At 41.9% G+C, this 72089-nt stretch overlaps 2 protein-coding genes and 1 long non-coding RNA gene across 3 annotated transcripts; all 3 read left to right on the top strand.

The window, feature by feature from the left end:
• Window positions 1–33754: 33754 nt before the first annotated feature.
• On the top strand, window positions 33755–36748 carry LOC139537697 (uncharacterized). The gene is made up of 3 exons (XM_071339307.1): window positions 33755–33855; window positions 34476–34638; window positions 34848–36748. The coding sequence occupies exons 2-3, from the start codon at window positions 34484–34486 to the stop codon at window positions 36556–36558; spliced, it is 1866 nt and encodes a 621-aa protein (XP_071195408.1). The 5' UTR covers window positions 33755–33855; window positions 34476–34483; the 3' UTR covers window positions 36559–36748.
• Window positions 36749–37396: 648 nt separating this feature from the next.
• Window positions 37397–38657, top strand: LOC139537702 (uncharacterized). The gene is made up of 3 exons (XR_011667587.1): window positions 37397–37574; window positions 37683–37809; window positions 38328–38657. It is a non-coding gene; the product is annotated as an uncharacterized lncRNA (long non-coding RNA).
• Window positions 38658–40300: 1643 nt separating this feature from the next.
• On the top strand, window positions 40301–45091 carry LOC139537690 (uncharacterized). The gene is made up of 3 exons (XM_071339294.1): window positions 40301–40452; window positions 40866–41010; window positions 41698–45091. The coding sequence occupies exons 2-3, from the start codon at window positions 40874–40876 to the stop codon at window positions 44945–44947; spliced, it is 3387 nt and encodes a 1128-aa protein (XP_071195395.1). The 5' UTR covers window positions 40301–40452; window positions 40866–40873; the 3' UTR covers window positions 44948–45091.
• Window positions 45092–72089: the final 26998 nt, after the last annotated feature.

Raw genomic sequence — 72089 nt, 5'->3', positions numbered from 1 at the left:
TAATTAATTTGCCAGAATTTTACATAATTATGACATAACATTGAAGGTTGTGCAATGTAACAGCAATATTTAGACTTAGGGATGCCACCCGTTCGATAAAATACGTAACGGTTCCGTATTTCACTGAGAGAATAAACGTTTTGTTTTTTAAATTATAGTTTCTGGATTTGACCATATTAATGACCTAAGGCTCGTATTTCTGTGTGTTTGTAATATTATAATTAAGTCTATGATTTAATATTTGATAGCAGTCTGACAGTGGTGGTAGGCAGCAGCAGGCTCATAAGCATTCATTCAAACAGCACTTTCCTGCGTTTGCCAGCAGCTCTTCGCAATGCTTGAAGCACAGCGCTGTTTATGACTTCAAGCCTATCAACTCCCTTTTATTGATGTATTATATTAAGTTACAATAAGTGTTCATTTAGTATTGTTGTAATTGTCATTATTACAAATATATATATTTTTTTAAATCGCCCGATTAATCGGTATCGGCTTTTTTCGGCCCTCCAATAATCGGTATCGGCGTTGAAAAATCAGAATCGGTCGACCTCTACTCTCTCTCTGTCTCTCAATTCAAGGGGCTTTATTGACAAGGGAAACATATGTTTACATTGCCAAAGCAAGTGAAATGGATCAACAAAATGGAAATAAACAATACAAAATTAACAGTAAATATTACACTCAAACAAGTTCCAAAATAATAAAGACATCTCAAATGTCATAATGTCTATATACAGTGTTGTAGCAATGTGCAAATAGTTAAAGTACAAAAGGGAAAATAAATAAATATGGGTTGTATTTACAATGGTATTTGATCTTCGCTGGTTGCCCCTTTCTTGTGGCAACAGGTCACAAATCTTGCTGCTGTGATTGCACATCTATTTCACCCAATAGATATGGTTGTTTATCAAAATTTGGATTTGTTTTCAAATTCTTTGTGTGTCTGTGTATTCTGAGGGAAATATGTGTCTCTAATATAGTCATACATTTGGCAGGAGGTTAGGAAGTGCAGCTCAGTTTCCACCTCATTTTGTGGTCTCTCTCTCTCTCTGTAAGCAAATGAACAAAAGGAAAATACTACAGCTTTATGTGTCTGAAATGGCACCCTTTTCCCTAGGGCCCATAAGGCTCTGGTCAAGTGCACTATATAGGGAATAGGGTGCCATTTTGGATGCAAAATATGATTACAAAAAAGGTAATAAGAAATGTTCTGTTCATGAAATGAAGGCTATATTATACTTTTTAAATTGGCACACTAAAGACAGCCACACAGCACCCTTACCATGGATATGTGAAGTGGAGGAGAAGCAGGGAAGAGCCTATGGTAGAGCTGTAGAGGGTCCCACAGTGGAGCTGAGATGAAGGGCCTATGACGGAGCTGTAGAGTGTCCCACAGTGGAGCTGCGAGGAAAGGCTTATAAGTGGAGCTGTAGAGGGTCCCACAGTGGAGCTGTAGAGGGTGCCACATTGGAGCTGTGAGGAAAGGCTTATGGCGGAGCTGTAGTGTCCCACAGTGGAGTTGCGAGGGAGGGCATAGTGGAGCTGCGAGGAAGGGCCTATGGTGGAGCTGCAGGGAAAGGGCCTATGAAGGAACAGAACTGTCACACCCTGATCTGTTTCACCTGTCTTTGTGCTTGTCTCCACCCCCTCCAGGTGTCGCCCACCTTCCCCATTATCCCCCGTGTATTTTTACCTGTGTTCTCTGTTTGTCTGTTGCCAGTTCGTCTTGTCAAGCTTACCAGCGTGTTTTCTGTGTTCCTGTTTTTTCTAGTCCTCCCGGTTTAGACCTCTTGCCTGCCTTGACATTAAGCCCACCTGCCTGAACCTTCAGCCATATTTAGAAACTTGCACAATCTGTTTTTCAGTGCTCATTGAAGACATACTCACTATTTTAATGAATCACAAAGAAACAAGTAATGAATGTTATTATAGTGTGATTGCCATTCACTAACTGTCAAATAATGCCATAACACAAATTAGCCACCAAAGGTCACACCGTTGTGACTGAAATAGGCATAGCAGAGCAGATCTGTGATCAATTACTATTTTACACCATTTTAAATAAGGTATCTGAGCTTGCCTGTTACTATGGGACCATTCGAAAGTCCCAAAACCCCATCCACCTGGCACTGCAGGCAGGCTGAAGCAAACGGTATACCACGGCTGTCATCCAATCAGCATTCACAGCTCGTGCCACCCAATTTGTAATATTTTTTTTGCCCTAGCACTACACATCTGATTTAAATAATAAACTAATCATCAAGCTTTGATCATTTGAATCAGCTGTGCAGTGTTAGGGCAAAAAACAAAATGTGCAGCCCTTGGGGTCCCAAGGGCCGAGTTTGGGAAATGCTGGCCAACGAGGCCCGGAGCCTGCTGGTTTTCTGTCCTACCTGATAATTAATTGCACACACACCTGGTGTCCCAGGTCTAAATCAGTCCCTGATTGGGGGGGGAACAATGAAAAAAAAAAAGCAGTGGAACTGGCTTTGAGGTCCAGAGTTCCAACGAGGATTACTAGGACCCCTGGGGGTACTTGGCCTATCCACAGGGGGTACTTGAGAAGACTCATGAGACCATAGGCCTACTGATAAAATGCACATGAGGGGGTACTTCAGGGGTACTCCGGGCAGAGCAAAATTCAGTTGGTGGTACAGTAACCCAAAAAGGCTGGAAACCACTGCTGCATGGTACACAGATCAGTCAGACCACAGTATAATACTGTAGTAAGCTGTATACATACACCTGCATACGCTACATTAGTGTACGACATAGTTTAAAGGTTAACGTTAATTAAAGAGTGTCATTGTACCAGACTCCCCACGAGACAATTAAACAATCTTTTACTTAACCAGTTATAATTTATACTTAATTATTTATCATCTCATACAAACTATTCCTAGGAGTGGGGGGGTGCAGAGTGTTGGAATTCACTTCACATGATAAAATAGAATAACGTCCGCATTGTACATGAAGGAACTCTAGCTCCTATTCATTACATAACAATAACTCATATTCAAGACCAGGCGCAGAGCTAATTCTGTTTCTATATGTGTCATCATGCACTTCCGACAAAGATGTTGTGGTTTCAAGGTGTACCTCCTAACCGCTGTCTGTCCCAGGTGATCAACATGACTGAAGACTGGGAGCCTGGAGGCCTGGGAGACTTGGAGCTTGTGAGACTTGGAGCCTGTGAGACTGGGAGCCTAGGAAACTGGCAGCCGTTACCCCGGCAACATATAATTAAAATAGAGTGACACTGTATTTAGGGGCTCCCGAGTGGCGCAGCGGTCTAAGGCACTGCATCTCAATGCTAGAGGTTCTATCCTGGGCTGTATCACAACCGGCCGTGATCAGGACTCCAGTAGGGCGGCGCACAATTGGCCCAGCGTCGTCTGGGTCAGGGGAGGGTTTGGCCGGCGCAGGCCGTCATTGTAAAATAAGAATTTGTTCTTAACCGACTTGCCTAGTTAAATAAAGGTTACATTAAAATGTAAGCTGTATTTCCTATTGAGAATCTATGCCCTGGGCACATGTTACAGACATCCTAGATCACAACCCCTTATTATGTTGATAAGCTGCCAACTGTCAAGGAGCAGCGGCCAACAACACTACACCTCCCATATGACCTGTGTGACTCACATGGAATGCAATTAATTTAAATAATGGTTTCAGATTAGTCAGTAGCTGGCAGACCCACTGAGATAATATGGATAATACTGCAATGTACAAATAGATTATAGCCCAGGGAGATGGCCTTGCACCTGTTGACAAACAAATACCATACTTTATACATTCACACGGACACACACACACAAACAAACATACGCAAACACACACACACGCACAGGTACATGAGCATATTTCTGTACACACATGTAGTTGCCACATGGGACCACAAAGAACATGTACCCTATATCTTATCCATCAAGTGGATTCTCACACACTCCTGTTTCTCCCATCTGGGATGTTTAAAAAAAGCAGTGCTGTCTGTGGGGTCAAACCAATTTTCAGATCATTCACACAGCTCTCATGACTATATCTTTAAACTCTGATCCCATCAGGCCAATTCAATTGCTTGGCATAGTCATTTTTATGGAATGTGTATTGACCAGGTGGTTTGGCTGGAGTTTCAAGTCTCTCTCTCTCTGTGTGTCTGTATGTCTGTTTCTGTGTGTGTTTGTCAGTGTGTGTTGAAAGTACAATAAAGTACAATATCATGTGTTGACACATTGTAAGTCTATAACATAACATATTGAAAACATTTAAATAGTTTTACTGTTGTGGTTGATTTGTTGATAGTGTAGACCATCTGAAAGGCCCTGTTTTTCCTGATTACTGTGTGAGCAAAACGTTGAAACAGGTTAACAATCACAAGGCCGCCGGACCAGATGGAATACCAGGGTGCGCATACCAGCTGGCAAGTGTCTTCACAGACATTTTCAATCTATCCTTATCCTTGTCATGAAGCTGGTTGAAAGAATGCCAAGAGTGTGCAAAGCTGTCAAGGCAAAGGGTGGCTAAGTGAAGAATCTCAAATTTAAAATATATTTGATTTGTTTAAAACTTTTTTGGTTACTACATGATTCCATGTGTTATTTCATAGTTTTGATGTCTTCACTATTATTCTACAATGTAGAAAATAGTAAAAATAAAGAAAAACCCTTGAATGAGTAGGTGTGTACAAACTTTTGAAGGGTACTGTATATATATTCTTAAAGTGGTACTGTACATGCACATACATTACACACACACACACACGTTTACACTCTTCATTTGCTGCTGCTGCTGCTCTGTTCGTTATTTTACTCTTATTATTATCTATCTGGATGCCTAGTCACTTTAACCTGCCTTTATGTACACAGTGCCTTCAGAAAGTATTCATACCCCTTCACTTATTCCACATTTTGTTGTGTTACAGCCTGAATTTAAAATGGATTCAATAAAAAAAAAATATCATCCATCTACACACAATACCCCACAATGACAAAGTGAAAACTATTTTTTTTGCAAATGTATTGAAAAGGAAATCTCATTTCCATAAGTATTCACACCCCTGAGTCAATACTCTGTAGAAGCACCTTTAGCAGCGATTACAACTGTGAGTCGTTCTGGGTAAGTCTCTAAGAGCTTTCCACACCTCAAGCTCTGTCAAATTGATTGTTGATCATTACTATACAACCATTTTCAGGTCTTGACATAGATTTTCAAGTATATTTAAGTAAAAACTGTAACTCGGCCACTCAGGAACATTCACTGTCTTCTTGGTAAGCAACTCCAGTGTATATTTGGCCTTGTGTTTTAGGTTATTGTCCTGTTGAAAGGTTAATTCATATCCTAGTGTCTGGTGGAAAGCAGACCGAACCAGCTTTTCCTCTAGGAATTTGCCTGTGCTTAGCTCCAATCAGTTTATTTTTTATACGGAAAAACTTCCCAGTCCTTAACGATTGCAATTATACCCATAACATGATGCAGACACCACTATGCTTGAACATATGGAGAGTGATACTCAGTAATATGTTGTAATGGATTTGCCCCAAACATAATACTTTGTATTCAGGACAAAAAGTGAATTGCTTTGCCACATTTTTGCAGTATTTCTTTAGTGCCTTGTTGTAAAAATAATGCATGTTTTGAAATATTTGTATTCTGTACAGGCTTCCTTCTTTTCACTCTGTCAATTAGGTTAGTTATGTGGAGTAGCTACAATGTTGATCCATCCTCAGTTTTCTCCTATCACAGCCATTAAACTCTGTAACTGTTTTAAAGTCACCATTGGCCTCATAGTGAAATCCCTGAGCGGTTTTCTTCCTCTCCGGTAACTGAGTTAGGAAGGACGCCTGTATCTTTGTAGTGACTGGCAGTAATGATACACCCTCCAAAGTGTAATTAATAACTTCACCATGCTCAAAGGGATATTCAATGTCTGTTTTTTTTTTTATCTCTACCAATCTACCCATTGGTGTTCTTCTTTGCGAGGCATTGGAAAATCTCATTGGTATTTTAGGTTGAATCTGTGTTTGAAATTCACTGCTTGACTGAGGGACCTTACAGATAATTGTATCTGTAAGGTCCCTCATGCAAATTATGTGACTTGTTAACTTCTTATGGCTGCAATCCCGTTAACGGGATGATATGACAACAGCCAGTGAAAGTGCAGGGCGCCAAATTCAAACAACATTAATCTCAATTAAAATTCCTCAAACATACATGTATCTTATACCATTTTAAAGGTAATCTTGTTGTTAATCCCACCAAAGTGTCCGATTTCAAATAGGCTTTTCAGCGAAAGCACCACAAACGATTATGTTAGGTCACCACCAACTCACAGAAAAATTCTGCCATTTTTCCAGCCAAAGAGAGGAGTCACAAAAAGCACAAATAGAGATAAAATGAATCACTAACCTTTGATGATCTTCATCAGATGACACTCATAGGACTTCATGTTACACAATACATATATGTCTTGTTCGATTAAGTTAATATTTATATCCAAAAACCTCAGTTTACATTGGCGCCATGTTCAGAAATGCCTCCAAAAATATCCGGAGAAATTGCAGAGAGCCACGTCAAATAACAGAAATACTCATCATAAACTTTGATGAAAGATACATGTTTTACATAGAATTAAAGATACACTTGTTCTTAATGCAACCGCTGTGTCAGATTTCAAAAAGCTTTTACGGCAAAACACAATATTCAATAATCTGAAAACAGCGTTCAGCCACAAAAGCAAGCCATACAGTTACCCGCCAAATTGTGCAGTCAACAAAACTCATAAAAAGCATTATAAATCTTCATTTACCTTTGCTGATCTTCGTCGGAATGCACTCCCAGGACTCCCACAAGAAATGTTAGTTTGGTTTGGTAATGTCCATCATTTATGTCCAAATAGCTATTTTCGTTAGCGTGTTTGGTAAACAAATCCAACGTCAGGAAGCGCGTTCACTAAAAGCTGACGAAATGTCCAAAAGTTCCGTAGAAACATGTCAAACGATGTATTGAATCAATCTTTAGAATGTTTTTAACATAAATCTTGAATAACGTTCCAACCGGAGAATTACATTGACTTCAGATGAGCGATGGAACAGAGTATCCCTTGGAACTCTCATTTCAAGACTAGTCATTCAACTGAGACTGCTCTTCTCTGTGTCACGGAGGCGCTCCGCACTGCTAAAGCTAACTCTCTCTCCTCTGCTCTCATCCTTCTAGACCTATCGGCTGCCTTTGATACTGTGAACCATCAGATCCTCCTCTCCACCCTCTCCGAGCTGGGCATCTCCGGCGCGGCCCACGCTTGGATTGCGTCCTACCTGACAGGTCGCTCCTACCAGGTGGCGTGGCGAGAATCTGTCTCCGCACCACGTGCTCTCACCACTGGTGTCCCCCAGGGCTCTGTTCTAGGCCCTCTCCTATTCTCGCTATACACCAAGTCACTTGGCTCTGTCATATCCTCACATGGTCTCTCCTATCATTGCTATGCAGACGACACACAATTAATCTTCTCCTTTCCCCCCTCTGATAACCAGGTGGTGAATCGCATCTCTGCATGTCTGGCAGACATATCAGTGTGGATGACGGATCACCACCTCAAGCTGAACCTCGGCAAGACGGAGCTGCTCTTCCTCCCGGGGAAGGACTGTCCGTTCCATGATCTCGCCATCACGGTTGACAACTCCATTGTGTCCTCCTCCCAGAGTGCTAAGAACCTTGGCGTGATCCTGGACAACACCCTGTCGTTCTCAACTAACATCAAGGCGGTGACCCGTTCCTGTAGGTTCATGCTCTACAACATTCGCAGAGTACGACCCTGCCTCACGCAGGAAGCGGCGCAGGTCCTAATCCAGGCACTTGTCATCTCCCGTCTGGATTACTGCAACTCGCTGTTGGCTGGGCTCCCTGCCTGTGCCATTAAACCCCTACAACTCATCCAGAACGCCGCAGCCCGTCTGGTGTTCAACTTTCCCAAGTTCTCTCACGTCACCCCGCTCCTCCGCTCTCTCCACTGGCTTCCAGTTGAAGCTCGCATCCGCTACAAGACCATGGTGCTTGCCTACGGAGCTGTGAGGGGAACGGCACCTCCGTACCTTCAGGCTCTGATCAGGCCCTACACCCAAACAAGGGCACTGCGTTCATCCACCTCTGGCCTGCTCGCCTCCCTACCTCTGAGGAAGTACAGTTCCCGCTCAGCCCAGTCAAAACTGTTCGCTGCTCTGGCACCCCAATGGTGGAACAAACTCCCTCACGACGCCAGGTCAGCGGAGTCAATCACCACCTTCCGGAGACACCTGAAACCCCACCTCTTTAAGGAATACCTAGGATAGGATAAAGTAATCCTTCTAACCCCCCCCCCCCTTAAAAGAGTTAGATGCACTATTGTAAAGTGGTTGTTCCACTGGATATCATAAGGTGAATGCACCAATTTGTAAGTCGCTCTGGATAAGAGCGTCTGCTAAATGACTTAAATGTAAAATGTAAATGTAATGTGAACGCGCATGGTGAAAGCATGGTCAGGTCATGGCAGACCTGACTAATTCCCCTCTCATTCGGCCCCCCTTCACAGTAGAGGCATCAGACAAGGTTCTACAGACTGTTGACATCTAGTGGAAGCCGTAGGAAGTGCAAACTCATCCATATCTCGCTGTGATTTCAATAGGATCTTGGTTGAAAATCGACCAGCCTTAGAATTTCCACTTTCTGTTTGGATGTTTTCTCAGGTTTTTGCCTGCCATATGAGTTCTGTTAGACTCACAGACATAATTCAAACAGTTTTAGAAACTTCAGAGTGTTTTCTATCCAATACTAATAATACTATGCATATATTAGCAACTATGACTGAGGAGCAGGCTGTTTACTCTGGGCACCTCTGTGCACCTTTCATCCAAGCTACTCAATACTGCCCCTGCAGCCATAAATTAAGCAATTTTTTCCTCCTGAACTTATTTAGGCTTGCCATAACAAAGGGGTTGAATACTCATAGATTCAAGACATTTCAGCTTTTAATTTTTTATTAATTTGTAAACATTTAGAAAAACATAATTCCACTTTGACATTATGAGATATTGTGTGTAGGCAAGTGACAAAAAAAATCTAGATTTCATCCATTTTAAATTCAGGCTGTAACACAACAAAATGTGGAAAAAGTCAAGGGGTGTGAATACTTTCTGAAGGCATTGTATCTACCTCAAATATCTCATACCTCTGCACATTGATCTGGTACTGGCATTCCCTGTATATAGCTCCATTATTGTGTATTTTATTTTATTCCTGGTGTTACTATTTTTTGTATTTTTTAACTCTGCATTGTTGGGAAGGGCTCGTAAGCAAGCATTTCACAGTAAAGTCTATACCAGCTGTATTCGGGGCATGTGACAAATACAATTTGATTTGATTTAATCTTTATGAATCTGTCTACATCAGGGTTTCCCAAACCCCCTCCCAAAGCTTGATGAAACTCGGCCCCAGGACCGAGTTTGGGAAACCCTGGCCTACATCATGGATACTTGATATATTACCTTTTCACATACAACCAATACTTATATGTATATCATTATATAGTGGCCACTTGCTGATGTGTTTGATAGTGTCAATCACTTGAGTCTGCCACTTTTTGGGGCAAAATTTGAATTGAGACGATCAGAGCGCACTTGTATCCCAAGTGCAACTTGGCAATATTCCAAATCAAATTTTATTTGTCACATACACATGGTTAGCAGATGTTAATGCGAGTGTAGTGAAATGCTTGTGCTTCTAGTTCCGACAATGCAGTAATAACCAACGAGTAATCTAACCTAACAATTTCACAACAGCTACCTTATACACACAAGTGTAAAGGGATGAAGAATATGTACATAAAGATATATGAATGAGTGATGGTACAGAACGGCATAGGCAAGATGCAGTAGGTGGTATAGAGTACAGTATATACATGAGATGATTAATGTAGGGTATGTAAACATTATATTAAGTGGCATTGTTTAAAGTGGCTAGTGATATTATTTTTTTACATGTATGGCAGCAGCCACTCAATGTTAGTGGTGGCTGTTTAACAGTCTGGTGGCCTTGAGATAGACGCTGTTTTTCAGTCTCTCGGTCCCAGCTTTGATGCACCTGTACTGACCTCGCCTTCTGGATGATAGCGGGGTGAACAGGCAGTGGCTCGGGTGGTTGTTGTCCTTGATGATCTTTATGGCCTTCCTGTGACATCGGGTGGTGTAGGTGTCCTGGAGGGCAGGTAGTTTGCCCCCGGTGATGCGTTGTGCAGACCTCACTACCCTCTGGAGAGCCTTACGGTTGTGGGCGGAGCAGTTGCCGTACCAGGCGGTGATACAGCCCGGCAGGATGCTCTCGATTGTGCATCTGTAAAAGTTTGTGAGTGCTTTTGGTGACAAGTCAAATTTCTTCAGCCTCCTGAGGTTGAAGAGGCGCTGCTGCATACCTCTTGTGTCTGAGCCATTGAATTGCGACTCTACTTTCTCTATACTGACACTTAGCTTGTTTGATTGCCTTGCGGAGGGAATAGCTACACTGTTTGTATTCGGTCATGTTTCCGGTCACCTTGCCCCTGGTTAAAAGCAGTGGTTCGCGCTTTCAGTTCCAACACCCATTCGTGGGCATGTTGTGTCCCCCGGCTACCTATTTTGTGACATGAAACACTGCCAGACAGCACTCTGGTAATAGAGAGTGAGAAAGTTGTAAAAAACTAAATGGCACCGAAGAACACACGTCACCACTAGCCATTCGCCAGGGACTTAATAAGCTGATTGTTGCCAGGCTACTCAATGTGCCTGCTAGTTACAGTACTAGTTGCTAGCTTCATTGACAAATACAGAGTTGGAACTTAGCTACCTAGCAAGTGATTTTGGGCACTGATTAACATTTAGCTTGAGTTTTGTTTACAATAGTTTGACAGCTTGCAGATTATGAAGTTGTACATATGTTATTGTTCTCAGCAATCAGTCCCAAATTTTTACTTGAGAAATACTGCAACAAACACCTCAGCTAGATGTACAATTACGTGAGTAAGACCTCCTCGGTCTAAATAATGGCAGATTTCTTGATTCATCTTAGATTAATTCTGAATATTTTAAGGAAGTGACTATTTTGAGGAAGTGGCTATGTTGTTGATACAGTGACTCAGAAGGGACAAACAACAGTACGTGCCAGGGTAAGATACGCAAAACTATAACACACCCACATCAAACCACACTCCCAAGACAGCTCTCGTTTGGCTTCTGTCATGGCTGCTGGCATTATTATTTTTTGTTGTTGTATTTTTTACCACTTTTTCTCCCCAATGTGTGATATCCAATTGGTAGTGACAGTCTTGTCCCATCGCTGCAACTCCCGTATGGAACTGGGAGAGGCGAAGGTCGAAAGCCATGCGTCCTCCAAAACACGACCCTGCCAAGCCGCACTTCTTCTTGACGCACTGCTCGCTTAACCCGAACACCAGCCGCACCAATGTGTCAGAGGAAACACCATCCAACTGGCAACCGTGTCAGTGTGCATGCTTCCTGTACACAACAGGAGTCGCTAGAGTGCGATGGGACAAGGACGTCCCGGCCGGCCAAACCCTCCCCTAACCCAGACGACTCTGGGCCAGTTGTGCGCCGCCTCATGGGTCTACTGGTCGCGGTCGGCTGCGACACAGCCTGGCATCGAACCCAGATCTGTAGTGATGTCTCACTGTTAGACCGCTGCGCCACTCAGGAGGCCCATGCTAGCATTCCTTAATGAGCAATCTTCAAAACAAGGCCAAAGGAAGTGCAGTCAACCTTTAATATTCTGATGTTTGTTTTTTTAAACTGGGGTGGGGTGACAGGTTCATGCCGGGCATTAAAATAATCCTACCATCAAACTCCCTTAGGTGCAACCACCTGCGATAACACTCATTAGCTATCAACCCACATTAGCATAATCCTTGTCACACTTCGACGCACCTGTAATTATACATGCAGCGGGCAAACTCCTCACAATTTCTTCCCCTGGGGGTTCCACGTACCAGAACCTCTCATATCCTTGGATATTACAATCAACGCTTTAGATTTCACTGCTCCTTGTGAGAGTTAAATCCAAATAATCTCACTTAATTTGTATTTATTTTTTAGCACCAATATTAAATAGCTTTGCCCAAGAGTTGATATGTTATTTTCTGAAAAGCCCAGGGATATTGGAAGGACACAACGTTTTGCAAAGGCTTCTTATAAAGCTGGAAATAACAGAGACAGCTCAATAAAACATGTATTTGTTATACATGTTTGTCACTCAATCAAGGTTGAAATGTTCCTTTCTGCTTCTTATTGACATAGTTAAATTGACTCCTACCCTCTATAAACTATCTCTGACAGCAGCCTGTCACATACATGAATCTCAGCAGTCTGTTTTCTTGAGTGGGAAGGCATAAATTGTACAGTACCGTATGGTTTACATTTTTTACAACTATCAGACGCTCTTATCCAATGCGACTTACAGTAGAGTGCATACATTTTCATACTGGTCCTCCGTGGGAATCGAACCCACAACCCTGACGTTAAAAGCGCCATGCTCTACCAATAGCCACACAGTACCACATGTGTCTAACATATAAACAGCTAGCACTTTATAATAACACCTTGTAACAAAGCATTTAATCGATTAGTAAATAGTTTATTCATCATTTCTTAATCATTACTCCCACATTTGTAAATGTTAGTAAGCTAGTTATTCACACATTTACAAACAACTTTTAAAGTATGTAATAACAATTAATAAGATCATTCATAAGATGTTTAATATATGTCCCCATAAACCAGTTACTAATCACTAGATTACCCTTCCCCCTCACCCACAGTTCATACTTTAGCTCCCTCAGTCTTAGTTTATGTCCCTATATAAAAATATTGACAGGTTGACCCCCCCCAAAAATCTATCTCTGCTGCGCTGTGTCAGCACAATGGACAGGGCCCTCCGCGGTGTGTGTAGGGGGGCTATGGAAAGCCAGTGGGTGCTTAGGTATGACTCCTTTAGGTTTCCATAAAAAGCAGGAAAAAACAAAGAAGTAAGACTCGAGGCTGCAGGGCTGCTGAAGGCGGTGAAGGACCCCGGCTTTAAGTTGACAGACACCATGGTGCACAGAATCCTAAGTTTTCTGAATCCTCCAAACATTACTCAAGGTAAAAGGAACAGATGGTTACACTGGAGTCAAAGTGTACCGTAGTGCGTCGAGAAGCTGACGTACCACCCGCTTCAAGCAAACGATGATGTCATGTACTGTAAATACAAATCTCCAGCAATATGTGGTGGACAGTATAGTAGAACAGCAGGACAGAACGCAACAGACAACTGGTGGAGGGCCTGTGTGCCCTTGACCCAGAGAGCCATGACTTTCTAGATGTGAAAAAGGTGAAAGCACCGCTGGATCTAAGCAAAACAGATTTGGTGGAAGCTGAGTTTAGTGTCGCTTGATTGGTTTTTGCAGACTGAAATCGCCCGCTCTGGCTCCAGTGAGGACAAATAGACCACACTTGATATCCTGCAACGATTCTATGGGCCTCTCTCCGCTATGCCGAAGGTGCTTACTTCACTGAAACATGGACTGACTTTTGGGGTGTCCACAGCTACATGCGAGAACAAATTTTCCATCCACTTTGAAAAGCGTGTTCAGTTAGCGAAAAAGAAGCATGATACATCCGAGGAAAAGCTCAACTGAATTTTTTTATTTTTCAAATCAAATCAAACTGTATTTGTCACATGCGCCGAATACAACAAGTGTAGACTTTACCGTGAAATGCTTACTTACAAGCCCTTAACCAACAGTGCAGTTCAAGAAGAAGAAAATATTTACCAAGTAGACTAAAATAAAAAAGTAATAATAAAAAGTAACACAATAAGAATAACGAGGCTATATACAGGGGGCACCGGTAAAATCAAATCAAATCCAAATCCAAATTTATTTGTCACATACACATGGTTAGCAGATGTTAATGCGAGTGTAGCGGAATGCTTGTGGTACCGAGTCAGTGTGCGGGGGTACAGGATAGTTGAGGTAATCTGTACATGTAGATGGGGGCGAAGTGACTATGCATAGGTAACAAACAAACAGCGAGTAGCAGCAGTGTCCAAAAGGGAGGGGGGAGGTCAATGTAAATTGTCTGGTGGCGATATTATGAATTGTTCGGCAGTCTTATGGCTTGGAGGTAGAAGCTGTTGAGGAGCCTTTTGGTCCTAGACTTGGTGCTCCGGTACGCTTGCCGTGCGGTAGCAGAGAAAACAGTCTATAACTTGGGTGTCTCTGATAATTTTATGGGCTTTCCTCTTGACACCGCCTATTATATAGGTCCTGGATGGCAGGAAGCTTGGCCCCAGTGATGTACTGGGCTGTTCGCACTACCCTCTGTAGCACCTTTGGTCCTCTGTTTTGCCCACCACCCAGGACAATGGATCGGATCCCAGCCGGCGAACCAAAACAAAGTCGCTGTAAAAGGGGCAGACGAAGCGGTCTTCTGGTCAGGCTCTGGAGAAGGGCACATCGCGCACCGGTCCCGAGCATACTACTCGCCAATGTCCAGTCTCTTGACAACAAGGTTGATGAAATCCGAGCAAGGGTAGCATTCCAGAGAGACATAAGAGACTGTAACGTTCTTTGCTTCACGGAAACATGGCTCACTCGAGACACGCTATCGGAGTCGGTACAGCCAGCTGGTTTCTTCACGCATCGTGCCGACAGAAACAAGCATCTTTCTGGTAAGAAGAGGGGTGGGGGGGTATGACTTATGATTAACGAGACGTGGTGTGATCATAACAACATACAGGAACTCAAGTCCTTCTGTTCACCTGACTTAGAATTCATCACAATCAAATGTCGACCGCATTATATACCAAGAGAATTCTCTTCGATTATAATCACAGCCGCATATATTCCCCCCCAAGCAGACACATCGACGGCCGTGAACGAACTTTATTTGACTCTATGTAAACTGTAAACCACATATTCTGAGGCTGCATTCATTGTGGCTGGGGATTTTAACAAGGCTAATCTGAAAACAAGACTCCCTAAATTCTATCAGCATATCGATTGTGCTACCAGGGCTGGTAAAACCCTAGGATCATTGTTATTCTAACTTCCGCGACGCATATAAGGCCCTCCCCTGCCCTCCTTTTGGAAAAGCTGACTACGACTCCATTTTGTTGCTCCCAGCCTATAGACAGAGACTAAAACAGGAAGCTCCCGCGCTCAGGTCTGTTCAACGCTGGTCCGACCAATCTGATTCCACGCTTCAAGATTGCTTCGATCATGTGGATTGGGATATGTTCCGCACTGCGTCAAACAACAACATTGACGAATACGCTGATTCGGTGAGCGAGTTTATTAGCAAGTGCATCGGCGATGTCGTACAACTATTAAAACATTCCCAAACCAGAAACTGTGGATTGATGGCAGCATTCGCACGAAACTGAAAGCGCGAACCACTGCTTTTAACCAGGGCAAGGTGACCGGAAACATGACCGAATACAAACAGTGTAGCTATTCCCTCCGCAAGGCAATCAAACAAGCTAAGCGTCAGTATAGAGAAAGTAGAGTCGCAATTCAACGGCTCAGACACAAGAGGTATGTGGCAGGTTCTACAGTCAATCACAGATTACAAAAATAAATCCAGTCCCGTCGCGGACCAGGATGTCTTGCTCCCAGACAGACTAAACAACTTCTTTGCTCGCTTTGAGGACAATACAGTGACACTGACACGGCCCGCTACCAAAACCTGCGGACTCTCCTTCACTGCAGCCGACGTGAGTAAAACATTTAAACGTGTTAACCCTCGCAAGGCTGCAGGCCCAGACGGCATCCCCAGTCGCGTCCTCAGAGCCTGTGCAGACCAGCTGGCTGGTGTGTTTACGGACATATTCAATCAATCAATCCTTATCCCAGGCTGCTGTTCCCACATGCTTCAAGAGGGGCACCATTGTTCCTGTTCCCAAGAAAGCTAAGGTACCTGAGCTAAACGACTATCGCCCCGTAGCACTCACTTCCGTCATCATGAAGTGCTTTGAGAGACTAGTCAAGGACCATATCACCTCCACCCTACCTGACACCCTAGACCCACTCCAATTTGCTTACCTCCCCAATAGGTCCACAGACGACGCAATCGCAACCACACTGCACACTGCCCTAACCCATCTGGACAAGAGGAATACCTATGTGAGAATGCTGTTCATCGACTACAGCTCAGCATTTAACACCATAGTACCCTCCAAACTCGTCATCAAGCTCGAGACCCTGGGTCTCGACCTCGCCCTGTGCAACTGGGTACTGGACTTCCTGATGGGCCGCCCCCAGGTGGTGAGGGTAGGTAACAACATCTCCACCCCATCCTCAACACTGGGGCCCCACAAGGGTGCGTTCTGAGCCCTCTCCTGTACTCCCTGTTCACTCACGACTCCGTGGCCACGCACGCCTCCAACTCAATCATCAAGTTTGCAGACGACACTACAGTGGTAGGCTTGATTACCAACAACGACGAGACGGCCTACAGGGAGGAGGTGAGGGCCATCGGAGTGTGGTGTCAGGAAAATAACCTCACACTCAACGTCAACAAAACAAAGGAGATGATCGTGGACTTCAGGAAACAGCAGAGGGAGCACCCCCCTATCCACATCGACGGGACAGTAGTGGGGAGGATAGTAAGTTTTAAGTTCCTCGGCATACACATCACGGACAAACTGAATTGGTCCACCCACACGGACAGCGTTGTGAAGAAGGCGCAGCAGCGCCTCTTCAACCTCAGGAGGCTGAAGAAATTCGGCTTGTCACCAAAAGCACTCACAAACCTTTTTAGATGCACAATCGAGAGCATCCTGTCAGGCTGTATCACCGCCTGGTACGGCAACTGCTCCGCCCACAACCGTAAGGCTCTCCAGAGTGTAGTGAGGTCTGCACAACGCATCACCGGGGGCAAACTACCTGTCCTCCAGGACACCTACACCACCCGATGTCACAGGAAGGCCATAAAGATCATCAAGGATAACAAACACCCGAGCCACTGTCTGTTCACCCCGCTATCATCCAGAAGGCGAGGTCAGTACAGGTGCATCAAAGCAGGGACCGAGAGACTGAAAAACAGCTTCTATCTCAAGGCCATCAGACTGTTAAACAGCCACCACTAACATTGAGTGGCTGCTGCCAACATACTGACTTAACTCCAGCCACTTTAATAATGGAAAAATTGATGTAAAATATTTATCACAAGCCACTTTAAACAATGCCACTTATATAATGTTCACATACCCTACATTACTCATCTCATGTACAGTGGGGAAAAAAAGTATTGTCAGCCACCAATTGTGCATGTTCTCCCACTTAAAAAGATGAGAGAGGCCTGTAATTTTCATCATAGGTACACTTCAACTATGACAGACAAAATGAGAAGAAAAAATCCAGAAAATCACATTGTAGGATTTTTTATGAATTTATTTGCAAATGATGGTGGAAAATAAGTATTTGGTCACCTACAAACAAGCAAGATTTCTGGCTCTCACAGACCTGTAACTTCTTCTTTAAGAGGCTCCTCTGTCCTCCACCCCTTACCTGTATTAATGGCACCTGTTTGAACTTGTTATCAGTATAAAAGACACCTGTCCACAACCTCAAACAGTCACACTCCAAACTCCACTATGGCCAAGACCAAAGAGCTGTCAAAGGACACCAGAAACAAAATTGTAGACCTGCACCAGGCTGGGAAGACTGAATCTGCAATAGGTAAGCAGCTTGGTTTCAAGAAATCAACTGTGGGAGCAATTATTAGGAAATGGAAGACATACAAGACCACTGATAATCTCCCTCGATCTGGGGCTCCACGCAAGATCTCACCCCGTGGGGTCAAAATTATCACAAGAACGGTGAGCAAAAATCCCAGAACCACACGGGGGGACCTAGTGAATGACCTGCAGAGAGCTGGGACCAACGTAACAAAGCCTACCATCAGTAACACACTACGCCGCCAGGGACTCAAATCCTGCAGTGCCAGACGTGTCCCCCTGCTTAAGCCAGTACATGTCCAGGCCCGTCTGAAGTTTGCTAGAGAGCATTTGGATGATCCAGAAGAAGATTGGGAGAATGTCATATGGTCAGATGAGACCAAAATATAACTTTTTGGTAAAAACTCAACTCGTCGTGTTTGGAGGACAAAGAATGCTGAGTTGCATCCAAAGAACAACATACCTACTGTGAAGCATGGGGGTGGAAACATCATGCTTTGGGGCTGTTTTTCTGCAAAGGGACCAGGACGAGTGATCCGTGTAAAGGAAAGAATGAATGGGGCCATGATTTTGAGTGAAAACCTCCTTCCATCAGCAAGGGCATTAAAGATGAAACGTGGCTGGGTCTTTCAGCATGACAATGATCCCAAACACACCGCCCTGGCAACGAAGGAGTGGCTTCGTAAGAAGCATTTCAAGGTCCTGGAGTGGCCTAGCCAGTCTCCAGATCTCAACCCCATAGAAAATCTTTGGAGGGAGTTGAAAGTCCGTGTTGCCCAGCAACAGCCCCAAAACATCACTGCTCTAGAGGAGATCCGCATGGAGGAATGGGCCAAAATACCAGCAACAGTGTGTGAAAACCTTGTGAAGACTTACAGAAAACGTTTGACCTCTGTCATTGCCAACAAAGGGTATATAACAAAGTATTGAGATAAACTTTTGTTATTGACCAAATACTTATTTTCCACCATAATTTGCAAATAAATTCATAAAAAATCCTACAATGTGATTTTCTGGATTTTTTTCTCTCATTTTGTCTGTCATAGTTGAAGTGTACCTATGATGAAAATTACAGGCCTCTCTCATCTTTTTAAGTGGGAGAATTTGCACAATTGGTGGCTGACTAAATACTTTTTTGCCCCACTGTATATACTGTACTCTATACCATCTACTGCATCTTGCCTATGCCGTTCTATACCATCACTCATTCATATATCTTTATGTACATATTCTTCATCCCTTTACACTTGTGTGTATAAGGTAGTTGTTGTGAAATTGTTAGGTTAGATTACTCGTTGGTTATTACTGCATTGTCGGAACTAGAAGCACAACCATTTCACTACACTCGCATTAACATCTGCTAACCATGTGTATGTGACAATTTTTTTGGGATTTGATTTACCTTTATTTAACTAGGCAAGTCAGTTAAGAACAAATTGTTATTTACAACTACAGCCTACATACTGTATATAGAGAGTTGAAGTCGGAAGTTTACATACACCTTAGCCAAATACATTTAAACTCAGTTTTTCACAATTCCTGACATTAAATCAGAGTAAAAATTCCCTGTCTTATGTCAGTTAGGATCACCAGTTTATTTTAAGAATGTGAAATGTCAGAATAATAGTAGAGAGAATGATATATTTCAGCTTTTATTTATTTCATCACATTCCCAGTGGGTCAGAAGTTTACATACACTCAATTAGTATTTGGTAGCATTGCCTTTAAATTGTTTAACTTGGGTCAAATGTTTTGGGTAGCCTTCCACAAGCTTCCCACAATAAATTGGGTGAATTTTGACCCATTACTCCTGACAAAGCTGGTGTAACTGAGTCAGGTTTGTAGGCATCCTTGCTCGCATACGCTTTTTCAGTTCTGCCCACAAATGTTCTATAGGGTTGAGGTCAGGGCTTTGTGATGCCCACTCCCAATAGCTTGACTTTGTTGTCCTTAAGCCATTTTGCCACAACTTTGGAAGTATGCTTGGGATCATTGTCTATTTGGAAGACCCATTTACGACCAAGCTTTAACTTCCTGACTGATGTCTTGAGATGTTGCTTCAATATATCCACATAATTTCCCCTCCTCATGATGCCATCTATTGTGTGAAGTGCACCAGTCCCTCCTGCTGCAAAGCACCCCCACAACATGATGCTGCCACTCCCGTGCTTCACGGTTGGGATGATGTTCTTCGGCTTGCAAGCCTCCCCCTTTTTCCTCCAAACATAATGATGGTCATTATGGCCAAACAGTTCTATTTTTGTTTCATCAGACCCGAGGAAATTTCTCAAAAAAGTACGATCTTTGTCCCTGTGTAGTTGCAAACCGTAGTCTGGATTTTTTATCGCGGCTTTGGAGCAATGGCTTCTTCATTGCTGAGCGGCCTTTCAGGTTATGTCTATATAGGACTCGTTTACTGTGAATATAGATACTTTTGTACCTGTTTCCTCCAGCATCTTCACAAGGTCCTTTGTTGTTGTTCTGGGATTGTTTTGCACTTTTCGCAGCAAAGTACATTGATCTCTAGGAGACAGAACGCGTCTCCTTCCTGAGTGGTATGACGGCTGCGTGGTCCCATGGTGTTTATACTTGCGTACTATTGTTTCTACAGATGAACGTGGTACCCTAGGGCATTTGGAAATTGCTCCCAAGAATGAACCAAATTGTGGAGGTCTCCAATTTTTATCTGAGGTCTCCAATTTTTATCTGAGGTCTTGGCTGATTTATTTTAATTTTCCCATGATGTCAAGCAAAGAGGCACTGTATTTGAAGGTAGGCCTTGAAATACATCCACAGGTACACCTCCAATTGACTCAAATGATGTCAATTAGCTTATCAGAAGCTTCTAAAGCCATGACATAATTTTCTGGAATTTTCCAAGCTGTTTAAAAAGGCACAGTCAACTTAGTGTATGTAAACTTCTGACCCACTGGAATTGTGATACAGTGAATCTATGATTTGATAGAGCAGTCTGACTGAGCGATGGTAGGCAGCAGCAGGCTCGTAAGTATTCATTCAAACAGCACTTTCGTGCGTTTTGCCAGCAGCTCTTCACTGTGCTTCAAGCATTGCGCTGTTTATGACTTCAAGCCTATCAACTCCCGAGATTAGGCTGGTGTAACCGATGTGATATGGCTAGCTAGTTAGCGGGGTGCACGCTAATAGCATTTCAAACGTCACTCGCTCTGAGACTTGGAGTAGTTGTTCCCCTTGCTCTGCATGGGTAACGCTGCTTCGAGGGTGGCTGTTGTCGATGTGTTCCTTGTTCGAGCCCAGGTAGGAGCGAGGAGAGGGACGGAAGCTATACTGTTACACTGGCAATACTAAAGTGCCTATAAGAACATCCAATAGTCAAAGGTATATGGAATACAAATGGTAGAGAGAAATAGTCCTATAAATACTATATTAACTACAACCTAAAACCTCTTACCTTGGAATATTGAAGTCTCATGTTAAAAGGTACCACCAGCTTTCATATGTTCTCATGTTCTGAGCAAGGAACTTAAACTTTTACTTTCTTCCCCAACACTTTGTTTTTGCATTATTTAAACCAAATTGAACATGTTTCATTAGTTATTTGAGGCTAAATTGATTTTTATTGATGTATTATATTAAGTTAAAATAAGTGTTCATTCAGTATTGTTGTAATTGTCATTATTACAAATAAATAAATAAAAAATAAAAAAGATCGGCCGATTAAATCGGTATCGGCTTTTTTTGGTCCTCCAATAATCGGTATCGGCGTTGAAAAATCATAATCGGTCGACCTCTACTTCAAACCATACTTCCTTCAGCTGTCAGACTGATTTGTAATAGACTGTCAAGGCCCCAATGAAAAAAGTTAACATTGGCCGTTGATTACATCACCTTTTTTGAAGGATGGGGTTTGCATTAAAAAAAAAAATATATGTATATATATCTATCAAAATGAGGTTGCGTGACAAAAAGGACTAGTGTACTGCCAAATGTAAAAACACCCTACTCCTCAACAACAAACTAAACAACAACAAAGTGCTCATTACGACGTGTGTGTGCGTGTGCATGCGCAGTGGGGCATGCATGTCTTTCGGATCTTTCCCATTGCTGTCATATGTTTACTCTCTATGGGTTCTCCTCTCCCAGTATCTCCCTCTGAGCGACACACACATGCACGCACACACAAATCATGCCACTGTGAGCCGAGTGGCAGGAAGGCCGGTAATGATGGCACCACATTTTGGGCTCCCTCAGACAAGGGGACCCGACTGACCACCTCAAAGCCTCGTACAGACTTGCCTGTTCAGTAAACTCGGCTCGGTGCTTGGGGTCCTCCCGGCACCCAGACACCAGAATACACCAGTTTTCTTAAAGCCAATTTGAGAGGTTTGGTGTCAGAGAACCACATCCAGCCAGTCTTATTTACAGTATCAGTTAAAGAGGGGTAATACACAGCAGCTGGGGCCACACATTCACCTATCTGTGACAGGGCTTTCCAGAGAAGAGAGTGGAGAGAGAGGAGAGAGAGGGGAGCAAGAGAGAAAGAGGAGAGAGAGAAAGAGAGAGAGAAAGAGGAGAGAGATGAGAAAGAGGTGTGAGAGAGGAGAGAGAGAGGGAAGTGAGAGAGAAAGAGGAGAGAGGAGAGAGATGAGACAGAGGAGAGAGAGAGAGAAGAGAGGAGAGAGAGGAAAAAGAGAGGAAAGAGAGGGAGAAGAGAGGAGAGAGAGGAAAAAAAGAGGAGAGAGAGAGTCCGCTGCAATGCTGAACAGTCACCACTCTCTGTGCTCTGGACATTTCAGAAGCTTATTAACACCACTGAAAATGACCAGGCATCAATTCATTACAATTCAATAGCTTTCTGTATTAGGATATTATGGATATGACTATGATTTATAAATTGTTACCTCTTCCTTCCAATCACACGCTGTACACTAATGAGACACAAAAACAATGGCCAGGGATCACTCTACAGTGTAACTCTGTGCTCTTTGCATACGACATGGACATGTCAGCCCTCACATTGATAAAAATAGCCCTACAGCATGAAGGACGGTCATAATGGCCTGTATCACCCTCTCGACAGGGCACAGTATATATTATACGTCATGCAGAGCTACCACTGTAAACACACGGTGGAAGAACAATCAGACACACAGCAGCTGCACTTTGACTGAGCCTCAGTGGTAGACTGCAGCCAGGACAGGTAAGCCAGTTTAGATCCACGCATTAATATGCGGGTATGCATACTGGAATTGGGTATAGGGACCAGTTGTTTGATTTTGACTGACAGTTATGTGGGAAGTGATTAGGTTATTCTATTACTGTTTATTGCATGCGAGTGTCATGTTTAATATTTTCTGCATCAACTAAATTGTTAACTATAGGCTCTGTGCTCCAGGTAAATGGATGACGATGTGATTCAACACAACTTTGGGGAAATAATCTCAGTGAGCATGTTCAATTATTCTGTGCACCAAATTTTAGGGAGTTAAAAGACTACTTTTCTTTATATTATTTAACCTTTATTTAACCAGGAAAGGCTAATTGAGATTTGAAATCTCAGCTAGAACTCAATTGTGCAAAAGTGGTCTCTTTTTAAGTGCTAATGGAACAGCTGTTGTTGCTGTACCACAAATAGCTGCAGCAGATATGACGGAGTGTGACTTTATACTTGTATACCAGTGTCTGCACAGTACTGACATGTTCCATACATGTCATGTGCTTTTTCTGTCAGGAGGTGGCATCATGTCACACAAGGGACAATGAAAATACCTGTATGACAACACCTCCGAGACAGATTGGAGAACAGAGCCAAGAAGTTCAGTGATATAGAAAAACAAGAGCAGCAGAGGTGGCAAAAGAGTGCCCTGAATGGGTAAGATGTCATCTGAATTTAAAAAGACTAACATTCACCAACAAATATAGACTTAGTATATGAACACACACACAACATGGTGCCTTTGAAGTGATTGACCATAATTTACAGTATTCTAAATAAATGTACAGAACCTCTGAATTATCATAAAAAGAGTGAATGAAAGGAAAAAAATCCCTCAGCATCTTACAATCAAATGGCTATAAGTGTCACGTCTGCTCCCACTCCCCGGCGCTCGAGGTCGCCAGGCTGCTTATCATTACGCACACCTGTCTCCATTGTTATGCGCATCATCGCTTCATCGGACTCACCTGGACTCCATCACATTATTAATTATCTCCCCTATATCTGTCACTTCCTCAGTTTCTTTCCCCGAGTCAACATTAATGTTATGTGTCCCTTGTCCAGATTCTGTTCGTGTTTTGTTTCCTGTCTGTTTATTAATTAAATATTCACTCCCTGTATTTGCTTCTCGTCTCCCAGCATCTTGACCTTACAATAAGAGGTTTTTCTAAAAAGGATTCCTGTTTTTCTAAGAAGGGCTACAAAGTGAGGAGCTTTGGGGGTGTAAAGATGGCTGATTTAGATGGCCGCAGCTATCTATTTGTGAGGGGTTTTTATGTGCTCTTGATGGCTTGTCACACCGCAGCGCACAGGTCTACAATCCCAGTCGAGTCCCTTCTGACGACTGCACTGTGAGAGGGGAGGGGTGGTTGGGGGTCTGTTTGATGCATGCACTCTTTCTCGTTTCCCTCCAAAACTTTGAGATTTTATTTATTTATATTTTCATACAGAAACATAATACCTCCTGAAGTAATTGTTATGATCTTCTATTCAGACAGTGCTCCTGATTTTCTGTGAAATTCCTTTCCCTCTCATGAGTTAATTTAAGGGCTTGCATTCAATTGTCACACAGTGCTTTTCTTTCTTCAAATCACACCTATTGATTAGGCGCTCCCGAGTGGCGCAGTGGTCGAAGGCACTGCATCTCAGTGCTAGAGGCATCACTACAGGCCCTGGTTTGATTCCAGGCTGTATCACAACCAGCCGTGATTGGGAGTCCCATAGGGCGGTGCACAATTGGCCCAGCATCGTCCGGTTTAGGGTTTGGACGGGTTAGGCTGTCATTGTAAATAAGAATTTGTTCTTAACTGACTTGCCTAGCTAAATAAAGGTAAAAAAAAACAAAACAAATAGGTTGCACCTCCGTCGCTTGGTTGCATCATGCCATTGATATGAACGTTCTCAAGCCACCCTATACCGGTGGTGTCCTAATGTGGTGATAAGCCCAGTCATTCTGGACGGAGGCTAACTACTGTTAAGTCTAAATTACACTATAATGCCTGGAAATACGATGACATTGCCAAAGTAGTCAAATATTTAGTAGGAAACAACTTTGTCAGCATTGTAAAATGTACTTTAGACAGATGGCCATGTTGTCATTAGCTAGCAGTTTGTCAAAAATACCTAGCGAAGCTAACGTTAGCTAGCTAAAATCCGGTGGCCTCCTCTCAATCTTAGCCAGCTAGCTGACATTACACTGCATCTAAAGTCAATCTGGTGACACCAAAATGTGGTTTTCCTACTAATTATTTGCCTCCTTTTGAATGTCATTGTATTTCCAAACACTGTAATGCACTTTTGATGACATCTTCATTGATGATGCATTGAGTAGAATGCTTAGTCAGGCATCAGTCCAAAACAAACATGCAACCTACGATTACTTAAAAATCCATATGTGATTCCAATAAAAATAAAAGATCTAACTGGCCATTGTTCTGGCTTTTTCAAGAGTGAAATTATAGCTTGGCAGTCAGAAATGGCACGGCAACGGACAACAAACTGAGGGACAGATTACTGTAGCTCTGCTGGAGGCACTTTTATAGATAACTTTGACATCTTTTGGAGACAGAAGATACTCTACAGGAATGATAGAGTCCATCTAAATCATCTTGGCTCGTGGACTCTGTCGACGCATTTCGAAGCTGCGTTGAAACAATTACTTATTAATGATCCAAGACCAGCTCAGTTAATCCCTGACTTTCTCATTGGCAAGATAAGCAAATTTAGGGATGACATGCCAACAACAAACGCTGACACTATACATCTAAGTATATCGGACCAAATTATGAAAGACAAGAATTGTACTTTTGAAGAGGTGAAAAAATGATTGTTGTCTATCAACAATGACAAGCCACTGGAGTCTGACAATCTGGATGAAAAAATGACTGAGGATAATAGCAGACTATATTGCCACACCTATTTGCCACATCTACTAGAAGATGTGTGCCTTCAGGTCTGGAGGGAAGCTAAAGTCATTCCGCTACACAAGAATAGTAAAGAGAGTGGATCTATAGCCGACCAATCAGCCTGTTACCAACCCTTAGTAAACTTTTGGAAAAAATTGTGTTTGACCAGATACAATGCTATTTTACGGTAAACAAACAGACTTTCAGCATGCTTATAGGGAAGGACACTCAACAAGACAGTACTTACACAAATGACTGATGATTGGCTGAGAGAAATTGATGATAAAATTATGATTGTTAGACTTCAGTACAGCTTTTGACATTATCGATCATTGTCTGCTGCTGGAAAAACGTATGTGTTATGGCTTTACACCCCCTGGCTATAATGTGGATAAAGAGTTACTTGTCTAACAGAACATAGAGGGTGTTCTTTAATGGAAGCCTCTCAAACATAATCCAGGTAGAATCAGGAATTCCCCAGGGTAGCTTTTAAGGCCCCTTGCTTTTTCAATCTTTAACAACATGCCACTGGCTTTGAGTAAGGCCAGTGTGTCTATGTATGGGGATGACTCAACACTATATAGTTAGCTAACGCACTTTTGTACATCGCGCTGTAACGTACAATTGACCTTATTTTAGCACCCAAAAAACATAATAGTTCCTGGTCAACAGTAATATGAATATCATTGCAAAGCACAATTTCTCCCCTTTCCAGCAAAATCAATGATGAGACCTTCATGCTGCCCATCTCTACATGATTGAAGAAGACAATGAGCTCCGTTGGGTCTTTTTAAAAATGGCGGGTGGGGAAGCAAAACCTACTGCGTGATATGGAAAGTGGGAGATGAGCCGTTTGGGGAAACTGCTTTTTTTCTCCCGATCTGTCCAACTTATCACCTCAAATGTAAATAAAACACTTTAAAAGAGTTTATATGTGTCATTGCATACCTATTTGAAGGTTTATGTCGAATTTGAATCAGGTTTTTATGGCGGCGCTAAAGTTAACTTCAGAAGTAAACAGCGGCTGTCGCGGCTTTTGAGAGTCATGATGGCTTGCAGTGATGATGCAAAAAATGAATGCATTCAGTTGTACAATTGACCAGGTATCCCCCCTTACCCTGTCCCTTTCTTGTTTTTATTCTGTGAGAGAAGAGCTACACCTGGTGGAGAGAGGCTGTACGACACAGAATGAGTTGCGTTTTGCGTGCTCTACGTTACGTCATGACACATCACAATTTAACGTACAGCGTCAGAGGGGTCTGTTTTTTCAACCTTTCTCCAATACTATCGGGCCATTACCATGTCAATCAATCCTTGAATAGAATCCTAGTTCACACCCCAGATTTTGATGCCAACACAGTCGCTACAGTCCCATTAGTTTTCATTGCAGCTTCGTTTGAATGTCGCGGTTGTGCAAATTCGTACGGAAAGGGGTTAGTCAATAGTACACGTCAGCTACTACAGCGACTGAAATGACTGCAACACTTAACAAAGATCTGCAGTTAGTTTCGGAATCGGTTGTAAGGAATAAGCTGGTCCTAAATCAAATCAAATGTATTTATATAGCCCTTCTTACATCAGCTGATATCTCAAAGTGCTGTACAGAAACCCAGCCTAAAACCCCAAACAGCAAGCAATGCAGGTGTAGAAGCACGTGCAAATATTTTCTAAACTAAAAGCATTCTATTTGGGACAAATCATTCACTAAACCCTAAACCTCAACTACGTCTCGTAATGAATATTGTGGGAATTGAGCATGTTGAGGTTACTAAACTACTTAGAGTAACCCTGGATTGTAAAACTGTCATGGTCAAAACATATTAATACAACAGTAGCTAAGATAGGGAGAAGTCTGTCCATTATAAAGCACTGCTCTGCCTTCCTAACAACACTATCAACAAGGCAGGTCCTACAGGCCCTAGTTTTGTCGCACCTAGACTACTGTTCAGTAGTGTGGTCAGGTGCCACAAACAGGGACTTGGGAAAATTGCAGTTGGCTCAGAACAGGGCAGCACAGCTGGCCCTTAAAAGTACATGGAGAGCTAACAATAATGACATGCATGTCAATCTCTCATGGCTCAAAGTGGAAGAGAGCTTGATCATTACTTGTTTTTGTAAGAGGTGTTGACAAGGTGAATGTACCGAGCTGTCTGTTTAAAATAATAGCACACAGCTCGGACACCCATGCATACAAAACAAGACATGCCACCAGAGGTTTCTTCACAGTCCCCAAGTCCAGAACAGACCATGGGAGGCGCACAGTACTACAGTACATAGAGCCATGACTACATGGAACTCTATTCCACATCAGGTAACGGATGCAAGCAGTAGAATCAGATTTTAAAAGCAGGTAAAAATACACTTTATGGAACAACGGGGACTGTGAAGAGACACACACAAAGGTACAGACACATGCATACGCACACATTGTGATATTATTGTATGGTGGTATTGAACAATTTGTGTTGTGGATATGTGGTGGTGTAGGGATGTTATATGATGTACTGTTTTATCTTTAGCTCATTCAGTACAAACATGGTTCACTGTTTTATCTTTTGTTTTATATGTAATGTGGGTGCTTTGGTGTGTTTGGACCCCAGGAAGAGCAGCTAATGACTAGGCAGAGTTCCTCTGTCCAGTGTCTGTGTTCTTTTGCCCATCTTAATCTTTTGTTTTTATTGGCCCGTCTGAGATTTGGCTTTTTCTTTGCAACTCTGCCTAGAAGGCCAGCATCCTGGAGTCGCCTCTTCACTGTTGATGTTGAGACTGGCGTTTTGCGGGTACTATTTAATGAAGCTGCCAGTTGAGGACTTGTGAGGCGTCTGTTTCTCAAAGTAGACACTTTAATGTACTTGTCCTCTTGCTCAGTTGTGCACCGGGGCCTCCCACTCCTCTTTCTATTCTGGTTAGAGCCGGTTTGCGCTGTTCTGTGAAGGGAGTAGTACACAGTGTTGGATGAGATCTTCAGTTTCTTGGCAATTTCTCGCATTGAGTAGCCTTCATTTCTCAGAACAAGAATAGACTGACGAGTTTCAGAAGAAAGTACTTTGTTTCTGACCATTTTGAGCCTGCAATCGAACCCACAAATGTTGATGCTCCAGATACTCAACTAGTCTAAAAGAAGGCCAGTTTTATTGCTTCTTTAATTAGAACTACAGTTTTCAGCTGTGCTAACATAATTGCAAAAGGGTTTTCTAATGATCAATTAGCCTTTTAAAATGATAAACGTGGATTAGCTAACACAACGTGCCATTGGAACACAGGAGTGATGGTTGCTGATAATGGGCCTCTGTGCACCTATGTAGATATTCCATAAAAATAATGACGTTTCCAGCTACAATAGTCATATAACAACATTAGGTCTAAACTGTATTTCTGATCAATTTTATGTTATTTTAATGTACAAAATTTTTTGCTTTTCTTTCAAAAACAAGGACATTTCAAAGTGACCCCAAACTTTTGAACGGCAGTGTATATATTAAAAAATTATAATAAAAAAATGCATACTGTGTTCATCTTTTGAATTTTTTTCTGGTCCCTGCAATCATTACGTAACAAAGCTCCTGTTACATGACAAAACCGTTTATGACAAAACCATAAATCTGTAAGGCAAAAATAAGCCACAGAGGCACCTAGGCCTTGAATTGGAACAGACAGCATTTTAACTACTTTGCAGATCTGAAACAAACAGACAGTCATAATATCAGTCAAAAATATAAAATTCCCAGTTTATGCTTCAGAACCAACTTCTTAGGGATAGGGGGCAGTATTTTCATATCCGGATGAAAAGTGTGCCCAAAGTAAACTGCCTGTTACTCAGGCCCAGAAGCTAGGATATGCATATAATTAGATTTGGATAGAAAACACTCTACAGTTTCTAAAACTGTTAAAATAATGTCTGTGAGTATAACAGAACTGATTTGGCAGGCGAAACCCCGAGGACAAACAAAAAATTGAGGTCATAGTATTTCCCAATGGGATTTCTATGGGAAGCACTATTTAATAGGAACCTGGTTGCAGTTCCTATGGCTTCCACTAGATGTCAACAGTCTTTAGAAATCGGTTGATGTTTTTCTTTTGAGTAATGAAGAAGTATGGCTGTTCTTTGTAAGTGTCACTCCATGTGGACTCTACTGTTTGGTGTGTGTGAACTGGAACGCGCTTCACGTTGTCAGAGGAAGGCCCTAAAATTGTCAAGGACCCCACCCTCCCATAGACTGTTCTCTCTACTACCGCATGGCAAGCGGTACCGGAGTGCCAAGTCTAGGACAAAAAGGCTTCAACAGTTTTTACCCCCAAGGCATAAGAGGAAGGCCCTAAAAATTGTCAAGGACCCCAGCCACCCATAGACTGTTCTCTCTACTACCGCATGGCAAGCGGTACCGGAGTGCCAAGTCTAGGGCAAAAAGGCTTCAACAGTTTTTACCCCCAAGCCATAAGACTCCTGAACAGGTAACCAAATGGCTACCCGGACTATTTGCATTGTGTGCCCCCCCAACCCCTCTTTTATGCTGCTGCTACTCTCTGTTTATCTTATATGCAGTCACTTTAACTATACATTCATGTACATACTACCTAAATTGGCCCGACCAACCAGTGCTCCCGCACATTGGCTAACCGGGCTATCTGCATTGTGTCCCACCACCCGCCAACCCCTCTTTTTACACTTCTGCTACTCTCTGTTCATCGTATATGCATAGTCACTTTAACGATACCTACATGTACATACTACCTCAATAAGCCTGACTCACAGGTGTCTGTATATAGCCTTGCTACTCTTTTTTCAAATGTCTTTTTATTGTTGTTTTATTTTGTTTACTTACCTACACATATACACACACACCTTTTTTTTCTCGCACCATTGGTTAGAGCCTGTAAGTAAGCATTTCACTGTAAGGTCTACACCTGTTGTATTCGGCGCACATGACAAATAAACTTTGATTTGATTTTATCCGGTATTGGAAACAGTTTATCCCGTCTTAATTTTATCGATTATTTACGTTTTACCTGAGGTTGGATTAGGAACGTTGTTTGAAATGTTTGGACCAAGTTCACAGGTAACTTATTAGATACTTTGTAGTCATGTTGGGCGAGTTGGAACCGGTGTATTTCTGAATCAAACACGCCAAATAAATTGACATTTTGGGGATATAAAGAAGGACATTATCGAACAAAAAGGACCATTTGTGATATTTCTGGGACATTTTGGAGTGCCAACAGAAGAAGATCTTCAAAGGTAAGGCATTTATTATATTGTTATTTCTGACTTTTGTGTCGCCACCTGCCTGGTTGAAAATGATTTTCATGTGTTTGTATGCGGGGCGCTGTCCTCAGATAATCGCATGGTCTGCTTTTGCCGTAAAGCCTTTTTGAAATTTGACACTGCGGCTGGATTAACAAGAAGTTATGATTTATTTTGATGTATTACACTTATATTTTCGTGAATCTTGATATTTCTGTAGTTTGAATTTGGCGCTCTGCAATTTCACTGGATGTTGTCAAATCGATCCCACAAAAGGGAATGGCGCGCGAAGGGATCACTAACAGGATTATTAAGAAGTTTTTAAAATATGTTCTATTCGACAAAAAAAATCACATGATGTACAGTAAGGTATTGTTGGAAGAATAGATGGATGGAGTTCAATGCATAATTAATATGATTCACCAATACATTTCTTGGTAGACCAAAAAATATTGCTATTAGGTGGTAAATTGTTGTTTGTACGTTGTTTGCTGCAAAATTTTTAACAAAAACGGACGACTGTAACTAAGACTGTGTATGTTAATACAATCAAACTAGCAAGGGCAATGATCGCAAGTAAATCATAACGTGGCTAATAGGCTAGTGCACATGTGTCAAACACAAGGCCCGTGGGCCAAATAGGACACTCAAGTGAGTATAAATGAGTCAACAGTTGAGTCCTTTTCTTTATGAAATTACAGCCTGATCTGTGAATTCAACTTCAATTGAGGCTTTCCTGTGTTCCATTAACAGCGCGCAGCAGATGGAAAGTGTACAGACACATGCCACAGTCATAACTAGACTACTAAAATGTTGCCGTCTGGCTTCAGTTTTGAAAGTTTGACAATGAATAACCAAAAAACAAAACCTGCAACTAAACACCATGCAAAAGAGAAACATGTAGGCCTATTACAGCAACATTTGAGCAGTAGCCTAGGCTGGCTACTCAACTACATGACATTTTGAATGCACCATAAAGCAATGCTGCATTCAACTGCACCGCTGATCCATACAGTGCAAAAAAATGAAAAACATGTTATATGTTTACATGTTACAACAACCTAAAATGTTTTAGTTATTTTGAGTTATTAAATACTTTTTGATTAGGGTCGCAGCATATTCTGCACATCTGCAAGCATAGCAAAGGCTGGACAAATAGAATTGTTTTAATATGTTAAAATGCTATATACAGCATCTTATGTACATAAGTAGACATTATAAAATGTCATATTTTTTCTAATAAAACAATTGCCAGTTTGGGTTGCAGTTGCACATGTTTTTGTAAAAACAAATACGCTATGTCTGGCCCGTGAATGGATGTCGTGTCATTGGAGGAGTGGGTGAGTGACTGACTTTTTCCCCTCATATCATTTTGAGGTGGCTACAGCTATAGATGCTGCTGGTGTCATTTAGTTAGCAAGGAATGTGAATTGCTTTGCTAGCTAGCTATGCTGAACTTGAACGACTGTTATCCACAGTTAGCATATCTCTTAGTTGTCAATCAGATGTATTTGGCATCATTCAAATGGGCAGGCAAGTTCCAATTCAGTTGTCAAACCGTGGGTTGGGACGAGCATGCATTGGCAGGCAAGCTGCAGCAGGACGAGCAGGCTATTATTCTCCGTCTTTTATCAGTGCAATTTTGACCGCCAACTACCTGAAAAAGTTTGAGAGGGTTTATCTAATGTTCCCTCATTAGATTTTCGCTCATCTCGCATTAGTTGTTAATCTTGTTGTTGTTGATGTGCATAGGCAACTGAGGTAGAGAGAGCCTACCTTTTCATGGTTGTTTAATCAATAGGATTGTGAAGTTCCCAAACGTAAGAGGACTCCCGTGGTATTTACATATTCGCAGAAATCCATTCAGGTGGCTTTTGGCGAATGCGATCTAATGATTTAAAGTCGCGCTGTTGCTACTGCCTGTAAACACACAGTTCAAAGTGAATGATGGCAGACCCGTTTGGCAAATGGCTTATTTGCATATAGGTCTACTGTAGCTCTGATTGGCTATGGCGCACCGGTCTGAGTATACTTTTTATTAGGTTTTATTTATTGCCGTGTATATTAATGGTCCAAATGCACATCTATTTCCCCACTCTATATGTTGCTCTAGAATTGTCCAAAATGCCTTACTATATATCATTCCCAAACATTCTATGAATGTATGAAAATGTGAAAATGACCATATCTCTATGGTGTCAGTTCCACTTTAAGAGATCACAGCTTTTGGCAAATAATTGAATAAGAGATCAATTGTAAAATGTAAATATAACAATAATTTTCTTTCATAGAAATTTACACGCAAAAAACAATGTCAAGATGTAAAAACAATGAAAGACTAAACACTATCATGTATTATCTCTGATATAAAGTTAACACAGGTTAAATGTAATAGTGGACTATAGTATTAAAGTTCCACAAGAAAATATACATTTTACTCTACGATTGACAATGAGGTTGTTTAATTTGAACTCTCTCTGAAATTTCTGAACTCAATAAGACTTTTGTAAGTAAGTAGCGTGGGAAGACCATAAACCATTAGAGGAAAATGTGGGTGAGGACTCAGATTACCCTTAAACTCAGTGTTATAAACTGCATGGAATTTATGGTGTGTTATGGATATTTGAAAATAATGTGGAAATGCTTGTATTTAAATCTTAAAGGCGTAATCCATAATTTGATTCAGCCCAAATGCCAGTGAGTTTCTTAGCCAATCGAAGCATTGGGGGCGGGTCTTAAACAAGCACAAACACCGTTCCCACTCAGAGTGAAGGAGCAAGGTATGGACATTGTATTTATTTATTTATTATTCAGTTATGAACAATAGTCCCATTGAGATATAAATCTCTGTTTTATGGGAGCCCTAGCTAAGAAGTAAAGGCTAGATAGTCTGTGTAATGGATTATAAAGTCTGTAAAGTAGATAAGGCCTGTTTTTCTGTACTAGCTAGCTAGATAGTGTTAGCCTCAGTGACTATTTAGGGTGTTCAAGGAACAGCTGTTGTTGCTCTACCAAAAATAGCTGCTGTAGATATGGACACTTATTCCGGAGAGTGGCTTGCATGCATATCAATAAATCAGACTTGTGCCAGAAATGATTGTACATCATAGTTTATTTGAAAATACAGCTTCTGTCAGAGTCCAAAATATTTGATGATAAATGTAAAACTATTGCCAAATAATAGATAGGCATTGCTCTTTGCTAAGAAGCAATTTTGTTTTTTGACCATTTTGATTGAAAACAATCACAGTAAGGTACTTCATTTTTACCCAGAAATGATTTGATATTGATATAAAAACGGCTGCATTGTGCCTTTAAAACTACACTCAACCCAGATCTGCAATAAATGAATGCCAGTGTCTTGACAATACTAACATGCTATGTGTTTTATTTCTGTCAGGAGGTGGCATGATGTCGTCAGACAGGGATAAAAGGGCTGTGTTTGGTAAAGGGATCGCGTTCGACCCCTGCCAGCTTCGAGACCCTTGGGAGAACAGAGCCCAGAAGATCAGTGAGAAGGGACAGCAGGAGAAGCAGGGGCAGGAAAATAGAGACCTGAATCGGTAAAATCACAAAACAAATGTAATACATGAACACACAGACTTTCAGAAAGACCAGACAGACAGACATGGGGGTTGTTGAGGTCTGGTCTGTTTCGTGGTCTGCCTCTAATTTTCTCCCCATTCTCAACACTATTCTTGATCATCTCCTCAATAATGCTATGGTGTTGTTTTTTTTCTAATTCGCTATGGTTCTGTGTGTTTATCCGTAGGCTTATTAAAGAGCGGCACATTCGACTGATGGCATTGGAGAAGAAAGGAAAGGGCAGAAAGATGGTGTATTGTCCTCTACTGAAACGGTTTAGGCTTGATCCTCCACTAGACGCAGCCCCGCCTCCACCTCCACCCCCACCCACTCCCAAGAAATCACCACGACGGGTGAAGATAGAGATCCCCAAGCCAGTGGAGAAGAAGCCCACCCCACCTAAACCATCACCTCCTCCTCTGCCCAAAGTCATTCTCTCATACAAAGACTTACAAAGACGATCTGAGGGAAAATGGTGGAGGAGTATTAGGGATAGAGAACTACCGAATGGTCCAAGTGAATGGTCAAAGCCCTTTAAGTGTCGACCACTGCAGTTCAGTAGAATCCTTTACGACCAAACAATGTCTTGGCAGCGGGGATGGCCAACGTTCAGCCGGGAAAAAAGCAACAAACTACTGAAAGTTAAACCTTTGGATTACAAAGTTAACCTTAAAGAGTGGAAGGATTCTTGGAAGATGTCCAGGCCTTTACCCAAGCAGCACACAGAAAACAGGGGCATTACAGAAAAAGTAAAGGCTTTCAGAGAGTGGCAGAATCGCTTGGTAATCAGCAGAAATAGAACATCTACGGCAGTGGAGAAGAAAGGAAAGAGCAGCGACATGTCTAACTTCAGGTCTAAAGTGGCACCTCCACCAACTATACATAAATCTGAGCCACCAACTCATAAGAAACATGAACCACTCCTTCAGCTGAGGAAGGAGAGCTCTGAGGAAAATAAGCCCACCGCACACAAGAGCGCAAAGCCCCCAGCCCCACAACCCAAGGAGAAGAAGCTGCTTGCCAGAAAACCGTCACCTCCTCAGGATGACACAGTAAATCTTCCATGGTGGAAGAAAGTTTGTCGGACGTCCAAGCCTTCACTCAAGCAGCACACAGAGAATCAGATGATTGCAGAAACTGTGAAGACAGGGACGGGCGATGACATGTCTGACTCCAGAAAAATTGTGATGAGCCTTGACAATGATGCTGACATTGAAGCAGCACATTTGGAGTCCAGGTTTGGAGACCAGGTTTGGAGGCCAGGTTTGGAGGCCAGGTTTGGAGGCCAGGCCAAGGTGGTACCTCCACCCACACTACCCACAAAGAAACATGAACCACCCAAGAAATCGCAGTTTGATGCCCCCCAAAAAACTCAGGCTTCATCGGACATACTTAATGTCGATAAATGGTCAGAAGCCTGGAGGACTCAACCACTGTTGTTGAACATTAAAGAACAAGTATCTCTGGAGGCTTGGGAGCAGGAATGGCCAGAGTTCACAGAGGAACAATGTGATAAACGACTGAATGCTAAGCCTTTGGATGACAATGTAAATCTTACAGAATGGGGGGATGCTTGGAAGACGCCCAAGCCTTTAGCCAAGCAGCACACTGAGGACTTGACGGTTACAGAGACAGTAAAGCCCAAAGCCTTGACAGGTTGGAGAGAGGCAAGGAGGCTCTCTGGTGACAATGTTCAAAATAATCCTCCAAGTCTGAAGGATTGGCGTGACTCGTGGAGTTTCTGCCAAGAACATCGCTGGTGGAAGGTTTCTATGGACTCCCAGATGTCAAAACAACTTTTTTCCCATCTAAGGAAAAGGGGCGGAGGGCTTTTTTTGTTTTGTTTTTTGTTTTTGTTTCTTTGTTTTCTTGGACACAATACAGACTGGGGACAATAGGACTTAATTACCATGACAGCCATGAAGCAAGCAAACATTACAAACAAATAAACAACACAACACATTTAGGTTAAGACATGAAAACAATGACAACCATGCATTACTACCATTATAACCTAATTAACTTAAAGTAACTTTTTAAAGACCAAACTCGAAGAAAACTGTTAACGGTATGTGATGGGACATGTGAGGAAAGGAAAGGGAAGGAAAAGAAGGCTGTTAAAAAGTAAGATGTTATGGCAAGGATTTTGTATGGTATATGTATGCAGATGGGATTAGACTGGGGGAGATTGTGGGCTGAGGGCCCTTGGGTAATGTTTTTGTCAGCAGATAAACTTTAGAAAAGATGGTGGATAAATGAAGTCTTACTCAGGCCGTTTACCATTGGGGAAAAAATGGTCACAGTTCCGGTCTACTTACTAAGGAGTGGCTCTCGGGTCTGGTATAATTAGTTAATTGACTGTACTGTATATGAACCAGAAAAAATGAAGGAGTGAGATGTTTTGCTTCCTCCTCCGTCTCTGACTGTAGGCAGTTCCTACTCCTATCAGCACCCAAACTGACAGAGCTGCACTAGTTGACTTCAAGAAAACCGAAGAAGCTTTCTTTTCAGATATGTAGTGTTTGATATTAGCAAATGTGGAACACATTTTATTTTTAAGTGGGCAAGGATGTGACAGGGTGTAGCTGATATTGTTGAGTTAATTAACATAGTCATGTTACATGCCTCCTATTGGTCTGTTCGAACTGATTCTTTGTGTTTTGTCTTAATTGATTGCAGGTGTGACTGCGGAGCATGCATCTCCTGTTATCTTAAAATGGCTGCATTTCCTGCCAACCAGGAAGAGGAAAAAGGACCCGCTGCTACCTCCAAGTCCTCAGACTAGCTCTAGCCGATGGACTGAACTGCCAATCACAGTTGAAAATAATTATATCTAGTCTCTGTGTTTATTGTGAAATTCTGAGTACATCTTGTCGGATCAGTGTCTGTGAGGACTTGGAGACAGTCAGCAAAGGTAATTCTTGTTTTTTTGTGGGCTTGGTTATTCCATGCATGTAGCACTTTAAAGTCTTTCAGACATTTTTGAGAGTGATGAATGCAATTTTTGTTACACTTAATACAGTTTGCTGTGCGTGCACTATAGATGGGTTGGCTGATAACGTCACAAACGATTCGCACGTTTCAATGGTGAGTTGTGATTCTGGATGGCCAGATAGCTTCCAACAATGACAAACTGCCTGTGGGGAATCGTAAGTGACTAGTTTCGTCTTGTTCTTTATGTGTCTTGTTGAGGTGTTTTGACTGATTTCATGTCAATGTTAATAGGGCAAAAATTTGCTAGCTAGCAAACCAACAGTAGCAATGTATTTGAAACAAGTGCTCATTGTGTAAATGTATGTTTTCAATAAACATTGACAACATGTCAATTATATTTATTCAATCTAAGCCAACCGTTTGTTTTGCCCCATAGCTCTGCATGTGCTGGTTGCTAAACAACCAACCTGTCTATAGTTGCTGTGCTTTGAGATACTTTTACTAGCCTTAATTGAATATTGCATTTAAACACTGAAGTCTTACATGAATGCTCTGTTGTACTAGACACACAACTGTAACCTTGAAATAACAAAATATTGCTTGTAATAACATTAAAGAGGGGCTGAACTTGCCGATTCCACCTGGGATTTTTTTGTTACTCATTAAGAAAAATGTCATTTGTGTCTTTAGAGTTGTGGTTCAATGTGGGTGTGCTATGTTTGTCCCTCTTCAGTCACTGCCCCAAACAGGCCACCATACCAACTGGCTTATCAACTGCGAGATGCAGCATGTCAACGTGATTGGTCAGGGAAGCCTCGATCGTACTGGATTTCCTGCATTCTAGATGTAGTTATCTTTAATGAAAATTGTTTGGGATGCTAATGTTAGCTCACAAATCTGAGGATGTTTGAAAGCCCATTCTGTTTAAAAAAACAAACTTGTATATTCTTTCAAAATAACATTTGTGATTATCTTAAACGATATATATTTTCTAAACAAGTCCAAGGTGTTGTGTGCTAATGGTTAGTTCGGCTGTCTGTAAATAAATGGGTGGGTAAGTTGATCCTGGTGAGTGATTGGATAGCGTGACCTGCAGCACACTGGGCAGCTGTTATCCGGAGGATTTGATTACTGCCAGTCGTGATTAGACTGCCATGCAGTGAGCCAATGGGGGCAGGATTTAAATCACAACCCAACCCTCATGTTAAGTTTTGACATCCTCAGTTACACATCTCACAACTCTGTTTTGGAATATATTGACTTTATGACCAATTATCCTACTTACAGATTTTGATACTGGAATAATTGTTTCTGACTGAAATCGATGCCGCAAATCATTTAACCAGAGAAGAGGGTTCTTGCGCTCAGTTGCACTTTAAATATTTGTTAATTTAAATCAATTTTGTGATATTGTGTAGTGCACTTTCCATGATTCAGTACTAATTTCAAGTGTATTTTTCACTGCTCTATACTTAATTTTTTTTTTTGTTGCTTGAGGACCTTCCCTCTATGCTACTTTTTAAATGGTGTAGTCAGCAGGAGCAGCTATATGTATAATTTGAATATTCTTTTGTTCATAACGTTTGAAAAAAAAAAAACATATGGAGGAGACTTTAGACAACTTATGCATGTATTAATGTAAATTGAAAAATGTTTGGCAAATTTGGCCTCAAAGTTCTGATGAGGTTGTTCATGTTCACTGGGATATGAATTCCAAGAATGTCTACTGGGCCACTTGTCCCATGAACGGCACACCACAGACTCAAAGTTGGAGTGTTTTAGGGAACCCAGGGTAAGTAATGAGCACTTGTCATAGTGACGGCATGACAAAACCATCCAATCCTGTAAAAATAGATTAGCGTCATCGTGGTTTAAATAGAGCACAGAACCATCTAGACCTGACAGAGACATATTGTCACGATAGTCAATAAGGAGTGGACCAAGATGCAGCGTGGTATGTTGCCATCCTTTTATTTGGAATAGAAAACTCAAAGGGGGAAAAAAACAAAGCGAACAAACGAAACGTGACGCTCAAAATAGTGCACACAGGCAACTATACCTAGACAAGATCCCACAAAGCACAATGGGGAAATGGCTACCTAAATATGATCCCCAATCAGAGACAACAATAAACAGCTGCCTCTGATTGGGAACCATACCAGGCCAACATAGACATATAATTCCCCTAGATATCACACCCCGACCTAACCAACATAGAGAATAAAAAGCTCTCTATGGTCAGGGCGTGACACATATAAACCATTTTTATCCAAGAGACATTGATTTTACAATTTATAACATATAGTGGATTACAGAATGAATGTGTTTACTCTACAAGTATCATGGTTATTTAAAGCCCCTTAACTCAATGCTTTTGCAAATTGAAATACAATACCAGTTTGTAGCATAGGAAGAGCTAAGCATATTAGGGAAAATAAAATAATGGAGGTGAGGAAAAGTCAGATTTGGGGTTGTTATTTAAACAAATACATTCAATTTCACTTCTCCTGAATTTTTAAATATCCTTTTTCTTCAGCATCATAGGCTACATAGAACTCATGGCATGGCCATATATTTAACTTTTCTCATATTTCAGTGGAACTGTGTGTCTCAGTAATGAATCTACAGTATAAACCACAACCTGGGATTGGATTCATCCCATGATTGAAGCTTCTTCAGTTTCTCAGCCAATTATAGCACAGGGGGTGAGTCAGTTTGGCAAGTCACACAGACAAGAAATTGCGCTGTACACACAGTAAAGGAGCAAGGGAGGAAGATTCTATATATTTATCGTTCTTCATCCAGACCAGTGACATTGGGAAAGGAATCTATTTTTTCACGGGAGCCCTGGCCAAGAAGTAAGAGCTAGCTAGTCTTTGTTACGGATCATAAAGTTAGTGAAATTCAAAACCAGTTATTTTGTGTTATTCCAACTAGCTAGCTTGGCTGTTTATGGTGTCCATGGAACAGCTGTTGCTCTCCCAAAAATAGCTGCATCTTTTATGGGCACTTACATAGGCTTTTACACTGCACTTGGACTGTATACATGTATTTGATGAATTTGGAGCATTACAATTGTAATTTTTATTCCTGTATTATTGTGTTTGCACTGGGTAGACATGCCTTTTTTTGTGGCAAATAACTCTTGAACCTGAACTCTTATACTCTTGAACTTATACGAGCCTTAATATTTATGTCATTCATTCATGCATACCAGTGTCTCTGGGCTACACTAAAATGGTGTTATACACGCTATGTGTTTTCCTGTCAGGAGGTGGCATGATGTCGTCAGACAGGGATAAAGGGACAGTGTACGACAGCTTCCAGCTCAGGAACCAATGGGAGAACAGAGCTAAGCAGTTCAGTCAGAAGGGACAACTGGAAAAGGAGAGACAAGGAAAGAGTGCCTTGAATGGGTAAGACTGGTCATACAATGACTCACAAATTTATTTTGAGAAAAGTTATCTTCCAAAAAGTGAACTATCACTTCAAAGTTCATCAACTATATTCATGGTTTGGATTCAAATGCATATTTCTTAAGACAGTGTGGCATCATATCCTTATCCACTCTTTCTTAAAGCATGTCAATCTTTGAATGCCCAGGGACCTATAGGAACAGCTTTGTCAGTCATAACACCTTGATAATGCGTGTGCAATTAAGCAAGGCCTGAGGGGGTGTGTTATATGGCCAATACACCACGACTAAGGGCTGTTCTTACGCAAGACGCAACGCGGAGTGCCTGGATATAGGCCTTAGCTGTGGTATATTGGCCATTTATCGCAAACCTCTGAGGTGCCTGATTGCTATTATACACTGGTTACCAACGTAATTAGAGCAGTATAAATAAATGTTTTGTCATACCCGTGATATACGGTCTGATATACCACGGCTGTCAGCCAATCAGCATTCAGGGCTCGAACCAACCAGTTTATAATATGTAATACATTGCAATGCATTATAACATTTCATGCTGGCTTTGATTAAAAATACAATTTAATTGTTTTTAAAAAGTGACTATTGACTAACAACCTACAGTATAAGGGCAGTTAATATTATTGTGTTATTATAAAAATTTACCCTGCTGTGGTGCTGTCTTCCACAGGCTTTACAAAAAGTGGCAGTCTCGCCTGGCGAACAAAAATGGAACCCCTACGGCAGCGGAGAAGAAAGGAAAGGGCAGCGACATATCTGACTTCAGAAAGGTTGCGGTGATCCCAGACATTGATGCTGACATCGAAGGAGCCATGTTTAAGGTGGTACCACCACCAAAGATTCCCAAACCTGCTCCATCACCACCACCACCGAAAAATAAACCACCCAAGAGGGCAAAGCCCCAAGTTCTCAAACCAGCCGGAGGCTGGGATGAGTCATGGAAGAGCCTGAAGCCCCCAGAGCAGGAAGTCCAACCTGAGGAAAAATGGTGGAGGGATTTTAAGCCAGATAGATACCTACCTCTCAGCGAATGGGCAAGGCCCTTCAAGTGTCGACCACTGTTATTCAGTTTCATCCTTCACCAGCAAACAGAGTGGTGGCAGCGAGGATGGCCAGTGTTCAGCCGGGAACAAAGAAACAAACTATTGAAAGCTAAGCCTTTGGATGTCGAAGTAAACCTTCCAGGGTGGGATGACGCTTGGAAGACATCCAAATCTTTATCCAAGCAACACATTGAGAACCAGATGATTACAGAAACAGTACAGCCCAAAGCCTTCTTCCCAGGCTGGACAGAATCTTGGAAGGTCGCAGGTGAAAATGTCCAAAACAGTGGCCGATATCTGAGGGATTGGCACGAGTCCTGGAGTTTGTGCCAAGAACACCACAGGTGCAAGGCCCCCATAGACTCCCAGTTGATGTCAAAACATGTGTTGTCCGATGAGTTGTTGATCTCCCAGCTTGATGAGGATATCCCATCTTCATCAGATTGGATAGAGTCCTGGAAATCTGTGAAATGTCAGCCCCAGTCCCAAGAGTCCCAGTCAGAACCCAAAGGGACTGAATTAAAGGTAGAAATGTCCCATGTGCCACTGCATCTCCAGTTCCACAAGCTTAACACATCTTTCTCAAACTGGCACGAGTCTTGGAAAGTGTCAACTGCAAATAACGAAGCAATTGAAGATGGATGGAAAGGTTCCTGGAAGATATATAGTCAGCATCAAAATGACACAAAAGCCCAAAGAGATGTTGTGTTTTTCTCAAATAAGTACAAGACCCAAAGGTTCCGGGGTGTCGACAGCATGCCTCAGAGTGAATGGTCTAAATCCTGGAAGACCCCCATGCCTCCCCAACATACTTTCATGCCAGGTTGGAAAGAATCTTGGAAACAAAACAGCAATCCGTATTGGAAGGATTGGCATGAGTCCTGGAGGTTGTGCCAAGAACACCACTGTTGCAAGTCCTTTATGGACTCCCAGTACTGCCATCATGCTATGATGATGTCAAAATGCTTGCTGACCAATGAGCTGTTGAGCTCCCAGCTTGATGAGGAGATCCCATCTTCATACGAGTGGATAGTGTCCTGGAAATCTGTGAAACCTTATCCTCAGTCCCAGTCAGATTCAGAAGAAACTGAATCAGAGTTGGAAATGTCCCATGTGCCACTGCATCTTCAGTTCTACAAGCTTAACACACCCTTCTCAAACTGGCACGAGTCTTGGAAAGTGTCAACTGCGCAAGCTGTAGCAGGTAAAGACGAACAACAACATTCTTCAACAGAATGGACTGATTCCTGGAAAATATCTTGGACGAACCTAAATAAAAATTACTTAAAACCCCCAACGGATGTTGTATTTTTCTCAAGGCATAAGACTGAACGTTTCTTGAGTGTTGACTGTATGGTCCAGAATGAATGGTCTGAATGCTGGAAGACCATCAAGCCTACCCAATACACTGAGACACAGGAGGAGGAGGAGGAAAAAGATAGCCATTCTGATTCCTCTAAACATTTGTCACATCTAATAGAGATTCCTTTGAATGATTGGACAGAATCATGGAGGTTCAAGCCAGAGGACGAGAGCCCCACCTCACCCAAGACTGCACAGCCCCTAGCCCCAAAACCAGAGGAGGAGATGCTGAAAGCCAGCACACCATCACCTCCTCAGCCTTACAAATACAATCTTAACCAGGCAATCTGGGGTGATTCCTGGAAAATCCTGAAGCCCCCACAGAAGGAAGGCCCATCTGAGAAAAAATGGTGGAGGGCGTTTAAGCAGGACAGAAACCTACCTTTCAATGAATGGGCAAAGCCCTTCAAGTGTCGACCACTGCTATTCAGTCGCTTACTGCACACACAAACAACATCCTGGCAGCAGGGATGGCCAGCGTTCAGCCGGGAACAAAGCAACAAACTACTGAATGCTAAGCCTTTGGATAACAAAGTAAACCTTCCGGAGTGGGAGGATGCTTGGAAGACACTCAAGCCTTTACACAAGCAGCATGCTGAGAACAAGATGATTACAGAAAGAGTACAGCCTGATGACTTCTTGCCAGGTTGGACAGAATCTTGGAAGGTCGCAGGTAACAATGTTCAAAACAACAATCCATATCTGAAGGATTGGCGTGAGTCCTGGCGTTTTTGTCATGAACATCACTCATACAGGACCTCTATAGACTCCCAGAATCGGCAGTATCTCCCAATATCACTAAAACACAAGCTGTCCAATGATCTGTTGATCTCCCAACTTGATGAATACATTACGTCCTCACCAGAAGGGGTAGAGTCCTGGAAATCTTTGAAAAATCAACCTCAGTCCCAGTCAGAGCCCGAAGAAATTGAATCAGAGATAGATATGCCCGATGTGCCACTGCATCTCCAGTTCCACAAGATTAACACACCTTTCTCAGACTGGCGCCAGTCTTGGAAAGTGTCAACTGCAGAAAGTGAAGGCGAAACACAACAGAGAGAATGGCATGGTTCCTGGAAGATATATTGTCCGAATCTGTCAAAAAACAACACAAAAGCCCAAAATGATGTTGTGTTTTTGTCCAATAAGCATAAGACTTACAAGTGCCTGGGTGTCGATCATGCTGAAGACAGCATGCCTCAGAATGAATGGTCTGAATCTTGGAAGACACAGCAGCAGTTGGAGGACTGGGCAGAGTCTTGGAGGTTATCTGTCGCCCCAGAATCCAACAACTCAGTATCACTGGACCGGTGGAAACAATCATGGAGACTCTCAAACCCAAATCACCCACATCAGCTTAACCAGGGCACAGAGCCTCTCATACACAACGGCCCCAAACACCACATGCAACTCCACGAGGTTGAACTTCCCCAGGCAGAATGGAGCAACTCCTGGCAGTACCTCAAGTCAGACACTCTGGATCCTAACACGAAGAAGAAAACAGACATACAGTAGAACATTATAACATGTACATCAAATGATCAGATGTGTATTTGATCCTATACTATTTTTACTTTGTTAATATACATACTTGTTAAATGTCTTATTACTGGAAACATTGGGGTGTGACGAGCAGAATTCTCTGCTGCAGAGAAGAGGTTGGGGTGGATGAAGTGTATAACACGTGGTTTGCATAGCTGTTGGAAACTTTAAACCTAATCTCAACCTATTCTAATTACTTCCATTCTATTGACTGAAATGTTGTTTTCTACCTGCTGTTGTTGCTACTTCTATTGTTGCTGGTTGTCTTTGTGACTAAATGAATGCTTGATTGACGAACACTTTATCCATCTGGGATTAATAAATATATTTAATTATATTAATTGCTAAAGTAACATCAATGTTGAAGGTTTCTCTCAAATTGCCAGAGCGTTCACCAGGACTGAACTGGGATCTTGTAACGATGTGCGCTGAGAGTCGGGAAGAAAGTCCAGGGAGTGAGTGTTTTAAATAAACGCAACTAAATACAAAACAAGAAACATGCACAGACATGACACTGGAACAGAAACAATGACACCTGGAAAAGGAACCAAAGGGAGTGACACATAGGGCAGGTAATCAAGGAGGTGATGGAGTCCAGGTGAGTCTGGCGCCATAACGAGCAGCCTGGTGACCTAGAGGTGTCACGCCCTGACCATAGAGAGCTGTTTATTCTCTATGTTGGTTGGTTCGGGGTGTGATTTAGGGTGGGTTATCTAGGGGAATTGTATATATGTTGGCCTGATATGGTTCCCAATCAGAGGCAGCTGTTTATCGTTGTCTCTTATTGGGGATCATATTTAGGTAGCCATTTCCCCATTGTATTTGTGGGATCTTGTCTATGTATAGTTGCCTGTGAGCATTATATTAGCGGCACGTTTCTTTCGTTTGTTCGTTTGTTTGTTTTGTTCTTTAAAGTTTTCTATTCCATAATAAAGGATGGAAACATACCACGCTGCATCTTGGTCTACTCTTTATGACGAACGTGACAAGAGTCTGGAGAGGGAGCACACGTGACCGATCTGAATTCAGGACAGGCATTTCTAACACAAAAAACTAAATAATCAACATTCTGTCCAAAAACAACCATTTAGACAGGACCACTGGGCTAAAGATGGACCAGCTCATCTGGCATTTGGGCAAACATTTGGTGTTCACCTTTTGACATTTTTCTGTTCCAGGCTATTATTATCCAACACATCTTCATGTAACATGAGAGAACATTGAACATGTGTCATATATAGTTCCAGGGGAAAGCGGGGCATAATGACAACCAATCATCTGCACAGCGGCATAAAGTACTTACACTAAGTAAAAATACTTAAGTACTACTTAAGTAGTTTTTGGAGGTATCTGTACTTTACTATTTCTATTTTTGACAACTTTTACTTCACTACATTACTTGAGTTATTTTCTATTAATTTTACTCAAGTATGACAATTGGGTACTTTTTCCACCACTGCAATGCATAAATATATCACAGAGACACCCTAGGTGTAAAATAAATGGAATACTGAATAGTTAGTCTGTAGCGTCCACAGGAGGGTAATATCAAACATGTCAACATTACCCAAATCATGATATCAAACTAAACCAAACCATCAATACAGAGAAACTTTAGTGCCTTGGAGACTCTAGGTCATGGTTCTTAACCTCACCTAGATGGAGTTCAACAACAAAGTGAAACATTTTATTCTACAAATGTCAATGTTTTATTATGGTTGTTTAATTTGCCTCTGAACACAATATGGCTTTTGCAAATTGAAATATAATCAAAAGTTTGAAGCATGGGATGAGCTAAGCCCATTAGGCGAGAAATTGAGTTTATGATAAATCAGATTGAGGTCTACAAACAAATAAATTAAATGTCACTCCTAAATTATAAAATGCACTTGTGCTCAGTATTGCAATTGTGTCAGTCTCTACAGGCAAAATAGGACTTTTGGCTTCATTTTATTTGCATAGTTTTATTTGGGTTACACTTTGCTCTAAACTGGATGCTGGCAAGTAGGCAATACAATATTTATACAGCCAGCTTCTGAAACTTTATAAAGTAATATGTAATACCTCATGGGTAAATCTGCATCATTCTGTTCCGCACCATTTCCACTTTTTCATTTCTTACCAAAACTTTTTAAATAAGACCAGGTAATATAAAATCAGTAGCAATATGACTTTGAAAATTAAAAAGATGTGCTTGAACATGAAACTAACTGTAATGGAATTCATATGCAGGAGGATTGTGGGGTGGAAATAGGTTAAGTACATCTGGAAGAGTGAAGGAGGAAGAAGGCCACCGAGGGGAACTAGATAAAGCGTACAATATTCAGAGCCACCACTGTCACTTTGCATGTCTCACTGCAGTGTTCCCATAATGCACTTAGGGATTATGGAGGCTCACTTGAAGAGACGCCACATTTGATTTCATATGCACGCAGTAAAATGCACAGAACAGTGAGCAGAGCAGAGCAGGGCATCAAAAAGAAGAGACTGCTGATGGCTGCATAAAGCCATGAAAGAGGCTGGAGCGAAAGTTCAAGGGAGAAAAACTGGGTAATCATCCTGTGAAGTCCATATCCTGTGTCGCAGACGCTTGAAGGCATGCGACATAATGGGAGACAAATTGAAATCTCAGTTGGACGTACAGTGCTCTATTGTATATTACTTTGATTTTTGTTGTTGAAGTTTTGAGGGAATTGGGAAGTAGGCTTTAAGATTAACTTCAGAGTTGTCTTTGGGATAGTTTGAGGACACCAAATAGTAAAACCTACAGTATGGGCTAAGAGATGACACACATGATAATGATGCTGATGAAGAAGAGGATTATGATAATGACAACGACAACGATGAAAAGGGTGATCATGTTGATGACGTCACTAACAGCAAAAACATTCGTCAGTCATATAGCCTGCATATGAGAGAATGATCTAATGGGAGTGTAAGATGTGCTAAGAAGTGATAAGTTGCAATAATTATCACTTAGCCAGGGGTGTGAACTTTCAGCAACCCTGCATGCCCCAATATTCACCTGAGACTAATGGCCTGTTCAGGCCAGACGTACGCCAGCTGGCTGAGAGAGAGAGAGAGAGCGACAAAGAGTGAGAGCGAGGGAGAAAAAGGTGTGAGAGAGAGGATAAATGAAGCCATACTCCACTTTCTCTCTCCTTCCCCCTCTCTCACCTTCTTCCCCCTCTCTCTCCCTCTTTCTATCTCTCTCGCTCTCTCTCTTTCCCCTTTCTCTCCTTCTTCCCTCCCTCTCTCTCTCCTTCCTCTCTCGCTCTCTCTCTCTCCCTCTTTTCTCTCTTTCCTTCCTCTCTCTCTCTCCTAGCTAGCAATATGAAGACTGATAATAAGCGTGACTGTTTTGTCTTTCTGTCTCCCTGGTCTGAAGCTACAGGAGCTGTTTGTTAATAAGGCTAATCACCAGTCAGCTCTCTCCACAGGAGTCCTTCACTCCTGTTCTAACATAATTAGCCAGAGGAATACAAGCAAGCAAAAGCAGAATGCCAAGGACTTTCAGATTTATTGGTGTGATTTTTCCTTTGTTTCCTTTGTGATTATGATTCATAGCAGTGTGCATCTGTCAACAAACTATTTCCTGCTATGAATGGCCTTGCCAAACCTCACTCTCTGTTAGTTTTAGTTAGAGTACAAATATTTGAAATGTGGCTCTCAGGCCCATGGCAAACCTGAATGTCCTTGATTATGTGCCTTAATTACATGAACACTATCCAGCTAAGAATGGTCTTGTCAAATGTTAGGCCCCCAGGCAACCATTCCACATCTCAAAATGTTTGCACACGTTTCCATATCTTCACTCAGTGGATTACAGGGTGTAAAAGGTTAGCTAATCCTGTTGCTTTCCACTGTTTTCTCAGGCTTGTCTAGATTTCTGGTATGAGAGGTTCTGTAAGTCACCAACACTCTGTGGTTCACTGCTCTGAATAGCACAGAGTGGCCAGAGAGGCACAGAGGGTAGTACGCAAAAAGAACAAAACAAACCTCTCCAAACCATATTGCTTTTTCATAGAATAGGCAAAGGTTCCATTTTAACAGAATGCAATATCTCAGTACGGTTAAAATTACATTACATGGAATGTCCTATATGAGATCCCGGTTTTCAATTATTTTTCTTTGATACCATTCCTACACTGCCAATTAAAAAGTCATAGTCAAGGTAATTTCATGAGGATTGAGGAATGAGATTTGTTATTTTTTTCCTAAAATGAATTATAGTAAATAAATGAGTTTATAACAACCATCAGAGTTCTGGTTGAAATGATAACAGTAACAGTGTCTGATGAATTGTAGTTGGAGAGAGTGAAAGAGAGAGAGAGAGAGAGATATTAGATAGAGAAAGAAAGAGAGAGAGTTATTAGATAGAGAGAGAGATTAGTGAGATAGAAGAAGAGAGATTAGAGAGATAGAGAAAGAGAGAGAGAGATTAGATAGAGAGAGACATATATTAGATACATAGATAGATAGACAGATATAGATACAGCGCCTTGCAAAAGTATTCATCCCCCTTGGCATTTTCCTATTTTGTTGCATTACAACCTGTAATTTAAATGGATTTTAATTTGGATTTCATGTAATGGACATACAAAAATAGTCCAAATTGGTAAAGTGAAATGAAAAAAATGACTTGTTTCAAAAAATCGGAAAAGTGGTGCGTGCACATATATTCACCCCCTTTGCTATGAAGCCCCTAAATAAGATCTGGTGCAACCAATTACCTTCAGAAGTCACATAATTAGTTATAATAATAAAGTCCACCTGTGTGCAATCTAAGTGTCACATGATCTGTCACATGATCTCAGTATATATACACCTGTTCTGAAAGGCCCCAGAGTCTGCAACACCACTGAGCAAGGGGCACCACCAAGCAAGCGGCACCATGAAGACCAAGGAGCTCTCCAAACAGGTCAGGGACAAAGTTGTGGAGAAGTACAGATCAGGATTGGGTTATAAAAAAATATCCAAAACTTTGAACATCCCACGGAGCACCATTAAATCCATTATTAAAAAATGGAAAGAATATGGCACCACAACAAACCTGACAACAGAGGGTCTCCCACAAAAACTCACAGACCAGGCAAGGAGGACATTAATCAGAGAGGCAACAAAGAGACCAAAGATAACCCTGAAGGAGCTGCAAAGCTCCACAGCGGAGATTGGAGTATCTGTCCATAGGACCACTTTAAGCCGTATACTCCACACAGCTGGGCTTTACGGAAGAGTGGCGAGAAAAAAGCCATTGCTTAAAGAAAAAAATAAGCAAACACATTTGGTGTTCACCAAAAGGCATGTGGGAGACTCCACAAACATATGGAAGAAGGTACTCTGGTCAGATGAGACTAAAATTTAGCTTTTTGGCCATCAAACGCTATGTCTGATGCAAACCTAACACCTCTCATCACCCCGAGAACGCCATCCCCGCAGTGAAGCATGGTGGTGGCAGCATCATCATGTGGGGATGTTTTTCATTGGTTGGGACTGCGAAACTGGTCAGAATTGAAGGAATGATGGATGGCGCTAAATACAGGGAAATTCTTGAGGGAAACCTGTTTCAGTCTTCCAGAGATGTCTTGGAACGGCCTAGTCAAAACCCAGACCTCAATCCAATTGAGAATCTGTGGTATTACTGATTGCTGTACACCAGTGGAAGCCATCCGACTTGAAGAAGATGGAGCAGTTTTTCCTTGAAGAATGGGCAAAAATCCCAGTGACTAGATGTGGCAAGCTTATAGAGACATACCCCAAGAGACTTGGAGCAGTAATTGCTGCAAAAGGAGACTCTACAAAGTATTGACTTCAGGGGGTGTGGGGGGGGGGGGGGGGGGGTGTGAATAGTTATGCACGCTCAAGTTTTCTGTTTTGTTTGTTTCACAATAAAAAATATGTTGCATCTTCAAATTGGTAGGCATGTTGTGTAAATCGAATGATACAACCCCCCCCCAAAATCTATTTTAATTCCAGGTTATAAGGCAACAAAATAGGACAAATGCCAAGGGGGTGAATACTTTCGCAAGCCACTGTAGATATCGAAAGAGAGAGAGGAACAGATTAGAGAAAGAGAGAGAGAGACCCAATCTTGCTGCTTTGACATCACAACAGAAATATTTGTGACCTGGTGTCACAAGAAAATGGCAACCAGTGAAGAACAAATACCATTGTAAATAGAACCCTTATTTATGTTTTTTTATTTTTGTAATGCGTCTGTGTGTAGCTGGTGAGTTGAATCAGGCGCAGGACAGCAGATATGAGTAATGAAAGCAATTTTACTCAATAATATAACAATACACGTCGTAATAAATACAAGGCCACAAATATGGACCGCAATACAATAAACAATTACTCACAAACAAACATGGCGGAACAGAGGTTTAAATAATGAACAAGTAATTGGGGAATTGAAACCAGGTGTGTAAAACAAAGACAAAACAAATGGAAAATGAAAAGTGGATCGGCGACGGCTAGAAGGCCGGTGACGTCGACCGCCGAACGTTGCCCGAACAAGGAGAGGGACCGACTTCGGCAAAAGTCGTGACAATTTTAACCTTTTGTACTTTAACTATTTGTGCATTGTTACAACACTGCACATAGCTATAAAATAACATTTGAAATATCTCTATTCTTTAAAAACTTTTGTTAGTGTAATGATTACTGTTAATTTTTAAAAATGTATTTCACTTTTGTTTATTATCTATTTCACTTGTTTCGGCTATGTAGACATATGTTTCCCATGCCAATAAAGTCCTTTAAATTGAACTGATATGATAAGAGACTGAGTGACAAACAGAGAGACAGAGAAAGCGAGAGAGAGACAGAGAGACAGAGGAAAAATCCTCTGCATTATCATTAACAGCAGACTCGTACATTTCCTCAGTGAAAACAATGTACTGAGCAAATGTCAAATTGGCTTTTTACCAAATTACCATACGACAGACCACTTATTCAGCCCGCACACTCTAATTGACAAACAAACAAACCAAAACAAAGGCAAAGTCTTCTTATGCTCTGTTGATTTCAAAAAAGCCTTTGACACAATTTGGCATGAGGGTCTGCTATACAAATTGATGGAAAGTGGTGTGGAGGTAAAACATACGACATTATAAAATCCATGTATACAAACAACAAGTGTTCGGTTAAAATTGCCAAAAGACACACACATTTCTTTCCACAGGGCCGTGGGGTGAGACAGGGATGCAGCTTAAGCCCAACCCTCTTCAACATATATATCAACAAATTGGCGAGGGCATTAGAACAGTCTGCAGCACCCGGTCTCACCCTACTAGAATCTGAAGTCAAATATGTATTGTTTTCTGATGATCTGGTGCTTCTGTCCCCAACTAAGGAGGGCCTACAGCAGCACCTAGATCTTCTGCACAGATTCTGCCAGACCTGGGCCCTGACAGTAAATCTATGGTGTTCCAAAAAACAATGGTGTTCCAAAAAAGGTCCAGTCGCTAGGACCACAAATACAAATTCCATTTAGTCACCGTTGCCATAGAGCAAACAAAAAACTACACATTCCTCGGCCTAAACATCAGCACCACAGGTAACTTCCACAAAGCTGTGAACGAGTTGAGAGACAAGGCAAGAAGGGCCTTCTATGCCATCAAAAGGAACATAAAATTCGATATACCAATTAGGATCTGGCTAAAAATACTTGAATCAGTTATAGAACCCATTGCCCTTTATGGTTGTGAGGTCTGGGGTCCAGTCAACAACCAATAATTCAAAGCATGGGACAAACACCAAATTGAGACTGCATGCAGAATTCTGCAAAAAATCCTCCGTGTACAACGTAAAACACCAAATAATGCACGCAGAGCAGAATTAGGCCGATACCCGCTAATTATCAAAATCCAGAAAAGTGCTGTTAAATTCTACAACCACCTAAAAGGAAGCGATTCCCAAACCAATGCCATCACCTACAGAGAGATGAACCTGGAGAAGAATCCCCTAAGCAAGCTGGTCCTGGGGCACTGTTCACAAACACAAACAGACCCCACAGAGCACCAGGACAGCAACACAATTGGACCCATTCAAATCACGAGAAAACATAAAGATAATTACTTGACGCATTGGAAAGAATTAACAAAAAAACAGAGCAAACTAGAATGCTATTTGGCCCTAAACAGAGAGTACACAGTGGCAGAATACCTGATCACTGTGATTGACCCAAACTTAAGGAAATCTTTGACTTTGTACAGACTCAGTGAGCATAGCCATGCTATTGAGAAAGGCTGCCGTAGGCAGCCCTGGCTCTCAAGAGAAGACAGGCTATGTGCATACAGCCAACAAAATGAGGTGGAAACTGAGCTGCATATGTGCTGTGTGTGCAATAGCCTGGGGACTACGTTACACCAAGAAACACTTACCTTGACGAAAGCCCCCAACCTAAAGAAATTGAAAGTGTCTTTCTTCTGGAACCAAGTTACATGTCCTCAGTACACAAACATGCACACTACAAAAATGAGCTACAACGCACAGTGCTGGGCCCAGTCAGGTCTTTGACACATTCACCCACTCCCCCGCTGAAAGCCACAAAATGTTGGCACTATTATAACAGGTTGTTATCAAGCCCTGGTCTCCATGGGAACAGAAGAGGAATACCTGGTGCGCTAGTCTTAGGTTGGACTACACACACACACACACACACACACACACACACACACACACACACACACACACACACACACACACACACACACACACACACACACACACACACACACACACACACACACACACACACACACACACACACACACACACACACACACACACTGCAGGCCCATCAAGCCATTTAAATATCTCTCACAACCTACAGTAGCACGTCGATCATGAGAGAACCTTCATAGATCAGCAGAATGTTAATAACCCTATTTTATTGACACTTTATCTAGTGTCCTATAATACTTTGTTTGAAGTGAGACACCTTTGGTCATTCATAACACATCCAGAAAGACTCTATATCGCATGAAGATGTACTTAATTTAGTCATACACCTTTGCTCATTCATAACACATATAGTACCACACCAAAAGTTTGGACACAACTACTCAAAACCCAAGTGTTTTTCTTTATTTTGACTATTTTCTACATTGTACAGTGCCTTGCAGAAGTATTCATCCCCCTTGCCGCGTTTTTCCTATTTTGTTGCATTACAACCTGTCATTTAAATGGATTTTTATTTCGATTTCATGTAATGGACATACACAAAATAGTCGAAATTGGTGAAGTGAAATTTAAAAAATAACTTCTTAAAAAAAATAAAAAAAAGTGCAGACGTGTTCACCCCCTTTGCTATGGAGCCCCTAAATACGATCTGTACACCTGTTCTGTAAGGCCCCAGAGTCTGCAACACCACTGAGCAAGGGGCACCACCAAGCAAGCGGCACCATGAAGACCAAGGAGCTCTCCAAACAGGTCAGGGACAAAGTTGTGGAGAAGTACAGATCAGGATTGGGTTATAAAAAAATATCCAAAACTTTGAACATCCCACAGAGCATCATTACATCTATTATTAAAAAATGGAATGAATATGGCACCACAACAAACCTGACAAGAAAGGGCCGCCCACCAAAACTCACGGACCAGGCAAGGAGGGCATTAATCAGAGAGGCAACAAAGAGACCAAAGATAACCCTGAAGGAGCTGCAAAGCTCCACAGCGGAGATTGGAGTATCTGTCCATAGGACCACTTTCAGCCTTATACTCCACACAGCTGGGCTTTACGGAAGAGTGGCCAGAAAAAGCCATTGCTTAAAGAAAAAAATAAGCAAACACGTTTGGTGTTAACCAAAAGGCATGTGGGAGACTCCACAAACATATGGAAGAAGGTACTCGGGGTGATGAGAGATTTTTGGCCATCATGGAAAACGCTATGTCTGGCGCAAACCCAACACCTCTCATTACCCGGAGAACACCATCCCCACAGTGAAGAATGGAGGTGGCAGCATCATGCTGTGATATAAACACAGCTAAAACAAATAAACATTAAAGATATGTTTAAACCATACATTCCATTTATTTGTTTATTTTTGAAACAATACAAATACATGATGTTTCAAAAAGTCTAGCAATGCAATTACATTAAATGTTACACAGGGCTGTGAATAGTGTGGCTTGTCCCTGAGCTGGTGGACAAATTGTTCTTGCCTCTCTTCTTGCTGGACGTACTGCATGTTGGTTCCAAACTTAAAAGTAACAACAAAGAAAGTTAGCAGGTCTGTTAAGAAGAAGGATAAGGGCATTTCTGTGCTGCGCCAGAAACTCTAAATGGGGAGATGGGAAACTCCATTAAATTCTTATTATTTATATTCCTCTTTTATTTACAAATCTCATGACATGACTATGACACATGGCTGATTCTAGTGGGATTTGTATTTAGTGGCAGAAGAACTCATCACATGATCAGCATCACGTCAGCAACACAAAAAAAGTGTTTAACATAAAATTCCCCCAGGTAATGGTAGAAAGGTGTCAATAGCCATTCACTATATATTAAAAATAATTGTCTAAACATTAACAATGATTCATATTTGTTCATATTTATGTGACATTTGCTTTAAACGTCGATATTAAAACATGTTCCAAGGTCAAATAAATGCCCCTATGCAAATCACTGTATATGGAATACATATTGGCTTAGAGCAAGAACTATTCCGGGTGTCACAGTAAAGGTATTGTAAGGCATACTCAGTAGGGTCTGTAGAATGTATATATGGTGTCATTTCATGGGGCTCTGAATAATATGGAGTGTTGCTGGCCTTTTACTCCACCCATTCCATTGACGGCTGAATCACATCACGTGCGCTTACTGCACTACAGAAAACTTGCTAATCAAACAACAGTGCAGGGCATGCTGAATTAAAGGGAACTACACAAAAAAATCAAAGTTCCTCAGATTTTTCCCAGACCTCAAAAGTCATCCCCTGATGTGGTTTAAGCATTGTTGTAAACACAGAAAATCCAATCTGGTTGTTTTTTGAATAAAAATGTGTAAAAAAAATGGGATAAATCAGAAAAAATGGGGGAAATACGAAAACCTGGAAAAGTAAAACCAAGAAAACAGAATATGAAAAAAAAACAGAAGTGTGCAACAACAACAAAAAACTGATTTTGAAAGGCCCTACCAACAATTTTTGCTTTAGAGTGTGTGGCATCCTGCAGCACAGCATTTTGGGAGAAGTTGAGGTCCAATATTGACTATGAGGGAGAGGGAAAGAGGTTGGGCCATTCCATAATTTTTTTCGTGAAATATAATATAATATATATCAAATGTTTCTTATGGGTGGTACCGGGAATCTAACCCAATATCCTGGTGTTGCAATGCTCTACCAAGTTGCATGACAGGGTTATATATTATTTGTGACGCCTCAATTTAATATGATTTATGAGACCTTTATTAAGCGGGGGCTTATTCCACATGTCATCCTTTATAAAGCACAGGTTTATGTCATCATATTTGACATAGTGGTTTATGTCACATTTGACATTGGTGGTTATGTCACACAGTTATGCAACATTTATGAACCATTTATAAAGCATGACATACAGTTATAGATGATTTGTAACACATTTATGTAGTGTTTATAAAGGCTTTATGAAGCCTTTATAAGCTGCACATAATTTAAAGCGGAACCATCTGGCTGGTGACCACATTGTTTCCCCCTATGAAACAGTAGTCGATTCAAATCAAATCAAATGTATTTATAAAGCCCTTCTTACATCAGCTGAGGTCACAAAGTGCTGCACAGAAACCCAGCCTAAAACCCCAAACAGCAAGCAATGCAGGTGTAGAAGCACGGTGGCTAGGAAAAACTCCCTAGAAAGGCCAGAACCTAGGAAGAAACCTCGAGAGGAACCAGGCTATGAGTGGTGGCCAGTCCTCTTCTGGCTGTGCCGGGTGGAGATTATAACAGTACATGGCCAAGATGTTAAAATGTTAAAAGATGACCAGCAGGGTCAAATAATAATAATCACAGTGGTTGTCGAGGGTGCAACAGGTCAGCACCTCAGGAGTAAATGTCAGTTGGCTTTTCATAGCCGATCATTGAGAGTATCTCTACCGCTCCTGCTGTCTCTAGAGAGTTGAAAACAGCAGGTCTGGGACAGGTAGCACGTCCGGTGAACAGGTCAGGGTTCCATAGCCGCAGGCAGAAGTTGAAATTGGAGCAGCAGCACGGCCAGGTGGATTGGGGACAACAAGGAGTCATCAGGCCAGGTAGTCCTGAGACATGGTCCTAGTGCTCAGGTCCTCCGAGAGAAAGAAAGAGGGAAAAAGAAAAAAAAAGAGAGAGAATTAGAGAGAGCATACTTAAATTCACACAGGACACCTGATAAGACAGGAGAAATATTCCAGATATAACAGACTGACCCTAGCCCCCCGACACATAAACTACTGCAGCATAAATACTGGCGGCTGAGACAGGAGTGGTCGGGCCAAAGCACAGACCCACACCACTAGAGGGATATCTTCAACCACCAACTTACCATCCTGAGACAAAGCCGAGTATAGCCCACAAAGATCTCCGCCACGGCACAACACAAGGAGGGGCGCCAACCCGGACAGGAAGATCACGTCAGTGACTCAACCCACTCAAGTGACGCACCCCTCCTAGGGGCGGCATGGAAGAGCACCAGTAAGCCAGTGACTCAGCCCCTGTAATAGGGTTAGAGGCAGAGAATCCCTGTGGAGAGAGGGGAACCGGCCAGGCAGAGACAGCAAGGGCGGTTCGTTGCTCCAGTGCCTTTCCGTTCACCTTCACACTCCTGGGCCAGACTACACTCAATCATAGGACCTACTGAAGAGATGAGTCTTCAATAAAGACTTAAAAGTTGAGACCGAGTCTGCGTCTCTCAAATGGATAGGCAGACCATTCCATAAAAATGGAGCTCTATAGGAGAAAGCCCTGATTCCCATATGAATCTCTATTAGTTCTCTATCGCTTCTCTGAACCACACCTTTCTCATTATGTACAAGTAATTATGGCTAATTACCTGAGGAGAATCGACTCCAGCAAATAAAACAAGAAAAATTAGAGTGTAGACTGACTTGTGGTGGACATACCTATAAGTGATAATTTATGCAATTTTTGGGGTGTGTTTGTTGAATAAGTACACCCAGTGGGTAGAACTGTTTGAAATGTCGTTATTGGGTTAGGTTAAGATGTTCAATACTGATCCCGATCAATTTGAAGGACCAGAATGAGTTCCTTAATTGAAATGTGTGGTATGATCTACTACTGAGAGTATGGTGCGTGCTTCGCACAGATCTGTGGTTGTCAGCGATGCTTTCTCAAACACACCGGTGACACAAAGTGATTAGTACAAAGTTGACAATTTGTATTAAAGGCAGAGATGAGGGGCTCAAATGTACTGCTGTTAACTGGAGCGTCTTGTGCCTTCCTTGTGAGTTCTGAGATTACACCATTAGACCAGTGGGACAGACTCCTATTTGATTACCAGCTTCCAGCAAGGTGATAAATGGATCCTAAATATAGCCAGTCTGGTATTAGATGACGCAAGCTCTATGTTTGTCTGTACTGTATGTGGCAAAGCCTAGAAAGGCCTAGATGCCGAGTGGCAGCGTAGCCAGTGGATCTCCCAGTATAGGATACGTTGCAACCATGTTGCTTATAAAGATACAACAATCTCCGACAAAAATGGTCACCAAATAAAAATCTCAGAGGCAAAGAATCTCCCAGTAAAGGATACTTTACAACTGCTACAAGAATGAATGGAAATGTATAGACTAGAGCTGAATAGAAATCACGATGGGGAAAAAAGGCACTTAGCAGTCGCTTGATGTACTGCAGTACTAAATCCACATTAACCTTTTAGGACTATCTAACTTGGGTTAAGGACTTGAAGGTTAACATATGACTGTTGTGGCAACTGCTGCTATTAATTTGAGGGTTATATTATCTGTAATCTGTCTTGTCTGCCCAGCTGTAGCAAAAGAAAGGTATTTATAAGATCTTACAATACTGACATCCCTAGGTTAGAAGGGGAACATCTTGATCGCGCTCCAACTAACCCGTCTCTGGAAGCAACCCACTTGGCACACACTGGTTGATTCAACGTTTTCCCCACGTCATTTCAATTAAATTACGTTGAACCAACGTGGACTAGACGTTGAAATGACGTCTGTGCCCACACAGTGGGTGAGAGGGATGACTCCTTTCTGAGTCATTATTCTGGCTGGTTGATGCTCTGTGTAGTTATATCCCTTCCTCTGCATGTTACGCATCATGAAACTCGCTCCTATCCGGCTGCATATAGCCTTTGAAGGCTATTGATCCCATACACTTTTTGGTCTTCAGTGAGGCCTATGAAGTGTGTGGGTTTGTCTCAAATGACACCCTATTCCCTTTACATTACACTCCTTTTGACAAGGGCACATGTGGCACTGGCTAAAAAAGTGTCTCTCTTCATTCTCTTCGGTGGCTGAGCACTTTCCACACCAGTCTCTGTTGGACGTTTCCACCCTCCTTTATTCCTTCGCTCCTTCTTCCTGTTAGCAGATGTAGCCTTCATTCCTCTTCCACCCCATGGCCATCCACTGAACCTAGAGCAGTCTTTAGATGACTCATAAGGAACCTGAAACTGAGGAAAAAAAGAGGAAATTAAGGTAATTTGGACTTTTGGTTCTTTGCATGATAATATCCTGAGCTTTTTTAATATGAGGAAATATTAATGTTAATATTAAGAAATATTAAGAAATGTCTAAGAGCTACTTTAAATGCCTTTTAGGGAAATAATATTTGGTAGTACATCATCCCTATAGTTAATATTCCATAATTCCATATTTAATATTCTTGCAACTGCCGTTTTGTCCAATGCATAAAGGTTTCTCTGCTGAGCAAATGTATAACTGGATTAGGGTGTCGCTGTAAAAATATTCCCCCTGTAAAGCATGAATCATTTCCTTATCAGCAGACATTAGGAATTAGGTTAACGAAGACGAGGACGGCGGCACATCTCAGGGCGTCATTTTGCAAGTCATGTTCAACATATATTTCACTCCTTTTAACCCCACTGACTTAGTCGGTTTCACAAATGGTAACCTATTCCCTACATAGTGCACTGCATTGGACAGTGCTCTGATCAAAGGTAGTGCACTATGTAAGGTATAGGATGCCATTTGTAACGCATCCCGCTTCCCTAAACAGTTTCCTCTCATTTTGCCTAATTTCTTCACAGCTTGTCATGTGCTGTCTGGTGAGTGATGCTTGGAATGTTCACCCTGCTGCCATATTCACTTTTATCAGTTCCCTAATCACGCATACATGCTGAGAAAAATGTTAAGAGTCGTATAAAAAGGATTGAAGTATTTCCCTCCAGAAACGGCACATCTTATCAAACAGTAGAAGACTCAGAAACTTCATACAAAAGGGAAAAAAGTGATTTTCAATGGATGTCACAGCAGTACAAAGTAAGTGGGTTGAAAGCGAAGCCCCCTTGCGGAGTCACAGCGTTGAGCTTAAAATAGGCAATTGTTTGTTTGCGATAATCTGCTGAAATCTTTTAAATGCTACTAATTGCAATCTTTCGTCTTGTGTTAGTCCATCTACCTTTAGTTTATTCCCCAATCTCTTTATAGTTAGCTCAATCAATGCCCCATTTCATTAGTTATTAACCTTTCTTTAAACTAATTCAAATGATTAATTTAAAGCTAACCCCATCACAATGTAAAGGGTAAAGGGAAAATACCCCAATGGAAAGCTTGCGAGTTCTTATTTGGTTAAAAGGGCAATGTGTCCATAAAATTGCTAATGGAGATTGGATAGCACATTGGCCTGTGTTAAGAAAATGAACTGTGGATGGATGAAACAGCATATTAGCCTTTGTTAGGAAAATACACTGTGTGTGGATGAGGGAGTGTTGGACGAACTAGGAAGCGATGGGTGGCATTACAGAGCTTCATACATGCAGGGTAAGGGAATTCCCAAACATACTGTAATGTTGAGCCCTTCAAAAAAAATACAAAAATAATCAACACAACAATGTATAGTACTGTAGTGGGTTAAAAATAGTGGGATAAAAATAATACAAATAGAATGACAAGTCTTTGTTCTCTCTCTTGTCCTGCTATCTATCCACTCTGCAGAATTTTCTCTTAAAGAACAACTGCCACTAAAACCAACTTTTCATTTAGAAAAAGCCTATGTAGCATCAATGAGTCAGAAGCATTTATTCTACTGTCAAAATTACAAAGTGTAAATAGGGTCATTTTGGTCATAAAGTCAGTTTCGACCAAAACAGAGTTTTGTGAGACTTGTGATCGTGACTGCATCACAACGTAAATGAAAGTTTGTGTTTGTTTCATTCCTGCCCACAGCTAGCAACACACAAGTAATTATCAATTTGGATGGCAGTTGCACGCAACCCGGTCATAATGCCTGTGGTAAATTTGGGTTGACTTTGGATATCCCTATGGGGCTAGTTAGGAACCATCGGTAAATTACACAATGTACATGGGACAATATGTTAAAATTCCAATAGCTCCAAATTTCAATGACTTGACAACCTCAAACCAATTATAAGTTGTAGAAATTCATATAGGCCTGAAAATATTTACAGCTTTTAATGAGAAGTAAAAGGTATGCCACAACTAGCCCCGGAGATAGGCTATTCAAAGTCAAACTGATTTTGTCATGGTTGCACACCAGTCGGGCTGAAGCTAAGGGTGGATTTACATTAGTAAAATATGTCCAGTGAGATCTATCTTTCTTCAACATAAAATTGACAAATGTCCTGTTTACACTAGCCTTGGATGTGGTGTGGCCAAAGCCACATTCCTGCTTCATCTGAGTGCAGCTATTAGCATACCGTACATACCATACTATATAGACAAACAAAATAAGCGTAGCAATTCAAACTATACAGGAGCTTCTCATCTAACTATATTGCACATAGTGTTTCACACCTGATTAATGCAATGACTCACAAATATGTGGCTATTTTAGAAGCCTTCTTATGGCTGCATCCCGCTACCGGGATCGATATGACAGCAGCCAGATAAAGTGCAGGGCGCCAAATTCAAACAACAGAAATCTCATAATTAAAATTCCTCAAACATACATGTGTATTAGATCATTTTAAAGGTATTCTTGTTGTTAATCCCACCAAAGTGTCCGATTTCAAATATGCTTTTCAGCGAAAGCACTACAAACGATTATGTTAGGTCACCATCAAACCACAATAAGCACAGCCATTTTTCCAGCGAAAGATAGCAGTCAGAAAAAGCAGAAATAGAGATAAGATTAATCACTAACCTTTGACTATCTTCATCAGATGACACTCATAGGACTTCATGTTACACAATACATGCATGTTTTGTTTGATAAAGTTCATATTTATAACACAAAATCTGAGTTTACATTGGCGCGTTACATTCACTAGTTGCAAAAACATCAAGTGATTTTGCATAGCCACATCGTTTCAACAGAAATACTCATCATAAATGTAGATGATAATACAAGTTATACACATGGAATTATAGATATACCTCTCCTTAATGCAACCGCTGTGTCAGATTTCAAAAAAACTTTACGGAAAAAGCAAATCATGCAATAATCTGAGACGGGTCAACAGAAACCAGAAAATACATGATAAATGTTTGCTTACCTTTGATGAACTTCATCAGAATGCAGTCCTAGGAATCCCAGGTCCACAATAAATGCTTGATTTGTTCGATAATGTCCGTTATTTATGTCCAATTAGCTACTTTGGTTAGCGACTTTGGTAAACAATTCCAAAGTCACAAAGCGCCTCCACTATAACGTGACGAAATGTCCAAAAGTTCCGTAACAGTCAGTAGAAACATGTCAAACGATGTACTGAATCAATCTTTAGAATGTTGTTAACATACATCTTGAATAACGTTCCAACCGGAGAATTAGATTGACTTCAGAAGAGAGGTGGAACGGACGTCCTCCTCATGTGACGGCGCATGGTGAATGCGTGATCAACTCGTGGCAGTGATTACTAATTCCTGTCTCCTTCGGCCCCCCTTCACATTAGAGTCATCAGACAAAGTTCTGTTGACTGTTGACATCTAGTGGAAGCCGTAGGAAGTGAAAACTCATCCATATCTCGTTGTAATTTCATTGAGAGCTTGGTTGAAAATCTGCCACCTCAGAAACAATTCAAACAGGAAGTGGAACTTCTCAGGTTTTTGCCTGCCATAGGAGTTCTGTTATACTCACAGACATAATTCAAACAGTTTTAAAAACTTCAGAGTGTTTTCTATCCAATATGAATAATAATATGCATATATTAGCAACTGGGACTGAGGAGCAGGCCGTTTAATATGGGCACCTCTGTGCACCTTTCATCCAAGCTACTCAATACTGCCTTTGCAGCCATAAGAAGTTAAAATAACGAGTGGCGCAGCGGTTTACGTCCCTGCATCAGTGCAGGAGGCATCACTACAGTCCCTGGTTTCAATCCAGACTGTATCACATCTGGCCATGATTGGGAGTCCCATAGGGTGGCGCTCAATTGGCCCAGCATCGTCCAGGTTTGGCCGTGGTAGGCTGTCATTGTAAGTAAGAATTTGTTCTTAACTGACTTGCCTAGTTAAATCAAATAAAATTAAAATAATAATAATTTTAAATTTTGCTAACAGAGCAAAAATGTTGTCTACTGGTATTAAGGTAGTTAAGGTAAAATGTGGTGTGGGAGAGCCGTAGTCTTTACACTGTAACAGTCAGAGGGGGGTATGTGGTGTAGAGCTCCGGAGGTAGTGTGGGAGAGCTGTAGTCTTTACACTGTACCAGTCAGAGGTGGTTATGTGGTGTAGACCTCCGGAGGTAGTGAGAGACATCTCTTAAAGACAGATTTGAATCTAGATTTAACCCCTCTGAATCAGAGAGCTGCGGGGGGCTGCCTTATTCGACGTCCACGGTGTCCGGGAGCAGTTGTTGTTGGGGGTTAACTACCTTGCTTAAGGGCGGAACAGCAGATTTTCCCACCATGCCATTTCAGGGATTCGAACCAGCAACCTGTAGTGTCAAGAGGCCCTAATTGGCTAAATAATTTGGCTAACCTTTCCCACCTTCGAACACACACGAGATCCCCACATCAAACCCCTCCAAAACCAATTCAGTTTGAATTCAGTCATGGCTGCTAGCATTTCTTAATTAACAAAATCTAAAACAGCCTCTCTTTAAAGGAATACTTCGGGATTTGGGCAATTAGTTAGAGGTAGTTTCACGTGCTAATGCTAACTAGCGTTAGCGCAATGACTGGAACTCTATTATATCTGCTAGCATGATACCATAGCTTCCAGTAATTGCACTAATGCTAAATAACAATTGCTCTAGCACTAGTTACCAACTTCCTTCAAACTGCACGCAAACATTTACATTACATTTAAGTCATTTAGCAGACGCTCTTATCCAGAGCGACTTACAAATTGGTGCATTCACCTTATGATATCCAGTGGAACAACCACTTTACAATAGTGCATCTAACTCTTTTAAGGGGGGGGGGTTAGAAGGATTACTTTATCCTATCCTAGGTATTCCTTAAAGAGGTGAGGTTTCAGGTGTCTCCGGAAGGTGGTGATTGACTCCGCTGACCTGGCGTCGTGAGGGAGTTTGTTCCACCATTGGGGTGCCAGAGCAGCGAACAGTTTTGACTGGGCTGAGCGGGAACTGTACTTCCTCAGAGGTAGGGAGGCGAGCAGGCCAGAGGTGGATGAACGCAGTGCCCTTGTTTGGGTGTAGGGCCTGATCAGAGCCTGAAGGTACGGAGGTGCCGTTCCCCTCACAGCTCCGTAGGCAAGCACCATGGTCTTGTAGCGGATGCGAGCTTCAACTGGAAGCCAGTGGAGAGAGCGGAGGAGCGGGGTGACGTGAGAGAACTTGGGAAAGTTGAACACCAGACGGGCTGCGGCGTTCTGGATGAGTTGTAGGGGTTTAATGGCACAGGCAGGGAGCCCAGCCAACAGCGAGTTGCAGTAATCCAGACGGGAGATGACAAGTGCCTGGATTAGGACCTGCGCCGCTTCCTGCGTGAGGCAGGGTCGTACTCTGCGAATGTTGTAGAGCATGAACCTACAGGAACGGGTCACCGCCTTGATGTTAGTTGAGAACGACAGGGTGTTGTCCAGGATCACGCCAAGGTTCTTAGCACTCTGGGAGGAGGACACAATGGAGTTGTCAACCGTGATGGCGAGATCATGGAACGGACAGTCCTTCCCCGGGAGGAAGAGCAGCTCCGTCTTGCCGAGGTTCAGCTTGAGGTGGTGATCCGTCATCCACACTGATATGTCTGCCAGACATGCAGAGATGCGATTCACCACCTGGTTATCAGAGTGATGCAAAGACAGAAATGGTATCCTCATAGCCAAAATCCAGAAGTATCCCTTGTGAGTAGGCTTGAGTAGGCCTGAGGAGGCCTTTCTGTGTTCATGCTATGCCTTGTAACATTACGATCTATACACCTAGAATAATATAACAGTAAAGCCTTGTAACTTAAGCTTTATGCCTTGTATGTGAATTCATACATTTTACAGTGTAATTAAATATACAATTCTCAGACCTTTCTTGATACCCTATTCCTTTAACTCAACAATAGTCCTCTTGCACATTGCTATTTATCTTTATGGAATCAGATCATTTGCAAATAACATAGTCTGAATTTGAGACCAGGTGAGGAATATATACATGTATAATATATTTAACCCACTGCAGTACCACAGTACCAGTAGTGTAACCCACACACCAGCTGGTTTACTCTGGATTTAAACAATAGGTCATTCATATAATACGTCGGCCATCTGACAGCATCAGGTTTGATTATCATTTATTAAACAGACTATATAATTAGTTAAACATGTGAAACGACAACAGGGCTATGTACAATAAAGTCCCTTGCTTTTGTACAGCTGTGTGGTTCAAGGCTGGCTTAGATTGGTGTATGTGAGTCTTTGTCCCCTGCATTGAACATTGACTGTAGGCTACAGTATGTACAATTCACTTCTGATGAGTTTCCTGTATTAAATGTTTTCTATCACATTCCCAAAGTTATTGCAAGAGATCCGCTACATTACAAATGGGCAGTTATATGTAATAGCTAAGCAGAAAACAAATATTGAGTTTGACTCTGACAGTGGCTTTGGTGGGGCGTAGTATCATTTTGGATTTAGATATCCATTACTTCAGAGAGGCATTCATGCGGTGTGCCATGCTAGCTGATCAAAAATATGGTGACATTATTATAGGGGGCAAATCTGCAGCTGGGAGAAAGCAGACGTCTGATATGTTGCAGAAATGCCTTCCATTTGGCCTAACAGACTACATCAATTCCAGGTCACTGCCATTACCATGATTTAATAACTGCTAGCTGACATTCGTACAACAAAACTGCAGACCATCATACAGAATGGGACTTTTTCCCATCCATTTACAGTAGAAGCCCACTGAGCCCGCAAATATTTCTCAACAGCTTTATATGATGCTTTTAATCAGTGAGCAATGTTTTTTTCAGCTACAGATTTATACCGGGGAAACCAGAGATGTTGACTCTCTGGCCCTCAGTGGTGTATTTAAACTGGATATATACCACGGAAACCAGAGATGTTGATTCTCTGGCCCTCAGTGGTGTATTTAAACTGGATATATACCACGGAAACCAGAGATGTTGATTCTCTGGCCCTCAGTGGTGTATTTAAACTGGATATATACCCCGGAAACCAGAGATGTTGACTCTCTGGCCCTCAGTGGTGTATTTAAACTGGATATATACCCCGGAAACCAGAGATGTTGACTCTCTGGCCCTCAGTGGTGTATTTAAACTGGATATATACCCCGGAAACCAGAGATGTTGACTCTCTGGCCCTCAGTGGTGTATTTAAACTGGATATATACCCCGGAAACCAGAGATGTTGATTCTCAGGCTCTCAGTGGTGTATTTAAACTGGATATATACCCCGGAAACCAGAGATGTTGACTCTCAGGCTCTCAGTGGTGTATTTAAACTGGATATATACCCCGGAAACCAGAGATGTTGACTCTCAGGCTCTCAGTGGTGTATTTAAACTGGATATATACCCCGGAAACCAGAGATGTTGACTCTCAGGCTCTCAGTGGTGTATTTAAACTGGATATATACCCCGGAAACCAGAGATGTTGACTCTCAGGCTCTCAGTGGTGTATTTAAATTGGATAGTAAACTGACAGCAGTATCATCACGTAGATTGCTTGAATGACTGTATAATGAGTTGTTAGAGTGAGATGGAATAATTCAATATTAAGATGCTGTATCAGTCCACAAATCCACTTTCATCACTATAGCTGCCTTTCCACAGTGGACGAGGTTACACAAGCATTTCAGAGACCCCAATATAGACATTTTATATTTAGATTTTAGTAAATTAGCAGGCGGTCTTATTCAGAGGGACGTACAGTCAATATAGCAGTGTCCATGTAAAGCCAACCAAGCATTTTCCTTTCCCTGAGGTGCCTGCTGTTTCCAGACAACACCATAGAGAGCTTGACAGCAAACACAGACAATACCTTGTGGTAACAAATATCAGTCATCTCCACCAGCACTTTGTTAACAGAAAAAAATTGTACCAATCTTCTTCTCGCTGTCTAATTTCTACAGTCTATTTCCTCTACAAAACAGGAGGAAATGTCTCTACAGGCAGGAAAAGGAGCCATAGCCACAGAGAATACATGGTTGTCTCCAGAGAGATTTATAGAGGAGCTTTTTTTCAGGCCTGATTCCTTCACTGAGAAAGGAGAGGAGAGGAGGAGAGGAGAGCTTCGGGAAGAGAGTTTGTCTTCCTCACAGTGCCAATATCAGGTGTTTTGGCAGAACTATCTCAGATCAGCACTGCATGGGGACTGGTAGAAGTAGCAGCTGCCTCTCCTCTCACCCACCACCATCTGAGAGGAAGAGACTGGGGGCAGGTCCAACAGCATCTACTCATCTGCCGTCTGAGAGGAAGAGACTGGGAGAAGGTGCAGCAGCCTCTACTCTCATCTGCCGTCTGAGAGGAAGAGAATTCCTCTGTCAGGGGACAGAGACAGAGAGAGCCGAGAGAGAGAAGAGAGAGAGAGAGAGAGAGAGCGGGGCCTGAAATCAGATGAACACAAAGGCTGCTGTGGGAGAGATGGAGGGATGGGGGAGACAGGAGGTAGAGGGGAGACGGGGTGTAGCAAGAGAGATGAGAAGTGTTGCTGTCTCCGCTCTGCACGGACCCCTGCGTTTTTTTGGGTGCTGAAGAAGTGTAGGTAAACAGGCTGTCAATCCTCTCACAGTTCACACAAATACATCTGTCTGTCTGCAGGAACACATGGCAGTGCCAATGTATTTTTATGATTTGATGTGAATCCCTTACGAACCACAGCTTTAAAATAAAATCAACCTACTGCAGAGGTCTAGATGGTGAAATAGACCAAACAATGAGGATGTACTGAATATGTCTACATCAGAGAACAAAGCAAAGAACAATCCATTGCCTTTATGTCCCAGTTCTACATCAATTTGCACAGCCTACAAAATGAAATGGCAGAGAATGTAGGCCGGTGAATCCCAAAAAGAACTATATCCTCCATAAATACAGTATTCTCTGAAATACACTGAAAATACCTTGCATTTCTCTGAAATACCTTGAAGGTTATCCCCCACCTTTTTCCATATTTTCTCAATGTTTTTCATGTGATAGTTCACAGTAGCCTACAGTGCAGGTCATTCTATGACAGTAATGTTGGCGCACCATGGGATGTAGTTAACTGAACTGATGCCCCAGGAGGCTGTATTGTCATACCAGAGGAGACTGAGGTTGTCTCTGTGTGCCTCACTCAGGTCTGTGTGCTGGGTTGACAGGGGTAACTTGTATGTATTTGTAAAGTAGCCGGCGGCAATGCAAAAATAAACACAAGGAGGTAACTGTGAATTGAATTGAGGCACACACAATATTAGGTGTAGTCCAGGCTTAGAGCACAGCATTTATGTTCCTGTATATTCTTCTATGTGGGGAAAAACGATGTGGGTGGGACTGTTATTATGTTTTTGTATGTGTGTCTGTCTGCGCGTGTGTGTGTTCATCTATCTCGTTGCAATTAAAACCGACATCAAATGATGTCGTAATTTCAAGTGTATACTGTTTGACAGGGTCTGTCAGAGACAAGAAAAAATAACGTCCACAGCAAAGTTGCAATCAGCCACTTGGGTATTGAGGCCAAAACATAGTGTGTGGGATGCTTCTAAACCCACTTAAAAGCTCAGAGACGATAAGAGACTCCCTTGCAGCGTTGACTTGAAAAGATAATCTTGTTCCTCTTGATCTACGGATCGTAAACGGAGGAGCCTGAAAATGCGGTCTCGCTCACATCAAATGTTTCTGCTGAGTTGTTACTCTTCTTTAAAATATCCCCTTGAACTGATGTCATGTAGGGTTCTAATGAAACAATCAGGGAGTCGTTAAGTTTTGCGACAGCTGTGCTTGGAACTACAAAACTGCTGATTAGCTCTCTCGTTGCCTCTCAGAAGATGGGACGTTACTGAAGAGCTCGTACTGCCTCTCAGAAGATTGGACGTTATTGAAAAGCTCGTATTGCCTCTCAGAAGATCGGACATTATTGAAGAGCTCGTATTGCCTCTCAGAAGATTGGATGTTATTGAAGAGCTCGTATTTCCTCTCAGAAGATTGGACGTTATGTTATTGAAGATAGCATAGAAAAGCTTGAAAGAGCTAGGATAAAAAATGTACTTTCGTAAAAAAATCTGCATTGGCAGTTTTTTTGCTTTCCAAAAAGTTGCACTACTTGTTCATTCTGAACAGCAATGTATACCAGCTCTGGGTAAACACAAAACTGCAGGTAATAACAAAAATATAAAAGTTTAATATTTTCTGTGCGTTTACCCAGGGCTGGTACACACTGTTATTCACCAGATTGGAAAATCTGTTCATTGAATGTGATATTGTGTACCCCTAAGCTGAACAGCATAGTTCCAGAAAATGTAGCCCTAAAATAGACCCTGGCTTCAATGTACCTGCTCACTGTGCCTGTTCCATGCAACCAGATCATCAGAACCAACCAAACCTATATAACATGGCCTAAAAATAAAGGTGCAAGAGATCAGACTAAAATATCAAAGATACAAGGACTTTTCTGTTTCTTTTTACCCAGAAATAGAACAAAATAGATATGCTTCCTACTGTACTTCTATCAGTCCCAACCAGTACTTTTGATAGATATGTTTAAGTCTGTAATAGAAAGAGAATTCTGGATGTCAAGCACTGCTTTGGACATGTTCAAGAGGCATTTTAATGATCTTTCCCTTTAAGTGTCCTGTGAAGAGAAGAAGGCTACCTGTCTTTAAAGTGGGTCCACCTGCCCGCTAGCTGTTTCTGTCAGCCGGATCGGTCTCTGTGAACCCTCCTAACGAGTCATCCCAGTGTGTTCCAGCAGCATAGACACCTTGCGGTAACATCTCTCCCTCTACCCATCTATCCTCCTTCTATCCTACAGTTCCGTGTTAGCTTTCTCTATTATTCTATCTGACAGTTCCATGTTAGATCTCTCCTAGACTCCCACATCCATCCACTTCACTCAGATCTGTTATTTTCTGTTCCCATCGTTCCTCCACTCCACTCAGATCTGTTCTGTTCCCATCGTTCCTCCACTCCACTCAGATCTGTTCTGTTCCCACTGTTCCTCCACTCTACCGAATGTTCCCTCCTGCCCCGCCTGCTCTCTCACATCACACAGAACCAGCTCTGGCTGGCCTGAGCCCCAACACCAGCACCATGCTTGAGCACGGTGACCCACTGAAATCAAATGTGTCACACCCTTTGGGAGAATCGAACAGCAACCACACCATTTTGGAATGTTTCCAACCTTTCCACAAAGCATTTATGCACGCAACATAAATCAAGTATAACCCTGAGAACAAAGCACTTGTAGGTATACCTATTTCATACACTCCATCTCCTAGTCCAAAAGATGTGTATGTTAACTGCACTGTTTCTCCAGTATCTCCATTCCTGAAGCATTAATTCACACTTAGCCACGGGGTGCCTATAATTAGATTATCTTTAATGTGATTACAGTATTCATTTCAAAAAACATTTTCTTGCATGCTTGCATTGGAGAGAGACACAAGAAAAAATTTATAATTTCTTTTCACAAGTGTAATTTGATAATTTTTTGCCCACAGACCAAAACTTGCTATTACATTTTTAACGACTCTGCTAATAACAGGCTCAGCATTTTCTACGCTGCTGTAATGGTCACAGCAGTGTACTGACGACATCATACCGTGCTCCATCTGCATGTGTTTTACAGTGATATACAGTAGGCCTATCCTAATCTTGTCCACCAGCCGGCTCTATGCGGTAGCAGTTGAGCCTGGGGACGAGGCTAGGTCTATCCCAACGAGGGTTCTGTCCATTGCACTACGGTAGCTGTAAAATATTGGGATTAATCCAAATGAACCAGCATTGCAGTATGTACAGTTGTAATTTTTCAGGCAGGACAGCTTTCCCCCCAGGGGTCATAAAGAGAATAGAGAAGATTTTCCCAAACTCGGTCATCGGGACCGCAAGGGGTGCACGCTTTTAACATTTTTCTCTAACACTACACTGATCCAAATGATCAAAACTTGATGAATCGTTGATTTTTTGAATCAGCTGTGTAGTACTAGCGCAAAAACCTAAACATGCACCCCTTGGGGTCTCGAGGACCGAGTTTGGTAAATGCTGGAGTAGAGAATGGTTTCGTGTACTGCTCTAAGTAGATGATAAGACAACAAAGAGACTTGATCAATGGACTGTTGTTTAGCAGCTTAGAATACAAAGAGACTTGATCAATGGACTGTTGTTTAGCAGCTTATAATACAAAGAGACTTTGTATTACAAGGTGACGCTGGATTACAAGGTGAAACGGAACATGTACAGAGTCAAAAAGGTCAGTGCTATTAAGGGTCCATGGGATGTCCCTACCCCTAAACCCTAACCTTAACCTTTACCGCTACCCTTACCCTAACATGAACCCTAACCGTTACCTAACCCTAACCTTAACCCTTATCTTAACCATTTTAAAATGTAACTTCAATGGGGTTGGGATGTCCCAGGGAT

This window comes from Salvelinus alpinus, chromosome 1 (genome assembly GCF_045679555.1).
Source record: "Salvelinus alpinus chromosome 1, SLU_Salpinus.1, whole genome shotgun sequence".
NCBI lineage: Eukaryota > Metazoa > Chordata > Actinopteri > Salmoniformes > Salmonidae > Salvelinus > Salvelinus alpinus.
Note: the sequence above shows the minus strand (reverse complement) of the source record. Positions and strands in the feature narration are given on the sequence as shown.

Bases quoted from the DNA above. Each gene is read 5' to 3' on its own strand.
- LOC139537697 (XM_071339307.1), top strand. From the start codon at position 34,484: ATGATGTCGTCAGACAGGGATAAAAGGGCTGTGTTTGGTAAAGGGATC. The intron at 34,639-34,847 runs GTAAAATCACAA...GTTTATCCGTAG, and splicing joins GAAAATAGAGACCTGAATCG to GCTTATTAAAGAGCGGCACA.
- LOC139537690 (XM_071339294.1), top strand. From the start codon at position 40,874: ATGATGTCGTCAGACAGGGATAAAGGGACAGTGTACGACAGCTTCCAG. The intron at 41,011-41,697 runs GTAAGACTGGTC...TGTCTTCCACAG, and splicing joins GGAAAGAGTGCCTTGAATGG to GCTTTACAAAAAGTGGCAGT.